Source organism: Lygodium microphyllum, chromosome 23 (genome assembly GCF_053477565.2).
Source record: "Lygodium microphyllum isolate KBCC chromosome 23, Lygodium_microphyllum_v1.1.10, whole genome shotgun sequence".
Taxonomy (NCBI): Eukaryota; Viridiplantae; Streptophyta; class Polypodiopsida; order Schizaeales; family Lygodiaceae; genus Lygodium; species Lygodium microphyllum.
In genome coordinates, this window is record NC_141157.1 from 89,770,256 (window position 1) to 89,842,344 (window position 72,089).

Sequence of the window (72,089 nt, forward strand, 5' to 3'; positions counted from 1 at the left end):
TGCTCATATGACAGTGCTTGCTTTCTTTTATCCTTCAACCTATATTTCGGAGGAGGAACAGGGTCTAAAAAAGGAAGAAAAGCAAATGGCTATTTTTGAAAAGGGAGCTTTTTGAATCGAAAAGAAAGAGGGAAAAGCAAGGAGCTGGAAAAAGGGAGAAAAAGAAGATAATACTCTGCGCAGAATTCTGGGGAGGAGAACAGTCGACACGGAGAGAAAAAGCAGAGGATCCGCCTATGGAATAGGGATGCAATGTCAGCTTGGGAAAACCCTGGAGATTCTGATACGCAGATTTTACTGGTTTATGAGCTTCATGAAGGAAATGCTAAATTGGGGAGTCGTGGTGAATAATTTTGAGAGGGCTCGAGCTTTGGTGAAGGAGGCACGTTGATCAGGACTCTCGGATGATGTTTTTGAGGCTGCTGCAGCGTCAGTGAGCATACAATTACTAAGGATATTCAGAGACCGAGGTGGAGATCATGATCACCGAGGAGGCCGAGACGATATTGGATTCGTATGAGAACGATACTCTGCGCTAAAGAGAGGAGAAAACGACAAAACAAAACTGGGGAAAGCTCGGATAAAGAATGCTCTTTCTGAGATAGAATCTGAACTTGTTACTGAGGAACCGGAGTGAGCCCGCCCAGCATCAAACGTGCAGGTGTTACCAGCTGTAAGCCGATACACAGAGCCAGATAATCGTGATTGGGAAAGTAGGGCACCTTTACCTGCATATGAGGATAAGAATAAGGGGCAATATCCTAAAGAGGTGCCCAAGAGATCTGACAATGATTGGCGGGACAAAGAGTCTGAAAGGGATGCTCTAACCCTGCACCCTTCATCTCGAACTCAAGAGGTTGTCAGCTCTCAGTATGTGTCAAGACAAGAATTGCAGAGTGCTCCATATGCGAGGCAACAAGAGCCTGTTGTTTTTGGGGTTGAATTCCGGCCTGCGCCAGCAATTGTTCGAGCCTCAAATCCCTGAAGGAGGGGTGCAATGTCTGAAAAAGAGAAGGTCCTGAGGACAGTCAAAGGGATTCTGAACAAACTAACTCCGGAAAAGTTTGAAGTATTGTTGGATCAACTGCTTAATGCTGGCATTGATTCCGCTGACATATTAAAGGGTGTGATATCACTTGTGTTTGATAAGGCTGTACTTGAGTCTACATTTTGTCCTATGTATGCACAAATGTGTGTCCAACTTAGCAAAGTGCCCGTTCTACAACTAATTGCTGCAGCACACATAGGATTCGCAAAGTGCTTGTTCTCAAAGGGCTTGCAAAACCAGCAGAAACAGAAGATGGTGTGGGCACGAGAAGCCAGCCTATGACGAGGCAGCAGTGAGCATTGTGGCCTCACTTAAGGCCTGTGCTAAGCAGAAGGATCTGATCGAAGGTGCTAGGCTACATGCAAATGTTCTGAAGAGCGGCCTGCTCGGAAGTAACCGCCATATAGCGAACACTCTTGTCAGTATGTATGCAAATTGTGGTGAATTTCAAAGAGCACAACAAGTGTTCGATGAGCTTTTGATTCGAGATGTAGTGACTTGGTCCGAGTTAATCTCCGGATATGTACAACAGGGGCTCTGAGGGTGCAGCACAAAGATGCTATAAATCATACCTATATTCATTTCCTGAAGATGTTATGCTTGGCCAACTGGTCTCTTTCTCTCTGAGTTCTTGCTTACTTATCCTGCCATGTTTACTAGGCGCTGCTGTTTGGAGATTGGTGCTGGTATGGAGGGTAAGCAGTATCTGCCTGGCTTACTTGAATGCTTCAAAGAGAGCTGCTAAAGCCATCCTGGTTCACGCGAACGCTGCCTGAAGTGCTATGAATGCAACCGTGGACAACTACAATTATACACTCTGAACAGCGCACTAATGTACCAACCCGCTATCATTTCCAGCATGTCAATGCCTCATGAAGAGCCATTAGTTTTCTCTTGATTTAAGTACCATTTGTCCTTGAACCATACCATCAAACTAACTTGAAGAAAGAAGTCGTGCTGTCCAAATTTCCAGCTCACGGATTGCTATTTCTGCTTTTATGCCTGTATATCATGAATGATGAGAAAACATGAGATTTCAAGGCAGATTCTAAGCTTTCCTTTGATCATCCATATTCCTCAACAGAAATTGTGTTTGTTCCTGATAAAGAGTGCCAGAAATCTGATTTATTAGCCACAATTGATGAATATCTCTGGATCTGACAATTCAGAGGCTGTTCAAGTTTCTTCTTCTTGAAACAGTGTCTTGGGATCAATTTCTCATCTTGATTAGTCACTTGTTTGATCTTTTATCCTGAAATTAGTCAAGGTCTTCTGTAGACACGACTTTGCTTTGCTTTGGCAAATCCTTCGACATCTTTGGTGAACCTGACGTGAAAGCGTCGCAGAAATTTCAGGATGGGAGATACTTCAGCCTCTATTTCAGCTTCTTCTACAATTCCAGCTGCCTCTACTTCAGCTCCATCTATGACTGCTGCGTCAAGTACTTCAACGGAGAATCTAAAACAGATTTTACAGAATATGTCCATGTATATGCAGCTCTAAAATCAGCAAACACAAATGTATATGCAGCAGCAACAACAATTGCATCAACAACAGTTGTCTCAGCAAAGGCAACTCTATTCGGAGCAGGAGAATGCAAACAGCGCGACTAAGGCTATTGAAGCAGTTGAGAGTGAGAAGAAGCTATTTGATGGGCGTAATGTTTCAGCATATTTGAAGACATATGAGATCAAGATGGGGTTTTTTGGAGTTCCTGCTGGACTTATGAGTAAGTACTTCCTTCGTCTTGTCACACCTGCTTTGAGGACAAAAGTGACTGATCTTTTTATTCAAAATACACATTGGCAAGATTTTAAGAAGACTCTAAAAGAAGAATACTTCCTTGAGGACTTTGGTATGGCTACTCGGCGGTCATTCCGAGAGTGGGTCTACATGCCAAACAAGGGTCTTGGTGCTTCGGAGTTGATTCGAGAATTCGAAGAGAGGTATAGTCAGCTTGATGCTATTGAACAAAGAGCATTGGATGTTGAAAAAGTTGAGCTTTTCTTGCAAGCTGCAGATCCTGCTCTTCAAGAAGAATTGGGTGAGCTTCTTGAAGATCGCACGAAGCCTATGGGTCTTAAAACTGATTGGCAGGATGCTCAGGATGCAGTCTCGACTTTGACCAAGAGGAGGATATGGAAGACTCGCCTACAGAATGGTTCCATGACACCTACACCATCATCTGCTCCTATGCCTACTTCTATCCCTGTTATTTCTTCTCCTCCTCAGCCAGTTTCTTGGCCTATGCCAGTGCCTACTATTTCCACTCCACCTATTCCTCCTGTTCCACGACCGATGCCTACACCTTCTGCTCCAAAACCATCCGCTCCATCGGTGCCTACCTCTCTTGATGACATAATCAAAGGCATCACAGATTTGACACTTGAGTCAGTCAAAGCGAAGTTAGTGGGAAAGTTGAAGGAGCAGTTTGCTTCAACTGTGCCTACTACTTCTTCTAGTGCTCCTACTGCACCTAGGAGTGCTCCTAGTGCACCTAGGAGAGATCGGAGATGTATTTGGTGTGATAACACGGAGCATTAGCATTGCAGGGATTGTGACTCTTTCCAGGATGCAAGGAGACAGAATTTGGTATATTGGGGGCAAGATGGTAAGATTTGGTTGACTGAGACAGGAGCTCCACTTGCTACCAACTTTGGTAAAGGTGGAATGAAGAAGTTAGTGGAGGACATGGTTGCGCATACTTCTTATGTGACAGCTAGAGGTGATGCTTCTGCATATGGAGTACAGATTGAGAAGGGATCAGAGACTCAGTCCGCACTATGGACTTATGCTATGGAGACTGCAAACAAGGGGAAAATTCAGCAAACTGTTTTGACTAGTGCAGGCTCTAGCATCAGATCAAAGACAGGTTGGGACTCGCCTGTTGACAGGTATTCTATTTATGCTTATTTGGCTAAATCTCATGGTGTAGATGTACTTGTTGAGGAGAAACGTAAGAGGGATGAAGAAAATCCAAGTGCAGCTAAGAAGACTAGAGGGGGTGAGTTTGTTACTCCACCTACTGCAGGACCGTCTTCAAGACCAAGGCCAGATCGACAGATGGAGGATGCTCAAAAGAGAGAAAAGAGGCAAGAGCCTAGAGAGAGAAAGCAACCAGGATTCAGATTGATGTCCGATATTGAGACATCTACAGATATGAAGAAAATCTTTAATGATAAGATACTTGGCAGTGAGGTGACTTTCACTATTTCTGAGATTTTGGGCATCTCAAAAAGAGAGTTTCAGGATTAGTTTCAGGAGGTCCTGAAGAGGAAGAGACATGCATTGGCTACCACTGACACACAGGGAGTTTTGATTGGAGAGTTGGATGAGGATGATGATGAGGTTATGGTTGATAATGCTTCTGTTTTTCCGCAGGTAGAGAAGAGGGTTCAGCCTATGCATTATGCTGAAATTGATGAGCCTGTTTTGATACCGCGTAGTCACTTTTCGCGGAGCCATTGGGTTAGGGCAACTACAGAGACGATGGTAAAGATTGGAGAGAAACAGGTGCCTTATGTTGCATTGGTTGATCATGGTTCAGAGATTAATCTCATAGTTCGTGGAGTTTATGAGAGTAACAGATGGCCTATGGATGTAGAGCATGGGTGGCATATGAGAGCCGCCAATAATACTGCAGGTGATTTATATGCTGCTTGCCCTAGTGTCAGGGTTTCTATTGGTGATGTAGAGGAGGATTTTCATTTCTTTGTGCAGGATTCATGCTCCTATCCCATAATTCTTGGTCAGCCAGTCATTACAGAGATGCGCATGGAAACAAAGGTCATGGATGATGGATCTGCTTATGCACGGATTCGCAGTAAAGATGGTATGAGAGCAGTTCAGTTTATGACTGTATGTGTGAACCATGTTAGAAACAGGGATACTCTCAGAGATGCACCCTTGCCCACTGTGAGGGATTCGGGTTTTCATTAGGTACCGCCGTTTCGCGAGACGACGGTGGTACAGAGAAGAGGAGATTGGAGTTCTCGCCTCCTGGCAGCAGTGTTTTCTCCTCCGGTTATGTTGGGATTTCAGCAAACAGTTCAATGAGTTATCAGAAGACTTTTAGGTTGCCTAGAGCTACCAGGTAGTATATATGCAGGAAGGAGAAAAATTTGAAAAATGCAGGAATTTTGGAGGATGATGAGCACATAGATGGTATGTATGACAGTGTGATTTGTGCAGATACGATGGCAGAGATGGGAGATATGCTGAAAACTGATATGCTGAATTGTCATGGTAATGTATTAGTGCAATCCCTGGACATGTTTCATGAAATTGCAGATTTTATGTCACAGATTGAGTCAGAGGCTGAGGTAACTCAGCAAAGAGTATTGAGTGCTGAAGAAATTCAGCAAACAGAGTTTCTAGCTGGTTATAATCAGTTTTCAGAGAGACAGAGGTCTGAAAATTTTCAGCCAACAGAGTTTACTGCTGAAATATTTCAGCATTCAGAGTTTGGGGATGTTTCTATGCAGTCCATAGAGCAGAGGGTTGAGAATATGCAGCCATTGGAGTGCAGAATTGCTGATTTACAGCAAGGTTTATGTAATGCAGAAGAGCATAATGAAGCCAGGGTTGACACGAAATACAAAACTGTGGATAAGAAGGTGAAGCCGGTTGCTGTACCGCTTCCACCTGACAGTGATCAGCAAATAGAGAGGGCTGCTAAACAGCAAATTTTGAGGAATCCGGAGCATATTGGTCATAAATTTTCAGCAGAGACACTTGCTGAATTGAAAATTGGAAATGGTGATTTCTTGTTACCCATAGAGAAGCAATGCTTTCAGGATATGCTTGAGCGTCATGGAAGGGGATTTGCTTTTTTGCCACATGAGATTGGATGTGTGAATCCTGATATTGTTGCTCCTATGGTCATTTTTACTATTCCTCATATTCCATGGAATCTCCGACCTATTCCAGTGTCTAAAGCACACTTGCCAAAGCTAATTGATTTATTGAATGAGAAAATCAGGATGGGAATCCTTGAGCCTTCATCTGCACCATACTCAAACAGGTGGTTTACAGTTCCGAAGAAGAATGGTACTCTTCGATTTATTCAGGATATGCAGCCAGTGAATAGAGTTACTATCAGGAATGTTGGTATAGGTCCAGTTGTGGATGAGTTTGCAGAGGCATTTGCTGGGCGTGCCATCTATTCTTTGGGTGATTTGTATTCAGGATATGATCAGTTTCAGCTGGCTTTGGAAAGCAGGGACATAACCACCATGAGAACTCCTATTGGGCTTGTCAGGATGTGTACCTTGCCTCAAGGTGCCACTAATTCTGTTGCGCATATGATGAATGTCATGCATAAGGTCCTTCGTGATTACATACCTCAGCTTACTATGCCTTTCTTGGATGATGTGCCCATTAAGGGGTGTGCAGAAGAAGAGAAGAATGAGAGCCTAAATGAGCAGGGATGCATATACTTTGTGGCTGATCATATTTCAGCATGTGAGAAGATTTTGGCCAGGCTAGAAGAAGTGAACTTGATACTTTCAGGGCAAGAATCTGTTTTTGGAGTGAATGAGGTTGTCATTGTTGGGCATATGTGTGGATATTATGGCAGGAAACCCTCACCTGATAAGGTGAATGCTATAGGCAAGATTGCGGAGTATTGTTCTACTACTTCAGAGGTACGGAGATTCATTGGTGCTTGTGTGTTTTATATGATTTGGATACCTCATTTTGCACACATAGCAGATTGTTTGTATTAGCTGCTTCGAAAGGGGCAGAAATTCTATTGGGATGAGAGCCACACTAAAGCCATGCGGAAATTGAAGAAGTTATTGCAGAACGCTCCTACTCTCAGGAAAGCGGATTATAATTGTGATAGGCCTATTGTATTGACAGTTGACACTAGTCCAATTGGCATAGGTTGGGATGTGGGTCAAGATGATGCAGATGGAAATAGGTATGCTATTCGGTTTGGGGCGAAAGTCCTAAACGAGAGATAGAGGAGATATTCGCAAATCAAGAGGGAGTTATTGGGGATTGTCACGGCTCTCAAATGTGACAAGGAGTACTTTATTGGAGCTTCAGTTGTGGTAGAGACAAATTGCTTGCCATTGATTGGTATGATCACGAGTTGCTCTACTCCGGATATAGCCATGTTGAGATGGATTGCATACATTAAGTCATTAAATCCGGAATTTAAACACATACCAGGGAAGGATAATCCAGTGGCAGATATGTTGTCTAGAGCCAGATATGATGATGAGGAGACTCTACTTGCAGAAGAGGATGATGCAGAAATTTCAGCCACTATGGTTGATCATGTTTGTCATGTCTATGATATTGTGGCTTTCACAGAAGAGCTCTATGTTGGAGATTGGTTGCAGATTGGCAGGTACCTTAGTACACTAAGCAAAAGAGATGAAATGGACAGATGAAGAGTTTAAGAAGATTAGAAGGAAAGCCTATGGATATTTTCTCAAGGATGGATTTCTTTGGAAGCATCCGAAGAAAAGAGGCGGATTACCTTTGCGGGTTGTCTGCGATAGAGAGACACAGTTGCAGGTGATGAGGGAGTTTCATGAGAGTCCTTGGGCTGGTCATAGAGGAGTATGGGCTACTGATGAGAAAATCAAGGAGAAATATTGGTGGAAAGGCATGTACAGAGATGTTTCTCACTTTGTTGAGACTTGCAGAGACTGCCAGATGTATTCAGTAGTGCGTCATAGAGATGAGCTTCATCCGACCTATCCGCTATGCATTCATTATAAGTGGGTAGTTGATTTGGTTACCATGCCTATGGGTTTATGGCAGATAAGATACATTGTTTTGGCTAGAGAGGATCTTACTAATCATGTTGAGGGCAGATCTTTGAGAACGAAGACCACTAGTGCAGTGTGTAAGTTCTTATTGGAGGAAATTTTCTGCAAGTATGGTTGTGTAGGTAAGATCACTGCGGATCGTGGTGAATTGGATGCAGATGAAGCTAGGGAGTTTTTCTCTCAGCTAGGAATCAAATTGGCTCTAACCACAGTATACAATCCAGAGGGAAATGGAAAGAGTGAAAGAGGGCATCCGCCGATAGTGAAAGCATTAGCCAAAGCATGCAGAGGACGGATTAGAGAATGGCCGAGACTTCTACCATTTGCTTTGTGGGCTGATCGTACGACTCATAGTGTTACCACAGGATATATGCCTGCAGAGTTGATGTATGGTCAGAAACCTGTTATGCCGATTGAAACTTGTGCTTTGAGTTGGTCAGTTTTACCTTGGCAGGAGGATTTGACGAGAGAGGAGCTCTTAGCTCTTCGGATTCGACAGTTGGAGAGGAGACCTGAGGATATTCAGCTAGCTATTGACAGGTTGAAAGTTGCTAGACTAAGGAATAAGGACAGGTTTGATAGCAGGCATCGCTTACAGCCTAGAGCAATAGAAGAGGGAGATTGGGTATTGGTCTTTGATAGCAGCCTTGAAAATCAGCATACTGCACTTCGGAAGATGGTGAAAAGATGGTTTGGGCCATACATAGTCAGACATGTCTTTGATAATGCAACATATGAGCTGACAGAATTGGATGGAACAGTGCTTAGAGTGCCTATTGTTGGAAAAAGAATCAAGATTTTCAAGAAAAGAGATGAGGATTATGCATTGGAAGAATTTTCAAGAGAAGAGCAACGACAAGAAACTCCAATGGAAGAGACAGATGATATGGCTGAAAATCTTGTTGATCTACCGGAAATGCATAATGAAGAGATTGATTTGTTTGTGGATCTTGATGATAATGATCATGGGTAGTTGGCCCATCCGGAGGATGCGCAGGATTAGAGGGGGTGGATGTCGTATTGCTGCGCATTCGAGGTGTGTAAACCACCCAAAAGTCATGTGTGTGATTTGATACTTTGTACATACTTAGTTGTTATGTTTGCTCTTTCATTCTATGCCGAAGACGGAGAAGAATAAGTAATTTTGGTAGACTGGTAACCCGAGATGCAATCTCATGGGCTACACTTATTTCAAGATATGCCGATTATGGGCTTTGTGAGGATGTTTCCAATAATTACAAATGGATGAGGCTTATCAAGTATTTGATAGACTTTCAGAACAAGGGAACGAAGTCAGTTTGGTTTTGAATGCCATACATGTAGGTAAACTTAATGAAGTTGGGACTCCACCATTTCCAATGGGCTAGACTCCAAGGAAGATATAGAAGAAAACCTCACTTGTGACCCAATTGGTCATATCGTGGTTCTGCTGCTTCTTGTCAAAGTTCATTGGTATATGCTGTTGTGACTAATAAATTGCTTTGATGCAAAGGATAATGATTTGATTAATGACTGGCACTTTGGTCACCATCTTGTGATGTAATGACAATCCAAAAAGATTGGTTTGGACCGTGCTCATATGACAGTGCTTGCTTTCTTTTATCCTTCAACCTATATTTCGAAGGAGGAACAGGGTCTAAAAAAGGAAGAAAAGCAAATGGCTATTTTTGAAAAGGGAGCTTTTTGAATCAAAAAGAAAGAGGGAAAAGCAAGGAGCTGGAAAAAGGGAGAAAAAGAAGATAATACTCTGCGCAGAATTCTGGGGAGGAGAACAGTCGACACGGAGAGAAAAAGCAGAGGATCCGCCTATGGAATAGGGATGCAATGTCAGCTTGGGAAAACCCTGGAGATTCTGATACGCAGATTTTACTGGTTTATGAGCTTCATGAAGGAAATGCTAAATTGGGGAGTCGTGGTGAATAATTTTGAGAGGGCTCGAGCTTTGGTGAAGGAGGCACGTTGATCAGGACTCTCGGCTGATGTTTTTGAGGCGGCTGCAGCGTCAGTGAGCATACAATTACTAAGGATATTCAGAGACCGAGGTGGAGATCATGATCACCGAGGAGGCCGAGACGATATTGGATTCGTATGAGAACGATACTCTGCGCTAAAGAGAGGAGAAAAGGACAAAACAAAACTGGGGAAAGCTCGGATAAAGAATGCTCTTTCTGAGATAGAATCTGAACTTGTTACTGAGGAACCGGAGTGAGCCCGCCCAGCATCAAACGTGCAGGTGTTACCAGCTGTAAGCCGATACACAGAGCCAGATAATCGTGATTGGGAAAGTAGGGCACCTTTACCTGCATATGAGGATAAGAACAAGGGGCAATATCCTAAAGAGGTGCCCAAGAGATCTGACAATGATTGGCGGGACAAAGAGTCTGAAAGGGATGCTCTAACCCTGCACCCTTCATCTCGAACTCAAGAGGTTGTCAGCTCTCAGTATGTGTCAAGACAAGAATTGCAGAGTGTTCCATATGCAAGGCAACAAGAGCCTGTTGTTTCTGGGGTTGAATTCCGGCCTGCGCCAGCAATTGTTCGAGCCTCAAATCCCTGAAGGAGGGGTGCAATGTCTGAAAAAGAGAAGGTCCTGAGGACAGTCAAAGGGATTCTGAACAAACTAACTCCGGAAAAGTTTGAAGTATTGTTGGATCAACTGCTTAATGCTGGCATTGATTCCGCTGACATATTAAAGGGTGTGATATCACTTGTGTTTGATAAGGCTGTACTTGAGTCTACATTTTGTCCTATGTATGCACAAATGTGTGTCCAACTTAGCAAAGTGCCCGTTCTACAACTAATTGCTGCAGCACACATAGGATTCGCAAAGTGCTTGTTCTCAAAGGGCTTGCAAAACCAGCAGAAACAGAAGATGGTGTGGGCACGAGAAGCCAGCCTATGACGAGGCAGCAGTGAGCATTGTGGCCTCACTTAAGGCCTGTGCTAAGCAGAAGGATCTGATCGAAGGTGCTAGGCTACATGCAAATGTTCTAAAGAGCGGCCTGCTCGGAAGTAACCGCCATATAGCGAACACTCTTGTCAGTATGTATGCAAATTGTGGTGAATTTCAAAGAGCACAACAAGTGTTCGATGAGCTTTTGATTCGAGATGTAGTGACTTGGTCCACGTTAATCTCCAGATATGTACAACAGGGGCTCTAAGGGTGCAGCACAATGATGCTATAAATCATACCTATATTCATTTCTTGAAGATGTTATGCTTGGCGAACTGGTCTCTTTCTCTCTGAGTTCTTGCTTACTTATCCTGCCATGTTTACTAGGCGCTGCTGTTTGGAGATTGGTGCTGGTGTGGAGGGTAAGTAGTATCTTCCTGGCTTACTTGAATGCTTCAAAGAGAGCTGCTAAAGCCATCCTGGTTCACGCGAACGCTGCCTGAAGTGCTATGAATGCAACCATGGACAACTACAATTATACACTCTGAACAGCGCACTAATGTACCAACCCGCTATCATTTCCAGCATGTCAATGCCTCATGAAGAGCCATTAGTTTTGTCTTGATTTAAGTACCATTTGTCCTTGAATTATACCATCAAACTAACTTGAAGAAAGAAGTCGTGCTGTCCAAATTTCCAACTCACGGATTGCTATTTCTGCTTTTATGCCTGTATATCATGAATGATGAGAAAACATGAGATTTCAAGGCAGATTCTAAGCTTTCCTTTGATCATCCATATTCCTCAACAGAAATTGTGTTTGTTCCTGATAAAGAGTGCCAGAAATCTGATTTATTAGCCACAATTGATGAATATCTCTGGATCTGACAATTTAGAGGCTGTTCAAGTTTCTTCTTCTTGAAACAGTGTCTTGGGATCAATTTCTCATCTTGATTAGTCACCTGTTTGATCTTTTATCCTGAAATTAGTCAAGGTCTTCTGTAGACACGACTTTGCTTTGCTTTGGAAAATCCTTCGACACCAAGTACTCAAGACAAAGGAAAGGGCGCTGACCCAAGTCAAGAGCTAGCAGAGATGAAGATAGAGCTAGCCAAACTACAAGAGATGATGAGATGACCAACATGCCCCTACATTCAATATGTGTATTGTGGTAGAAACCACCTGCCAACTAAGTGTTAGGACCCTAGGTCTTGATCTTATGCAAATTTTGGTAGGTTTAGCTATGATGCCATGCATTGTAGACTTCCATACTCGCGACCTTACAATCAGCCTTACCTAGAAAATAGGCCACCAAAATTCTTCAGAAGGGAGACCCATTAGCTCTCCTGGCACCCAACAATGCTAAACTAGCCATTCCTAGGATGGAGATAAACCCCACAGGAATACCTAGACCATCTAGACCCTATGTAACCCATCTACTGAGCAATGCTCTAGTCCATTATGTGGAGGAGCTGAATGAGAAGAACCTTACGTGAACCCTTACATCTCGTATGACGAAGAGGGTAATCCAATCCTTATGGATTACCAACCAATACCGATGATGGTGTAAGGTAGAGGCTTAGGAGGGCAAACCAAAAAGTTGGATTTCATGTTCGACTTGCAGTCACCTATGATATATCTCCTTGCGCTGCCTCAAGAGGGAGCAAGCCCCAACCATAACAAGGTAGATCTTAGATGCATGGAGTATGGAATCACTCATCTCTTTGTCAATTGCCCTAGACAAAAACATCCTCTAGTTTGCCAATCCATCCTCTACTTTGGCAAATCTATGAGAGTTGGATCTCATGTTGGACTTGCAGTCACCCATGATATATCTCCTTGCGCACTACCTCAAGAGGGAGCACGCCCCAACCACAACAAGGCAGATCTTAGATGCGTGGAGTGTGGAATCACTCATCTCTTTATCGATTGCCTGAGATAGAAACCATCCTCTGGTTTGGCAATTGTGCCATCAATCCCATTGGGGTTGTTTGGTGTCAAGACACTCGATGGGGAGGCCATTCCCACTTCATTGCATGTCATGACCCACCACAGATGAAGAACACCAGCATATCATTGCCAAGGTCTAGCAACTTAGATGCAGTCTCAATCGAGAAAAAGAGGCGTAGACGAAGGAAAAAGAAACCAAATGCAAAAATCACACTAAAAACGGAGAGTGCCATGACGTTTCCTGCTAGAAAAAAGGTGAGAGATGCAAAGGTAGAAATGTCAGCTCCAAAAAACACAATATTAGTGAGTTTGGGAATCTCCCAATTTCCATTTTTTGAATACTAGAAAGGTGGCACTTGGATAACATTCCCATAAGTTTCTCAAAACCATATGATGTGACCTATCATTGGAAAGTGCTTGAAAAATGGAATCTATTGAGCTATAGAGCGCTCAATTTAGAGTTATAGCGTTCAAGTATAACAAATCCAAAGATTTGACCATGTGTCCCAAACTTATGGGAAATTCCCATATTCCCCAATATGGTGTTAAAGACAGCTGAGAAGGGAAGTGCGCAGGTTTGTGAGTACCCCAACCCCAAGTGCCAACTTGAAGCCATTGACAAAAGTGAAGGAGTGGGTGAAAGAGGCCCAAGAACACTTAAAAAATGCTGAGTCCATATTGAAAGATGAGATTGATGATCTCTCAAGTGTAAGAGCACCAGTCTTGCCTCCACGACCAAGGTCAAGAGACGCAACTGTGCCACAAGTAGTACCGCTTAAAGAGCGCCTATATGCTATGGGCCAACAAACCAGTTAGGCCTATTGGCCAGGAAGTGCAAAGTTAGGAGAGAGAGCCAGTCAACAACCTCCTCGCCATGCTAGTAACCATCCTTGTGACACTAAACCTAGGAGATCTACTTAGGTAGCATCCGATGCTATGGCAAGAACTAAAGCAATGGGTTGAAGGTCCAATGGAGAAAATGGCAACTGATCTACACTACCACGACGCACTGACTTGGATACCCAGCCTGACTTGCACTTGATACCCAAGTCCTTACACGTCAACACTTTTTGGAAAGGCACTAAAAGGCATGCAACCTTGCTGGTCCTAGCCATAGGAGACACTACAAGAAACGGAATTGTAGATATGAGAGTAGGAGTTAGTGTGATAAACCATGTCGTACTCTAGGATTGGGGTAATCCACTTGTTGAGAATGCTAGGTTCAATGTCACCCTAGCCAATGGAATGAAAGTGCGGCCATTTGGAGTGTTGAAGAACTGTTCATTGAAGATTCCAAGGATCCAATTCTCCATTGACTTTATAGTCATGAAGGGAGTGGACTATGAGGTCCTGTTAGGCCGGCCTTGGATACGCAATGCACAGGTCATAGAAGACTGTGGCAATGTTTTGATATTCTTGGGAAATAGAACACAAGCAATAAGAGTAGAGATGGATACATGGAAGACCACACTAGTTGACCTGGACGCCATCTCCACCATGCTGAAGGATGACACACAGAGTAAAAACTCTTACAGGCCACTCACAAAGTATATCCCTTGCCTAGGGGATGAGTGAGATTGGATGCATGTACTTACTACAATTGATCTGCCATTCTTAGATGAGGAAGAGGAGTATAATCAAGCTGTGGAGAAAGAGAGAGTGCCCAAGAAGGAGCTTGCAATGCCACTTTGCATGATGGCCAGAAGCCCTTGCAGCCAATCCAAACTTGTCACGTTCCATGTCCCTAGCAATAGGCCAGAACTCCAAGAGGTCTTGGAGTACCTAATGGGAAAGTTAGCTAGCAACCTTGCTTCTAACTTGAAACCTCTCAACAATCTCTTGGATGAATCCAAGTGGTCATGAGCTAAGGTGCACAACCTAAACTTGATGTACAATCGTACCTTAGTCACCAATAAAAAGAAAACACAGCACCAAGACTTATAAGATGATGAGCAACTAGATGAAGATAGTTCTCATGATGACGAATACAAGGACTTCTACTCCTTGAGTACTGAGGTCTACCACCCACTACACAAGCCTTCATTGCTAGAATCCCCTCTCAGGTACTAGTGGCCACTATTATGGATATCGAAGATGAAGATGAGAAAGCAATAGAACCAGCTTACCTAAGCATAATAGTCACTGCCAAGCACACACCCTCAATGCAGTGATCAATGAGGAAGCTAACTTTAATGTCCTAACTCATGATCATTGGATCCAAATTGGCAAATAGCAGTTACAGTCCAATGATGTCAAACTTAGCTTATTTGGGGGCCGATCATATGCACTTTTGAAAAAGTGCAAAGTTGCAATCTCTATCAAGTCTAAGAGCATACCAATGATCTTCTATGTGTTGCCAAACACTAAAGATGAAGATATGGAATTGCTATTGGATATGCACATTTAAAAAACAAGATTATTGCAATGTCGACCTATGAGTCCCAACATATTCACCTCGCCATAGGCAACGTACATATAGCCAGCGCTTTCAGTAAGGGCTGCGCGACTCCTTCAAAGTCCGCAAAGCTAGCGGTAGAGAAACCCACCATCAAGTCTAAGGAGGGGGGTCATGACCCATTGTCGCACAAAAAAAACATGGGAGTTCATTAAAGTCACTCGCCACAGGGACACTTTGTGAGATGGAAGCAAAGAATGATGAAGAGTACTCAACACAAGATAATTATCCATAAGAAGAAGTTTAGATACAAGGCAAATGTGAAAACATACTCATTGATTAAAGATATGGTCAATATACATGTTCAAAAGACTCTTGGTCAAGGGGAGTTAAAGGATATGATCAAAAGACATATGAAGAGCTTGAGATGAATCTTGTGGTGACAAATTGTTCATTAATATGATACCGCTCACCAATATGATTTCCTCCTCTTCATTATGAGCTTTCCCTCAACTTCTATCATCAACAAGAGACGGGTAGTAAAGATGATGAAGCCGTTAAAGAGAAATTTGCCATATCTCTTTAAGGCAAGCAAAGGATCACTAGGCAACTAGAATTCAAGGTCATAGTCTCGATTTAAAAGAGAAGAGAAGAAGGTGGAATGTGAGGACTTGATGGAGAGATCTTCGAAGAGGGCAAGGAACTCATAGCTCATACTCAATAGCCGCCCCCATAGAACTTGATGGCGATATCTTTGAGGAGGGCATGGAGCTCATAGCTCAAACTCAATAGCCACTCCCATAGAACTTGATGGCGATATCTTCAAGGAGGGTGAGGAGCTCATAGCTCAAACTCAATAGTCACTCCCATAGAACTTGATGGCGATGCAAGGCTCATCTATTGCCTCCCTTTTATAGATTTTCTCTTCTACTCTCACATTGGGTTTTTTGCTTTTGGCCTCTCAAAAAAAAAGAGGCTATTTTATTATGTTTGGCTCGTAGAACGTCAAAGCTAAGTTTTCAAAGCTTAAGCTTAAATGGATAACCTTTAAAAGCTAAAATTCTTGATATGCCAGCAGGTCTTTTTGCCTACTCATCAAAGTCACCATCTTGTTGGTCATCTTCATCGTCATCCTATCTATCAACTCACTACCTTCAGCATTCTCTTCCCAACCACAAGAGACCACATAGAAGTTGCTTCCTCTTCCTCCGAGTCTGCAGGTAAAGGAACACATGTACTTATCTCCTATGAGCATTCACCATTCGAAGACCCCTTCAATGAACCAACAGTTTCATTCATCATAGACCCATTCACTGGATTGTGATTTAAATCACTCTTATTGTGTATCACTGTTGAGTTTCGGCTAGAGAGAGCAACCTGTATTCTTACATTTTCTTTTACATCAGAGCCATGGCATAGGGCAGTAGTAGCCTCATCATGTATTACAGCTTCAATTTCGCAGTTTATGCTCACTAAATCTGCCTATATCTGAATTGGTGAGTCCGCTTTATTGGCACTCAAGGAAGCATTCCCATTAGTGGCTGCTTTTTTTTTCTAAGGGCATTGAAAAAATCACTTTTGTTTTAGGCCTGTACAAAAATCCATTTATCTTCTACAATATCTTTTAATCTCACTCTAGCTGCAAAATCTAAAGCACTTGCTCCTAGTTGTCTTTGATCTTGTAAGTTTTTGCATTTACCCTGGCTTCTTGTTCCCATAACATTTGTTACGTATGTGTTAGCATTTGCAACTCCATGTGAACTTACTTGAGAACCATTGCTCTGGTCAAATTTTGGGGTTTCTTAAACTGTTACACCATCTTTATTAGACTTTTGAAATAGTAGCTTCCCTTGGCGAGTTTTGGGAGTACCTGGTCTACCACAGATCAGAGGTCAGTGAAAAGAATTCATCTAAATAAAGCTTTTCAACTGACTAGACTTGATGGAAATTTTCACCCCTGAATCAGCTCGACACAGAGACTTGGATTTGTTCTTGTCCACCAAACTCATTGTCTTAGGTAGAGTTGGAGTCACTGGAATCAACTATTGGGATTGCTTCAAGGCAAGCTCATCCAATCTTTGGGTTTCCACAGCTGGGGCTGAGGAGGTGTCCGAACTTTAGGAGGATTCTAAGTCAAAGCCTCAGTCATGTTCAAGGTTGTCATAGGAGCTACAGGAACATGCACAGTAGAACAACTAACATCATGCAGCCTAAGTTACTAGCAAGATGAATACTTGTTGTAGAGCTACTTCCAGGAACACTTCCATTGGAGGAAGGAGCCTCTGCAACAAGTGTTGAGCTCCAAATATCAATACTTCCAAGTCCCCCACTAGGAATTGGTGTAGTTGAGAGAGGTCCACTTAAACCCCCAAGCAATCTAGGTGATGAAGCTCAAGTCCACCCTAGAAGGCCCTTGTCTTGAAATATGATCCCATAGATTGCAAATATTCATTTAATTAAGGCAATCCCAAATCTTGAGCTATGACCCCTGTAGATACTTTACTCCTACGATAGGATGTGATCAACCATTGTGTACGAGCTTTCTCTTGAGAGATCTCATTGTCACCTTAGAAATATTGGCGAACACAAACTCATAGTCCTCCCAAGCTCATGACAAGGAACGTACTTCCATTGCTAATGTCTCATTAAGGAAGCCTAGGTCCAACCATTCATAGCTCCTAGCTAGCATGGTGAATGTCACATCCAAGCATCTGATACATGTGACCAAGTCATCCCCCGTGTTCTCACAGCAAGATTAGAAGCCAAGGTAAGAATGGATCTCAGTTCATAAGAGGGTTTCAGGCTTGCATGGGAGATTGGGGTTTGGTTAGCTTAACCACTAATTCTTGTCTTTTGGGTTGTTTAATGGGGTGCCTGTAGGTCACTTGTGTGGTGGATTGGGCTTGCAGCTCAGTTGATATACTGCTCTCAGTAGGATGTGGAGTAGTTGAGGCACTGGAAGCGCTAGGTTGACATGGCCCTAGGGCTAGCTAGTTGCAGCTTTGGTCGATAAACTCACTGAGGTTCTATGGATTTGGTGCTTTTTAAGTCAATGGATTTCTCATTCCTAGTTAGCTCACTGCTTTATGGAGATGGGCACTGGAGGGAATGGATTGAGGGGCATGCGTGCTGCTCCTAGTCTTGGGCAACCAAATCCAGTTGTTGCCTTCATAGTAGCCTTGAGCACACAACAGATCTTTGGGTACCCATCATAGCTTGATTGTTCGTCTACTTGGGTAGCACCAACTTTGTCTCCTTGGCCTAGGATGTGATGTTTCATGGTTATGAGTTCATGTGGTATGGCTTCTAGGCAACTTCTACATGTGTCATTTGGGCACCCATTTGAGCTGATGTTGCTACTCAGTGGTCTTGGATGTTTCTCCTTTGCATTGTGATTGGTTTGTCCTGGTAGGGTAGGACAAGTTATAACCCCCCTAGACATTGCATTAGGTTCCTCTACCCGCGCCATTGCAGGTTTTGATGGAGTTGTGTCACCCTTGTTGAAAGCTGTCACTATCCAAACATTGCCAATGGCAAGGTGAATATACTATGAATCATAGTAAACATTGCAATGGCCTCTATAGGGTTGAGTGAGGTCAAAGTTTGTCAAAATTTGATGTTATGTTTCCATCCGATTTGTAGGTTTTTTTGTCCAATTTCAAGAATCGAGTGTTTTGTCCAAGTGGTTGACTCGAACAATTTGAGTGCGAGTACCTAATTTTAGGCATCTAAGTGTTTTGGATCATGTTCAAATAGCCATCCGAGTCAAATGGTTCAATTGGCAAGTTTGACTTGGATGAACGAGGTGTGTCGGAGTGGACAAGTGGTCCGAGTGTCCGAGTCCAAGATTGGGATTGTTCAAGTCATAGCAGGGTTGTTTGAGTTCAAGTGGCCTAGTCTAAGTTCAAGTTGGACTTTCTGAGTCAGAGTGGAACTTGTGACTCAGAATGTCCCAATGGTAGTGGGACTCGCACAACTATGGAATCCGTCCAAACGCAACGGCTGAGGATTTCAAAATGATAAAAATCTTCCCAAATCTCACATGCATCTTGATCAATCTTCCATCCACAATACTAGAATAAATTATCCAACATAAAGGCACACCAGAGCTTACTTGTCAAACTTGAAGGCATCTTGGTGAAGATCACCAAGTAGAAATGCTATCCAGTCCTATAGCTTTCTCTCTCTGTCAAGCTTTCTCTTTCTCAACTCTAAAATGACAAATGAGCTCTCTCTTTGCCCTCTTGGCTTCTCAAACCCCTAGTTATTTAGTCTTCCACTCCCTTTCTTCTTTCTTTCCTCTCTCAATGCATTGAAACCCCTTTTTCTCCCTTTTTCACTCTGTTTATAGTAGTAGCTCTACTGTATATTTCTCTATTTTTCCTTGTTTTTCCCTTATCAAATCACAAACAAACATTTAAACTAATCCAATCTACTTACCTAAATCCAAAAAACTAGAAACCTTATTTGAAAAGGAGATCAAATACCTCATCAAACTCCCTCTCTCCCTACCTATTACCTCAAGCATTGGTTCAGGGAAAACCCTACTTCAATGCTTGATTCGGAGTATGCAAGCACTCAAAGCTTGAATCCGTTGGTCTTGGCAATTGAATCAAGATGTGGAGCTTTCGCTCGATTGCCAAGATCCATGGATTGCTTATTGTTTCAAGCATTTCAAGTCAAGTGCAATGTCTACCTCTCACATAGTTGTATGCACTCTCACAACTACGAGTGTAGTGAGATTACCTCCATGCTCGATCGAGTGACCTCCTCCCTCAAGCACTCTAGTATCTCCACAATTCAATTGCAAGCTTCAAGCAAGCTCAATCATCAAGCTTCAAGTTTCACACTCCATTTCCATACGCGTGAGTTAAGAGAAGAGAAGAGAAGAAGATGGAGAGCTTCTCCACCACAGTCCCTCACCCTCACACACTCACTTCCTCTCCCAAGCACAAGCACAAGCATAAGCAAGTAAGAGCAAGAAGAAGAAGAAGAAGAAGAAGAAGACGAGAGCTACTTTTGGCCACACACAAAAACAAGATTCTTCATTCACTTTTTTCCTTTTATACAAAACCCAAACCTCATCCCCTTTGGGCACCCATCCCTTTTTTACATGCCCGGTTATTTAAGCCTAGGTTCTCTTTTCATATTCCCTTCCTATTTGCATTGTGCCTTCATCCATGCTCGTCTACATTTAGAAATTGCACAGGAGGGAGCTTGGCACTCTTTTACAAGGATTTGAGTGTGTTTTTATATTTAAAATGTGCATTTTCTCTTTTACACTTGCCCTGAACTTTTAAGGTTGTCCTTGCTCTTTTTGCCTTTTTCCCTCTTATTTCTTAAGCCACGGGGTAACCGACTTTTCCATTTTTCCCTACATCTTTTAAATTTTCTTTTTACTTTCTTTTCACTAGGATTAAGACTTATCTAAAGCTCCAATGTTTGAGGTTGTGCTCTTTCTTGTATGCTTTGAGTTTTGAGGTATCTATTTTAGCCTAGCTCACACTTTCTCAATTTCTCTCTTTCTCTCTATCTCTATCTCTCACTCTCTATCTTCCTTCTCTCTCTCTCTCTTCTTTCCTCTTGTCTCTTCCCCTCTCTCCATCTCTCTCACTCTCTAGATTGTCTCTCTCTTCTTCTCTCTTGTCTCTCCCTCTCTCTCTATATCTTATCTCTTGCTCTTTCTCTCTATCTTCTTTCTTTCCCTCTCTCTCTCTCTCTCCCCCTCTCCCTATGTCTTTTCCTCTCTATCTTCTTTCTCTCTTCCTCTTTCTATCTCTCTCCCTCTTTATCTATATATATTTTCTAATCCATCTCACCCTCACTTCATGTCCATCCCCTTATTCTTTCTAGCCCCACTCCTTGGCTCTCAATCTCTCTCTTCATACTCTCTCTCTCTCTCTCTCTCTCTCTCTCTCTCTCTCTCTCTCTCTCTTATTATCTTCTTCCTCTACTTCTCTCCCTCTCCCTCTCCCTCTCTCTTTTTTCTTCTCTTTCTCTACTTCTCTTGCTCTATCTTCCATTCTTCCTCTTCCTCCCTACTTTTATTTTCTTCATTTCTTCCTCCATTTCTCTCCCCCTACCTCTCTCTTCTCCCTAGCATGCTACCAAAAACAAGACTAGCTCATTATGCCTCAACCTAACACTTATATAGTATTATATAAATGCTAGTGATCTTTCATTCCTCCTCTTCATCGTTGCTTGCATGCACTCTCTCACACTTCCAATTATTCTTATGACGGAATTCTTTATCAAATTTCTATTGGGATTATGGAGTTTGGGATGCTACGGGGAGCATTAGATTGGAGAGGGGGAAGTCATGATGCTTATGAGGGGGTGGCAACATAATTACACAACTACTGATTTGACTATTTCTTTTAAAAAATATTTGAAAGATTTTAATCCTTATAATTTTTCCCTCGAAATCCACATTCAAGTGCGGGTGTAGAATATTACATCCTCTCCCCTTAGAGGAATCAATATATCCTCGTCGCAAAGGTAGGAGGTAAGTTGGATTATATGACTTGTGGATTAAAGTCCATTACACTTCGGATTCATTACTTTGATCATGCACCACTAGACTTAGCCTCTTAAGTATTCAAAATTTTAGAAAACCCTCTGATCATGCTCTTATACAAGATAAGGATCGATCTAAATTCGGGCTCCTAATTCTAAGCTAGGGTCACCTGCTACCATTAGCTTATCTAGAGTCAATCTTTTAGCCACTACATTTGCAAGTTAACTCAAACTAAAGTAGATCAATACTACACTTGGTTAATAGTGAGTAAGAAATGATGGGGAGTGGTACATGTCCATCCCTCTACCCATAGGATATAGTCTCAACTTTGGTCCCCTAAAATGGCATTGATCAAGATCTAAGACAACACACTAGGTAGTCAAGAATTTGGCATTTTCCTACTTCTAGTTCCTTGAAGGAAAACCCTCAGCTCACTGAGACTACCCATCTTTAGGATGGACCCATTGGGGATCCCACTCTCACTTTTGTCAAGGGTAATTTTTAGTTATCTAACTATCCTAATACATTTATGTTTGATATGGAAAGACAAATTTCTTAATTAACTATCAAACATTGATTTATTAACATAAATTAATTCATAACATAAAGATAGTATCAAACATTCCTTTGAAAATAGTTACAAAACAAGAATATTTATTCTATACATTCTCTAAGGCATAATGCAATCTTGGCATTCCGTTCGTCAACCCAGGGCTCTATCCAAATCTCATAGCACACAATCCACCAATCCACTCATATCTAGAATCAAGGCTTTCCAGAAATTCCATTCAAAGCTTGTAGGGGTTAGGTTGGTTCTTGATAGACCAAAGGGATGTATGGCCACCTTGGTACCCTTATTGCCTCCTTAGCCTAACATCCTTGCTACCAAGAGACCTCTTGGATCCAGGGCTGGGGTCCTAGCCTCCTACGTGATTAAACTAGCCCCTTGATGAAAGGCTCTTGCCACTAACCTAGGGGAAGGTCTATGCATAACCATAATTCCATGAATGAGAGAACAATAACTTTTGTACAAATACATAATCAAGAAATTAGCCGATCACTATCTACAAGAAAAACATTCGTTTTCCACAATATTAAGCCAAACATTTACTTTGAATACTTCATAAGAATCAATCAACTTATCTCGATTAGGAAAACCATCTCTTTTCCAAAAAATCAACCTTTTCTTAAAATGGAAAAATCAAAAAATCAAAAACCATGTCCTTTGGATACTTTGCAAAAGAAGATACAATTTGTAGTTATCCTTACTTAGAATGCAATCACATAAGATTCCTCTTCAAGTAAATCATTCTATTCAAGTCGTTCATGCTACTCTTGTTATAGTATTCTAATCTTTTCTTTCACCAAATTATTGCTTATATTTACCTACTAGATCATATATCCTTTTTAATAAAGTCTAACTTTATAAGAGGAACCTGGAAGGCTTGCAATGATGCAAGTGGAATGGACACATCATAGTTGCATTGAGTGTTATGTATTTGAGGTGTTCCTCTTGGGAGCCATCATGCATCTCAAGATCCTTGGCTCTTTCTTTATCCTTGACAATATTTGTGCTTATCTTCAGCTCCAAGGTTTGAGGTGATGCTCCTTCTTATATGATTAGAGTTTCGAGGTACCTAAAGGATTGGTTTAGCTAAAACTTCCTCAAATTCTCTCTTTCCCTCTATCTCTATTTCTTTCTCACTCCCTATCTTCCTTGTCTCTCTCTTTTCTCTCCAACCCTCTCTCTCTATCTCTTATCTCGATCTACTTCTTTCTCTTTATCTTCTTTATTTCTCTCTCTCTCTCTCTCTCTCTCTCTCTTTATATATATATATATATATATGTGTGTGTGTGTGTGTGTGTGTGTGTGTGTGTGTGTGTGTGTGTGTGTGTGTGTGTGTGTGTGTGTGTGTGTGTGGTCCTCTCCATCTCCATCTATCTATCTTTTCTCATTCCTCTCTTAATTTTCCTCACTTCTTGTCTATACCCTTATTCTTTCTCTCCTCACTCCTTGGCTCCCTATCTTCTCTCTCTCTCTCTCTCTCTCTCTCTCTCTCTCTCTCTCTCTCTCTCTCTCTCTCTCTCTCTCTTGTACCTCTCTATTCTTTTCTTCTCTTCCTCTATCTTCCATTCTTCCTCTTACTTCCTACTTGTCTTTTGTTCTTCTCTTCCTCTACTTCTCTCCCTACCTCTCTCTTCTCCCTACCATGTTGCCAAAAACAAGATTAGCCTATTAGGACTTAATATAAGTCATGTATAGCCTTATATAAGGATACTAATGTTTCATTCCTCCTCATTATTGTCGCTTGCATGCACTCTCTCTCACTCGCAATGATGCTTCTATGGTAGTACTTTGTCATTTCATTTCTATGGTGATTAGTGAGTTTGGGATGCCATCAAGGTAATGTTTGATTTGAGAGGAGAAAGTAGTGTGATTACAAGGGTTGGCGGGTTGTTTAGATAATCCAACATCATAATTGCTCGCTCCTATCACATAGGAGTGAGGTCAAAAATAGGGTATTCCCTCTATCCCTCGGAAGGTCATGGAAATTGGCACCAAGGCAAGAAAGACCCAAGAAGGGCGAATGTTAAGCATTCAAAGATAGGAACTCCACCTTAGCAAATTTCCAGAGCTCTCACCTTCATTCTTGTTTGTGCTTGTAAATCTAGAATCACTGTCTATGAAAGGAATGTATAATCCAAGCTCAGAAAAGAAATTTGAATAATGAATCAAGTTGAATTCATGGAGGGCGCGCCAAGCTACCCCCAACTGGTCACCAACCCTAGCCAAAGGGGTTCTAAATAACCGTGATGGGAACGTGGACCAAACCCACCATAAGAGGCCTCTTTGTGGGTTGGTTTGAATGTAGGAGGACGCTTGGATGCTAGGGGGGCTCTGGTTGTAGATTCCTTGTCTCTAGGTCCTACTCAAACAATCTATGTGATTCAAGATAGATTCTTGAGGCCCTGTTACTAGTACAAGGGCGAAAAATTGGAGGAAATAAGATCCATCCTCATAGATTGCGGAAATCTATCTTTTTGGACAAGATTTATATCTCAATTAAGATGCTAATATAAAGTTTACTTCCAAGGAACTTGTTTGAAGAACTGATTTTGTATCAGTGCCATAAGTTATGTGAACGAACCCAATTCTCTAAAAGGCTTAATTAAGGAAGTTGGTTTTAGATGTCACACATAAATGCGATGGGACCTAATTAGATAACTAAAGAATGCCTATTGAGGAAACTGGGTGGGCGGAACCCCCGATAGGTTTGTCCTATGGAAGGGTGGTCCTAGAAGACTAGGAGGCTTCTCATAAGGTTCTACAGTCATACGATCCTTAGGTGCTATTAGGTTAGATCCAGATTCATGCGATTTTAGGGGACCGGAATGGGACTATGCCCTATAGGTAGGGAGGTTGAGAGGTGCATTTGATGGGAAAGGCGAGAATGTGAAAGTCGATGGAGAAATTCGGATCAAATCCATGGAAGATTATTTTACTACTGCTAGAACTGTCCTAGCCAACCAAGCCATGATAGCTTAGCTAAAATTAATTGGCGAAGCTCGACTCTGGTGGAAGCACTAGTGCCAAGATCAAGGCGTCCCTAAAAATACCATTACTTGGGATTTGTTGAAAGAAGCTATAAGAGGAATATATTTACCTCTATCTTATCACACCCAAAAGATGAATGAGTTCTTTAATTTGAAGCAAATGGGACTGACCATGGAAGCATATTACTCCAAGTTTGTTTCACTTCTTAAGTATGCACTCCCCATGGATATTGTTCAACAAGTGTCCAAGTTTTGGAATGGGCTAAATTCTCCTCTGAACACTCGTTTGGAATCAATGCACCCAATAGACCTCCAAGATGCTTTGATTCGAGTTGCTCCTATTGTGCGGGAAGTACAATTAAATCCTAACAATAATAATTTTGGGAGCTACAATAACCAGAATAAAGGAGGATTCAAAGGTCAAGAAAAAAGATCCCAATGCCAATTTTACCAAGGTCAAAAGAAAAATACAAAATCCAATGTAGTTGGAAATTTTGTTCCTACCCAGGGAAACAAGGCCAATTTCAAGGTGAAGGCAGAGCTGCCCAAGGCCATGGTCAAGTAGCTATGGCAAGAGAAAGAACGTCAAATATTACCCTAAAAGAGAGTAATAAGAAGGAAGACCCTACTACGGAAGAAGATATTGAAAGAGCAATTGTTTATGATTCATTCCACACGAAGGTTCCAAATCGTCAATATTTAGTAATACAGACACTAGCTAGTCACCAAGGTAAATCATTTAAAGTTTTGATTGACTGTAGAAGTACACACTCATTTATTTCACCCAAGTGTACTAAGAAGTTAGGAATGGATACAATAAATGCATCAAAACTGCTTGTGGAATTAGCAAATGGAAAGGAAGTACTTTCTACACAGTAAACTGCCAAGGTAGAGTTTAACCTAGGAGAAAACCTTTCAAGTATGAGGTTCAGAGTAATGAACTTAGGAGTTTATGAATGTTTACTAGGAATGGATTGGTTGATTCCCAATGATACTCATATCCATTGTGGAAAATTTCAAGTCACATTTCAAGATTTGACCTGTGAACTAGCAACACCATGTGAAACAAGGAAACCTAAAGTATAATTAGCAAAAGCTTCTCAAATTGTGAAAGGCTTGAAGCAAGGATTACCTGTTTACTTGATCAAGCTTAATAAGGTAAATCAACCTGGTCAGTAGACAGAAGAAGTATCATCTTGGTTTAAAAGAGTATGCCCACATATTTTGTGAAGAGATAACTGAGCTACCTCTGGAAAGAGAAGTCCAAACTCATTCCAAGAGTAGCTCTAGTGGCAAAGAGACCTTACAAAATGTCTATTCCTGAAGCCATCGAACTAAAAGAACAACTCAAAGAACTGCTAGAACAAGGGTATATTTGGCCAAGTAGTTCACCATGGGGAGCCCCAGTATTATTCCAAAAAGACAAAAGATGGAACTCTCCATCTTTGTATTGACTACCAAGGGCTAAACTAGATAACAATTAAAAAATGAGTACCTAATCCCGAGGATAGAGGAGCTTCTTGATTGTCTACAAGGAGCAAGGATCTTTTCTGAGATCGATCTTCAGTCAGGATATTATCAGACCAGAGTCAAGAATGAAGATATTCCAAAGACTGCTTTCAACACAAGATACGGTCATTTTGAATTCATCGTGATGTTATTTGGGTACAAATGGCCCAGCTACCTTTAATAGGTTAATGCAAGACATTTTTCAGAACTCATCTTGATGGCTTTGTTCTGGGATTATTTAATGACGTCCTAACTTATTCTAATGAGGAAGAAGATCATGAACCACATCTTCGCATTGTCCTAGAGACAATGAGAACACACAAGTTGTATGCCAAGAAAATGAAGTATGCCTTGAACTTCAAAAGGAAGATTGAGTACTTGAGATTCATAGTGTCTGCTAAAGGTATATCAGTAGATCCTGTCAAGGTCAAAGATGTTCAAGATTGGCCACCCCAACCGCTATCAAGGAAGTGAGAAGTTTTCTAGGTCTAGGCAGAATGGTATAGGATATTCATCAGAAACTATGCCCAAATTGCAACACCTCTTATAGACCTACTCAAAAAGTAAGTTGCCATTATCTAAACGCCAATTGAATAGTCTAGTTTTGAGCAACTAAATCATAGTTTGGTAAGTGCTCCTATTTTAAGGATACTTGACTTAAGCAAGGAATTTGAAGTTGTCACAGATGCCATCTCTCTTGCATTGGGATGCATACTAATGCAGGAAGGTCATCCTATAGATTACTCTTCAAGAAAATTGAAAACCCATGAAAAGAGATATGCTACTCTCATGACCTAGAGTTGTTAGCTGTGATTCATGCTCTCAAATTATGGAGACATTACTTGCTTGGAAATAAGTTTTCCTTAGTCATGGATCATAAAGGTCTTAAGTGGATTTTTACTCAGCCTGATCTTAATATGAGACAATGATAGTGGATCAAAATTCTGTAGGAGTATGACTTTGAAATTAAGTTCAGACCTGGTAAAGAAAATGTAGTAGCAAATGCCCTTAGCCATAAGGCCTTCCTTAATGCTCTTATCACTAAAGACCATCTAGGGCAAAAACTCTGGCTACAATGGTATCAATGCCAACTAATCCTATCATCGAGTTGACCAAGGATGAAGCAAATAAGAACCCAGACTATCAACAATTGCTTTGGGAAGCTCAGAATAAGGAACAAGATTCCAAACTCAAGACTAATTATCAAGATTTCTCTACAGATGAAGACAAAGGACTTGTTTATTTCAAAATGAGACTATGCATTCCTTCAAGTCAGACTCTCAAGAGAGAAGGATACTTTGGGAAGCACATGACTCTCCATTTTCAGGACACCGCGGTATGCAAAAACTCTAAATGTTGTTAGGAAAATCTAATACTGGCAAAGACTCAAGGGCGATGTACTATGTGTCACTGAATGTCTAAATTGCCAAAGGGTAAAATCTGAACGTGTCAAGTTACCAAGAAAACTCCATCCACTTGACATTCCCCAGATGAAATGGGAGTTTATTAGCAAGGACTTTGTAGTTGGGTTACCTTCTGTACAAGGAGGATATAACTCAATAATGGTGATAGTAGACATGCTAACAAAGGTTGAGAGGTCGCTCATCATATTCCAACAAAAACCAATTACAAAGCTTCATATATTATAAGAATTTTTGTAAAATAGATTTTTAGGTTACATGGGTTACCTAAACGGATCATTAGTGATCGTGATTCTCTTTTCACATCACATTTCTAGAAGAGTTTATTTGAAGCCATTGGAACCCAGCTTTGTTTCAACACTGCTTATCATCCACAAACTAATGGGCAAACAGAATGAGTTAATCAAGCAATTGAGGATATTCTCCATGATTGCACCAAGGAACCTAAAAGGTGGATTCAGTATCTACCCTTAGTGGACTTTGCTTATAATGCCTCCTATCATCGAAGTATTCAGATGACTCCATTTCAGGCACTATATGGTCAAGATTGTCGTATGCCACTTAATTTTTCCAATCCTACTCTAAGGGTAGAAGCTTCAAGAAAAATGTTAGAAGAAATGGATAATCAAATCAAGATTATCAAATAGGATATTCAAGCTACTAAAAAGGACTGACAAAAGATGTATGATGATCTAAAAAGGCAAGAACGAATCTTCAAAGAGGGATATATGGTTTTCACCTATGTCTATCCAAAAAAGAGTTATTTTTCTTTAGGAGAATTTAAGAAGCTAAGTCTAAGATATTGCGGACCCTATAAGGTTCTCAAGTGCTTAGGACCAAGCGCTTACAAGTTACAACTCCCCAAGAATATAAAAATCCATAATGTATGTCATATTAGCATATTGAAAACATACCTAGCTAACTCTAACCATATCCTTGATGATCAACAAGTTGTAATACCTAACCAAGGAGTCCTTAAGCTATAACCTGACAGAGTAATTGGTGTAAGGGAGAGAAAATTGAGGAGTAGAACCCTTAGAGAATACCTTATCTAGTGGAAGAATTATCCTAAAGAACATGCTACATGGATAGATGAAAATGTTCTTTATCAACGATACCCATGATTTCCCTCGAGATGAGGACATCTCGATTTCTCTAAGGGGAGGAGGATGTAATACTTCCATGAAATTAAAAATCAGTTAGTTAATTTGAAAGTTAGTTAGTCAATTAATAAGTTAGTAAGATTACTAACTAAAGACTAACTAAAGTAAAAACTCACTAACGCTAATAAATAATAATTTTTATTTTTATTTTAAATAATAATTAAATCGATGATTATAACCCAACCATTTTTTTAGATTGACAAGGACAGTTGCCACCTATCACGAAAGTCACAACATGAACGAGAATTATGAGTCATATTAGTCACTAGTGTTAATGTGTATAGTATGGATGGTCCAAAAATATTAGATTTTTGGACAAAACTAGCATATTTTAGATATTTTAGATATGATTTATTATAAATATCCTAAAAAGATATGGAAATTTCTAGAACATGATATTATGTAAAAAAAAAGTGAGTGATTTTTTCAGCTGGTTTTGAAGATTTAATGTAAAAAAAAGATTGGCAAAATCGTGTGCATCGCAATTGAAGTTTACAAGTAACAAATAGCACTTCAAACACGGAGAAGGAGAAGGAGCGATCAAAAACATTTCTAATCAAGTGTCTTGAAGTTTTACCCCCCTTTCGGAGCCAATGAAACCATCAAATTTGTGATTTGAGCATCAAATTGCATCTTAGAAGTTTCAGATTGCTAATTTTTCCAAGATCCCCTCCACAAAGAGCTCTTCTTCTCAGCCATCACAACCCTTCTTCTCTTATTTATCTATAAATATGGGACATGGGGAGTAGTTTAGAGAAGCACAAGGAGACCCCGAGAGGCTACGAGAGAGAGGTAGAGAGAGGAAGGTAGAAGGATACCCCCCCAAGAGAGTGTGAGAAAGATCTTGAGAGAGTGAGAGAGACAGAGATAGAGACAGAGAGAGAGAGAGAGAGAGAGAGAGAGAGAGAGAGAGAGAGAGAGAGAAAGAGGAGTTATCTCGAGAGGCTGCGAGGGAGAGAGTTAGCTCTCGATCCCCCTCTTCTTGGTCTTTAACTAAGCCATATTCTCTTATGCGCTCTCATCTCAAATTTATTATGCCTTCCCTTTCTCTGGAACACACACACGGATGATGGCTCCAAAGCGATGAGTTGGAAGGACCATGGGAACCACTACAACTGGTCAAGGAACAAGTATTGCGAGAGATACGAGAGTGCTCGAGGTTGTCAGAGTTGCCACTACCAATAACCGAACATCTGGTGTGGACAACACAATTGTAGTGGGAGCTCATGCTCAACCGCCAAGACCCACGGACCTCTTATTGCTTTAAGCACTTCAAGCTGAATGCTAATGGCTACCTCTCACATAGCCTATGCACTCTCATGCCTATCGGGTGTAGTGAGCTTACCTACATGCTGATCGAGTTGCCTCCTCTCCCGCACACTCCGGTAGCTCCATGATCCAAGTGCAAGCTTCAAGCAAGCTCGATCTTCCCACTCCAAGCTCCAAGCTCCATTTATGCGAGCAAGATAAGAGAAGAGAAGAGAAGAGAAGAGAAGAAGAGAGGAGAAGATGGAGAGCTTCTCCACCCCACGGTCCCTCACTGTCACACACTCACTCACTCACACTCTCACACTCCCTCTCTCAAGCACAAGCTCAAGCAAGCAAGAACAAGAAGAAGAAGAAGAAGAGGAGAGCTACTTTTGGCCACACACAAGAATGAGCTTCTCATTCACTTTTCAACTTTATATACAAAACCCTAAATCCCTTTTGGGCGGTCATCCCCTTTTCCCCTTTTTTACATGGCCGGTCGTAGCCTAGGCCCTTTTTCCCATTGTCCTTCTATCTTCCTAGCTTCCTTTCCACCGCCCGTTTACATTTACAAATTGCACGGCCGGCGCTCCTTGAATTAAACCATGATGCGCTTGCGCTCTTTTACAAAAGTTTTGACTTACGCTTTTCCTTGTGCGCCTTTCTTCCTATTTAGCACTCTTCTCCTTGTGCGTCTTTGTCTTCCGTTTCTCTTTGCCTTGGCCTTTGTCTTTGTCTTCTACTTTAGCTTTTCCGGAATTTCCACCTTTGTTCATTTGAGGGTTAACATTACCCCCCTCCTAGACGAGTGCCAGTCCCATGGCACTCACCGTCGTAGGTAGCAGGCGTTAGTATGCACCGAAGATGTGGGTGGCAAGGACGCCTGTGGTTGCCATGGCAGAGTGTTGGCAGTGGTAGGGAGGAAGGTCGTTGGGGGCACGTTGGTGGGTTAAGTGGTAGGTGGTAGGGCAATGGGAGTTGATGGTAGGGCTGTTCTTTGGGGGGGTTGCACTGATGGAGTACAAGTGGCAGTTTGTTGGGGATTTTGTACATGATAATTCTTGGCAGGCTTACAAGGTTATAAGGATAGGAATTCAGAGTTGAGTGTTGATGAAGAGCAAACGACACCTTCGTTGGAGTCTTCAATACTTGCAATTGAAAACCTCTCATAGGTGGTTTTTCCCTAGGGGTAGTTCTAGTCTTCTTTATCATGCACAAGACATAGTTTAATTAGTTTGGGAGACAGATCGAACTCTAATCAACGAACTCTAAGCAAGATAAGAGTATTGTCATGCACTTGAGGACCCAAACTATGTATATACTTTGGTGCAGATATTATGTGAGTGCTCGTGCATACTTAGATATTACGTAGGTAGAAGACCGCGGGCTGGTTTCTCATAACGACGTGTGGATGAAGCAAAGTCGTCCATGGTGGGAAGAAGTACACGTGAAGGTGTATGCGACATCCTGTGCATTGTGATTGCACGATGCAACATAATAGAACATAGGGATACTGCACTATTGGTAGCTAGTAGACAGTGGACTTGTGCGATGAGGACAATGTACTTTTCATGGCCATTCATGCAGTGCTTACCACAATTGATTGCAATGGTATTCAGGCAGAGTGCAAGAGGGAATTGTGTGAATGGGTCAGGGTGACAGGTCTAACCATAGGCGAGACAAGCTCCCTAGGTTTGTCATGTTCTTGATGTGCCCTGAACTATTGTGGGTGATGCTAGGGGGATAGGGGACTAGGGACGGAGCCAGCTGACCAAGGTCACTAGACGCATCTAATTTGCGGACCCCTAGGTGCAGTGTTGTGATCGTGGGTGTTTCTTATCTTTTCGTTCTTTTGTTTTCTTTTGTTTTCTTTTTTTTTCTGTTTTCTTTTTTGTTTCTTTTTCTTATGCATTTTTTCTTTCTTTCTACCTCTTTTTTTTTTTGACTTGCCTGAGTACAACCATTGCAATATGTTGAGGCTATCAACCTTTCAATGGGTTGGAAAATGTCAAGCTCTGAAGGCTCAAGAAATGGATATGACAGTGATGATTGTGCCCTAGCCTTGTTGTTAGAGAAGCTGTTGTTGCGATGTTGGTACGATTGAGGTAACAGCCGTCACGAGCTCACCACTATAGAGCTTGACCCAAGAAGAGAGCCTAGCCCATGACTATGCTTTGGTTCGTGTGATGTGGGCACTCACAAGGGTGATTTTTCGTGTTTGACAGCGTGGCTTTGTTGTGGTTCTTTGTGTGGTTGATGGTCTTGCAGTGACTTGGGCATTAAACATGTTTGCACGAAGACCTGTGTCATCCTACATCCACTTGTCACTACATGAGAGTATATGCAAGTTGCATGCGTCAAGTACAACGAACAAATGCAATCATGTCAAGATATAACTTTTCAAAATGCTATGATATTGATTACAATGCCTATTCCAATGCTTGTTAAAGAAGCGGCATATACTAGCGATAGGTAAAGGAAGTGTGTACAAGTGGGGAGCCTACCCCTTTAATCATCAAAAGACAAAAAGTTATGGCAGGACGACTTGTTAAGCTACTTGTATATCATAGGGGTTACTCGATTTGCACAAGGTAGGGTGAGTCTGGGTGGTTAGGCGTCTAAAGCTCTGTTGGTGAGGGGCTCTTGTGAGGTTGGGCAGGGAAGATGTCGGCCAGGACCTGAATGGTGTAGTCTCTGGCCGCGACCGTTTCCAAGATGCTTTTGAACAATGCATCGAATTCTTCCTTGTCTCGAGCTGCCCTTTCAGCCTTTGAGCACCTAGTGCCCGAGCGCCTATTGGGGGCTTGCACAACCAATGTTGCCACACCTTGTGTGCTTCTTTGAGCTTCTACTTCCCTGACCTAGGGATTCTTCAGCCTACATCCAGGGTGGTGTCGCTTGGGACCTTGTTTCTTTGCATACCTTTTGAGGGTAGGCATGTAGCGCACCGACGGAGGGGCGTGTGCTAGATGTTCTGTTAGCAGAGAGAGTCTTTGCAAGCCAGCTACCCTAGGTGCTCCATGTATTCCTCGTAGGGGGGCCTGCAAGATGCGAACCAAGGATTAGGCCTTGATACAGGATAAAACCATTCGCATGTAAAGGATTATAGTGTGGATTATCAAGCGCATATGATGAGAAGGGGAGGGGTGAGGCATGCAGTGCTTGTTGTAGAGGGATGGCCCCCATGATGATGTTCATTTAGCCTCCAGCCATTAGCAGATCTTGGCTCATGCTAACTTACGTGGACTGGTGGTCATGGATTGGGGTAGGGCTCATCCTCAGAAGGATAGACCGGAAAGGGAAAAAGGTGTATAGAAAGGGACTGCACCCTGTCTACACTATCAGAGATGTTGGTCAGGGCTTCCTATGGTGGTAATGAGGGGTGCATGCCCTCCTCCCGGAGGTGGAAATGGTCACACAACTTCTAAATATGTGGCGAGAGGAGGACTTGACGAGCTTAGCCTGTTGACCCCAACTCTTCTCCCTACGCTTGACTATTATTGCTTGTGTGTGTTGATAGTGTCTATACAAGGTTACAAAAGTCATTGTTTATTTACATACATATCCATGAATCCATGTCACTTCATGAGGATAAAAGCCAATTGTAGAACTGTGGATTGTATTGGAGTGTGGCACACACATCCAGTACTCATGGCAGCTTACTCAATACCGATAGATATTTTGCAACATCGAGTAGCATGGAACCTTGTCCGAGTCTACTGGCAACATGTAACTCCTCCTTAGCGAGAACCTTATCAAACAGAGAGTTCTCTTGGCTAGGTTCAGCTAAGTCTGTACCCCGAATGGTAGTCAACACTCGAAGGGAAGTTGGTGCCACATAGGTTGGGTCTCTTTGAGACCACCATTTGACCAATCGCTTCTCTGAGACTGTCATGATCTGGGGTCCTAGTTCGGCCATTGCAATGCGATATTCACACCAACGCTGTTCAAATTGACTTCGGCCCTCTGATAGTCACTTTATTTGCTCTATCTCTAAGAGATTTGGTTGGCAGAGCGCATCATTGAATGTGACAGTTAAGCGCAGTTCGTTGGCTTCCTCGCTAAATATGAGTTGCATGCGTTCATACAAGAGCATGTTATAGTGCTCGTCAAGATGTTCTTGCTCTTCCCAAGATAAGGGAAATGGCAAGTATTCTTCGAGCTGCTCTTTAGGGAATGCGCGCATGTTTGCCAGGACATAGACACCTGCGAACACTTCTATGTTCAACGAGGGCTTGCTCGGTTGCTATCTCATGCAAGGTTCTAGGAGTTTGCTTGGGCTTTAGCGTAGCTAGGGGCTCAGGCCTAGATGCACAAGTTTGGCCAATGCTAGGATTTCTTATGCTCTTGGGATTTCCATGTTTCTCTTGAGACTTCGTTATTGCGTCATGGTTCTCCTTGGATGTGACTGGTATAGGTTTGTCACCCTATTGTGACAACATTATATCCACTCTTGATTGGTCAATGCAAGTTCTATTGTCGGTGGATTGAGTGTTGTAAGCAACCATTGATGGTAACGACTGCTTTGATTTTTCAGAGTACACAGATGTGTCCAAGGTTTCACCGCTATTAGGAGAGGCATCAATGGGTTCATTGGTGGATGGACTCGATCCTTTATTCATTAGCTCTCCAGTGCTCTTCATCTCAATGTTCTTGGGATCCACAACCACTTGCAACTGTTGTTGTTTTCATTGTTTTCTCCTCTTTTTCTTGGTCAGTGAAGGTGCATCTCTCAACGACTCAGGTTCTAGACTAGGTCAACCGTTGATGTGCTTGGTTGGGCCTCAGCATTTCCTTTCTCTAGTATGTCCTCATGGGACATAGCCGTGGCCTGCATGAATAGCCTCGCCAGGTTGTGAGTGTTGAGATATCGAGCTCCACTCGTGATATGCCAGGGTGACCGTTGTGCATATATGTCACCGACTTGTCAGTTCTAGATGCGGTTGGTACACCGCCCATGAATAATAGCTACATGACAGCTATCCTTATCTACTCTAGTTCGTGGCTCAGTTAGTATGCCACCTTAGTTAGTTGAGTTTGGTTTGAGACCCATATATAGGGTTCTTCTATTTCTTTGTACTTGACTTCTTTTTGGCTTACATAACTAAGAAGAGGAAAACTGTTTTTTAGCCTCCACCTTTGTGTGTATTCCCCCATTGTGCAAGCAAGAAAGCTACAAGTGAGATTCCTTCCTTCTCTCCCACAATCTTGACATGGTATCAGAGCCTCGTTCGTGGTAAGGAGCTCAAGAAAGCAAGCCAAGCTCGCGGTGTTCTGGTTGAGATGCTCTTCGCGGTGAAGCAAGAGGGCAGTATATTTCGGGGCCATTTCGGGGCCTGTTTTGGAGGCGGAAGTTTTCTGCACGCACTCAAGAAAAAGCCCTGTTTTATGATGTGCGACCACTGTTCTTCAGATTTGCCCTTGTGAGGCTGAAGCTGTGTTTTCTGCAGTGACAGAATTTTTTGCAGTATTCTGTAATGGCGTCTGATTCTCTTTCACAGATTGTAACTGAAAAGCTTGACAAGAACTTCCAAGCATGGAAGTTTAGAATGACGAATTTCCTTATGGGAAAAGGATATTGGGAATTTGTTGCAGGAAATGAAGAAGAACCAGTTCTTCCTAATGTTCCCAATCAACAGCAAATGCAGGCATTTAAAGCATGGCATGAGAGAGCCAGGAAAGTTATGTATTGGCTGTCTATCAGTATTTCAGACTCTATGATTGTGCATATTCAGGATGCAAGTACGCCAAAGAAGGCATGGGATACCTTGTCAAAAATGTATAGCACAAATACGCAAGCCAGGAAAATGCAACTCAAGCAAGAGTTGCATAATGTGCAAAGAGAAAGTATGAGCATTAATGACTACCACATGAAGGTGAAGAAGATTGCAGATGCACTTTCTTCCATTTTAACTGCTCAGCGCTTTGCATCTAGGTCTCTGGGTCTCGTTGCTACCTACTTCAAGCTGCTAAGCGGCTGCTCCCTATTCTGTGTGCCAGAATCAAGTTCTGAGTGTCAGAAGGACTTTTGACAGTTTGCACTGCTGAGCTCTAGCCAGGTCATGTCAAATTTCTGACAATTTGATAAAATTTTACACTTGGCCCAGCTGGCCCGAATTGTAGGGTCCGAGTGGGTCACTCGAAGAGGCCGAGGTACATGGGCCAAGGGCCAAATTCATGACTCAGACGGGCCGAGGCAGAGCCTCGAACAAAGTCGCTCGGATAGGTTGGCTCGGACGGGCCCAATGGTCAATTCGAACGATGTCACTCGGACGGGCTGAGGCACTTGGACCGAAGGCCAAATATGACATGTGGCCGAGGGCCAAATCCTATGGCTCGGATAGTTTGGCTCGGACAGGCCGAGGGCTGAATTAGTCGATGGTCCAAATGGTCAACTCAGACGGGCTGAGTAGGTCTGGGCTGAGGGCCGATTAGGATTTCGAGCCGAGTGGGACGAACAAAAGAGGGCTGAGGGCCGATTCTGGGACTCAGCCTAGAAGCAACCGCTTGGACTGGCCGAATGTGGTGCGACGACGTTAGCGAGAGTTCGGTTTTGCTCCATTCTTGCAATTTAATCAATCATAGGAAGCATAAACCTCCAGATCCTATCTAAGGGGACCATCAAACGGAACCAAAATGTAGTGGGAGCTCACGCTCAACCGCCAAGACCCACGGACTGCTTATTGCTTCAAGCGTTTCAAGCCAAATGCTAATGGCTACCTCTCACATAGCCTACGTGCTCTCATGCCTACTGAGTGTAGTGAGCTTACCTTCATGCCGATTGAGTTGCCTCGTCTCTCGCACACTCCGATAGCTCCACGATCCAAGTGCAAGCTTCAAGCAAGCTCGATCCTCCCACTCCAAGCTCCAAGCTCCATCGCCGCGAGCAAGATAAGAGAAGAGAAGAGAAGAGAAGAAGAGAGGAGAAGATGGAGAGCTTCTCCACCCCATGGTCCCTCACCCTCACACGCTCACTTCCTCACACTCTCACACTCCCTCTCTCAAGCACAAGCTCAAGCAAGCAAGAACAAGAAGAGGAGAGCTACTTTTGGCCACACACAAGAATGAGCTTCTCATTCACTTTTCAACTTTATATACAAAACCCTGAATCCCTTTTGGATGATCATCCCCTCTTTTACATGGTCAGCTGTAGCCTAGGCCCTTTTTCCCATTGTCCTTCTATCTTCCTAGCTTTCTTTCCACCGCCCGTCTACATTTACAAATTGCACGGGTGAGAGCCCGGCGCTCCTTGAATTAAACCATGATGCACTTGCACTCTTTTACAAAAGTTTTGACTTGCGCTTTTCCTTGTGCGCCTTTCTCCCTTATTTAGGACTCTTCTCTTTATGCATCTTTGTCTTCCATTTCTCTTTGCCTTGGCCTTTGTCTTTGTCTTCTGCTTTAGCTTTTCCATATTTTCTAACTTCATTCGTTTGAGGGTTAACAACAATCACGAGCAAAGATGAAATTTCCAATGTCCTTGTGCCAAGCCAAGTTATTCACTACTAGGTTATTATTTTTTCACATAAAATAATAAGGTTTATGGTAAAATTTTACATAAAATATTGGCTTTCATATTTTTCACTTACATGAATTGACAATTTTATCTAGAAAGTATACTAGTACACGTATAAACAATTAATCGCTATGATTTGTAGTTAGATTAATTGAGATTCAAAATTGTGGAATCATGATGAAACTAGTTATAAGAGGTTACTGCATATATAACTTTATGAGCACTTGAGATTAGTAAAATAACTCGATATAATTATTGTCAAACGTGACAAGGTTAAGTATCGACTAATGCTTAAAAAGTGAAACTCTATTAAAAGGATCTGTAATTCATCTCGTTAATATTGGCACAATGTATTTCTTTAAGGAATTTTGCTTATGTTGGATAAGATAGCCCAAACGGGAAATTCATGCCTTGCTTAACATATTGTAAGAGATATATCCAACACTTCTTTATGGGGAAGAGAATTCTCATTAGAATGTAAGGTTAAAAAGGTCTACCTTGGCTATATGAAGCTGTGAGCTACACAATGGTGTGATTATCATTGCATCATTTGATATACATTTGAAAGGATTGTTTGTGTTTGCTAGAATCTAAATCTCTGATTGAAATTATTGACAAACTGGATAAAAAGAAGGTTCGTGCTAGGCTATCCCCAAACTAGCTATGAGACCCTAAGCCAAGGGGTTCATGGTTATCACTTCGAGAGGCTTAGAGCAACTCCATCAGTGAAAGGTCTATCTGTAGGGATAGTCTCGAGCAGTAGGAAATGTGGGTGTAAATATTACATTGTTCCTAGAATTTGACGAGCCCCTTTTTGTGACCCAGAATGGGATCCTGAAACCCTAAATGCTAGTTACAAGGGTGAAATCTTGGTGGGCAAAATACCCTCATGAAATTCTGTGTATCTTTCACAGGGTTGAAAAGATGGAAATTTGAATAAGCTTCCAATATAATAAAGAAATTTGTCTTATGCAAGGATTGTTTGAATTGTATGCATGTTCGTGAGATAAATTACATGAAGGAACATGTGATTTCACGTACTAATTAAGGAAGCTGGTTGTATATGTTCCAATAAATGTGTTGTATATAATTAAAAAACTAAAGATGATTCCATCATCAAAGGAAAGCGGGTGGTCATAACCACCGACCAGTCCATCCAATGGTAGGGTGGTCTCGATTAGCTAGGAGTTTTTTTAAATCAATGATAGAAATAGGAAGACGACCAACTAATTGTTAGGTAGAACCAACTTGCATTGTTTTAGGGGCCCAAAATGGGATTTTTTCTTATGGGAAGGAGGATTGATGTACTGCACTCCCCTCCATCTCCCGTTCTCTTTGAACCAAGTGCAATGGCAAGTCCGCTTTAGATCGAGTAATCCTGTAGAAGTGGAAACTTGAATTACTGACACTAGCTAGCTGTTAGGAGACTCGTCTGATTTTAGAAACCTAAAAATTCATGTCGATCCTAATGGGTTCCGATCGGAACACTTCCTTTGCGAATGTAGACTCAGTGGGGTCTAAGTGGCAAACCCCGTGATATTCCAAGGGAGCACCGAGTGACATCATTTGGAAAACTTATTGATGGACTACAAAAAGGTGCGCCTTGTAATAAGCGACAAACACCTCACAGTAGGCTGCATGCCCTGAAGTCCCAAGTCCTTCATTGTCACATCAATCATGATGTTCACAAAGGAACCTCCATCTATCAATGCATCTGCAATGAAGTAACCCTCTATCCATATGACAATCTCGAGAGTGCTAAGGTGTAGGATGGTGTTGGCCCCCGTGTCCACTTCTTTCACAAGCTCTAAAGCTTTGTTGGCTTTTGACATAGATATGGGGTTGGCAATCCTCAATCCACATCTTCTTGTCATAATGAATTTCAATGTTTTGAAGCAACTAGAAGATAGCCTCAAGAAGTAACAGCATTCCTACTTTCTCTCCCACTAGAGGTACATCCATATATTCTATCTCCTGAATCCCTGATCCTACTTCTTGGACTATGTCTATATCCTTCTATGGTACTAGAGTGCTCTATACTATATTGTCATGTACTATGATAAATTAGGGCATTGGCGGAAGCTTAAATTTTATAGTTTTGGTAGGGGGATGAGTTTTTATTGGAACAAATGGTTCTCTTTTCTTGGCATGAGTAATTGTGGTAACATCCAGTTCCACCAAATTGGATGCACATTCTTGATTAATAGTGGCATTAGCTTGGGGCATGACAAGGTTAGAGTCTTTAGTAGTGTGGCCTTCACCTTTGCATCTACCATAGAGACTTGTAATCGATAATGGATCTTCTAGAGTTTGGATAGTTTGGAGAGATATGACCATTTTCTCTACATTTATAACATTCCACTTTGAATCTCTGACCATTGTTTTCCTCTATAGCTTTGAGAGAAAAACCTCATTAGATCTAAATTAGGTCCAAACTCTCTAAGTTTAGTCCAATTATTTGGATTGTCATCTTGGATTCTAGCATATTGAATCTAGCTTCCTGATCTATCTTCCTTCATTCATACATCTCCTTCATACAACCTAGCACCTTCCACCCAATAGCTTGTAAATTAGCTTGTCATTTCAATTCCACAAACTTGTAAACCTTTGGTTGCAACCCTCTGAGAAAAACTCTCTTCTAAATTCCTTCATTGAGATTATAGTTTATCTATCTTTTCAATATTATGGATTCCATTCTAAAGACATATGCTTTACCTCAATCTCCAAGGAACTTGCTCAGATTCATGAGTGCCTCTTTTATCCTCTCTTCAAAGCCTTCACACCTGAATTTGGTGAGGAAAGTCAATTCCATGCACCAAAAGGTCCTACCACCTACCTTTCATACCACTAAAACACCACGCCCTTGAAAGTGACACAAACCAATGCTCCAGGTTTCTTGCATTATTGGCTACACATACTACCATAAACTCTACTACATGAAGATCAAGGTCTTCATTGTATTCTCCTCTAAAGGTAGATAATGGGACTACATTTGGTAATCTGTCAATCATCAACATTTCTAGGATGTATCTAACTAGGAAGGGTACCTTGATTCAACTATGCTATTGGGACTTCTATAAAGAGTGCCACAAGGTTTTCAAAAGATTATTCTCTTGATTTTTCATTCTCTACTCTAGCCCTCACTTTTTTCCTTCTCATGTATCTCTAGAGACACTCCAATACTTATCTCTTTATTGTATCATTTATCAAAGAGTTGACTCCACCTAGCTTTCAATGCTCCATAGAGGGAAACATAGGGTCTTCTATTTTTCTCTAGTCTTTGGAAGACTCTCTTACTAATATTTTTTCTACTTCTTCCTTCTCACAATCTTTGAATTCTACCTTCGTGCCACTGTCGAGGGAAAGGAATTTAGTTCTAAAGGTCTCAAAGTTCATCTGTCTAAGGATAGGCATAGTGCCATTGTTCTAATATTATCAACTTTAGAGGGTTTAAATAATGTATGTGATGAAGACATGATCCAACAACTTCTGATTGTTTAGTAATTGAACATACAGAATATTATCAATGCACCAAGCATCCCATGTGTCCTGCTATTGTGCGTATATAAATAGATTCCAGCTTATCTCCTTTTTGTTGTGGTGAACTTTCCCTAACTAAGACTCGTGAAACTTCTTTACTATGTTTCACTTGTTATTGTCAGGAAACTCCTTAACAAAAGTCAAATCTACCATCTTTTACCATTCTCTATGCTTCTAATTCTTCAGTTTTCTCCCAAACACACCAAGATGCAAGTCTCTGTTGCTTCTGTAGATAGAGGGAACAGTTCATCACAAAAGACCCACATCAAAATAGCATTGTGCTTCCACCATTGAGAAATGAATCTTTTGAAGAAAGTGGTTTTAGCTATGAATTCTTTTGATTCTTTTGGATCTTCATAGAACCACACAAAGAAAAAAACAAAAACAATAAGAACATCTTTACACAACATCATAGACATGATCTTCCACAGATTTATCTTCAATTAAATATCACATAGTCTTCATATCAACAAACAAAAGAGAAAAACAATTCATATACACTATTATATGTATAGAATCAATCATATAAACTTCATATTAGAGCTTTCAAGAACATAGCCATGTCTTCTACTCTCCTCCTACTCTCACAATCTCTCTTATATACAATGTTTTAACTTTTGAAATGACTGACTTTCGCCCAATATCTCTCTTTCTCATACTCTCAATCTCTCATACATGAGAATACACTAGAATGAATGTAAAAAATCCTCTCCTAGTTGTAGAGACACCCTTTAAAGGATATGGTTGATTCAAAGAGTCACCAAAACCACTACAATGTCCCTTTGACACTCACTCCAAGTCTTCACTTCAATCTTCATTGACTACTATTTCTTCCTTCAAACAAGTTGAAAAGAGCTTGTATTCTTATTTTTCCAAGGCAAGAACACATATCCAAGCTAAAAACCCATCCAACAAAACATATACAAAAATATACATAGCATTTATAGAGACATACAAAAGCTCACAAAACACCTCAGAAGGTCAACAAAACCACTTAGCTCCAACCAAAACTATCCCAACCTATCAAAAACCATTCAAAACATATCCAACCACACTCAAATTCAATCTTTCACAACCTCAAACCTCTTAATAGAGCCAAAAAACAAACCCAAATAAAATCAATTATACCATAAGGAAAACACATCGACCCATCACAACTCCATCAAAAGCCATCATAAGCTAGCCAAACATATTCAACCACTACCGAAACTCTTCAAAACATTTCCGAAACCAGTCAAACTCAAAACAATCAAGCACGAACACCACCAATCAACACCAAAAAAGCCAACAAAAAATAGCCGAAAATACAATCTTGTCGAGATGCAACACTCCTCTCAGACCTTTGAAAAAAAGTGGGGTTTTCTCTCTCTACATAGACTAGTTCAACCGCTTCAACGTAGTGTGAAAACAGTTCTTCTTCGTAAGTGGTTCATCGACGGAACAACCAATTGAATTATTTCAAATGTCTAAAGTGTGAATGTACAAAAATGATGAGAATCAAGATCAAGATTTCAGAAATTATGCAGGTAGTTGGCGAGAGACCATAGACCGCGGCAATATGATAATAGGAAGGAAGCAGGCATGGAAGTAGCCTCATATTATGCGAGACGCGACGTCGAGAGACGGCGGGCTGCTAAGATCAGAGAAGCACGTAAGAAGTTGATGTTTTCCATGAGGAGGATCAGGCTGGTAGGGAGCTGCACTGAGCTTAAGTACGAACTACGTTAAAACCGCTGCAGGTCGCAGAGGAATTACCGTGCATGCAGCCAACCACAGCTACCCATCTATTTCCAGGAGGTGCGATCTGCACCGGCAGTTTGCCACCTTCCTGCCCATCAGCATGCAATGAACCGCCGGCCACAGGCCATGACGCAGGAATCCTCAAAAATGAAGAGCTAGCCATGATTGATGAAAGCCTAGATGCATGTATATACAACGGCATTACCAAGGATCACCCTTGTCATGAATTACCTGCAAGTAGTTGCTCGATGGTATCCTTATTACCCAATATATAACCATATTCCTGCTACAGAGGCATAAAGCCACTAATTGAGCTAGTCCAAATAGATTGCATCAAAGAGCAGCAATTAACCTACTTCACTGCCATTGAAACCTGCCAACAACCCACCCATACCTTTCAAGACTATGGGCAAGTGGTGGTATACTGAGGCACCACCACTTGCCATAGCAGCGGTCCCAAGGTACCCACCTAGTTTCATTGCATGTGTGTGTGTGTGTGTGTGTGTGTGTGTGTGTGTGTGTGTGTGTGTGTGTGTGTGTGTGTGTGTGTTACAACTAGGCCATTAATATCAAACAACATGGTTACATCAAAACATTGAGAGGCATTGTTTTGTATAAACAATATTTCAACATGCTCATTAATAGCATTACATAGGACAAGCAATGTTTCATATAAGAAAGTCAAGAGGCGCAATGTAGAGACCATTGACAAGAAAAGAAGGTTCAAAAGCGAAGGGTATCACACTTGTTACTTGTGCAAAATCAAACATGTAGTTTATTAGTAAGAACTAGGTTAAAATGCATACATTGTAGGTGTCAATGGCAATACCTAGTTGCCATCACTATCACCCTCTTAGAACAAGGTTACCTTGTTCATGTCCATGAGGCTACAAAGGCCACAACAAAGTGATTTTGTCCTTTGAGAGTTTTAGTATGCAAGGGAATGAATTATTGATGGTGCAAGATGTCTCACATATATATAGGCCAAGAGCAAGAGATAACATGAGTGGTAAATTTTTTATTTACCAATAGAGCTGATAAAAAAAGGAAAATGCAAATATTACCCCATGGTTCCATACGTATGCATGGATTTGGGAGACCATGGTTATCCCATACATCCATGATAGTCAACCAATTTCAAGATCAAGGCTTAACTTCAGAAGATGTAAGAGAAGAGAAGAATTATTGTTGAAAAAGGGGAGGAAAGTAGATTTTTGAATGAATAGCAACACAGAGAAATGCACATAGTTGAACATGGTTATCTCATAACTCCATGGGTAGCTAATAATTTCATGATCAAAGTTGAAGATGTAGTACATAAAGGAGATATGTATCAAGAGAGATATTATTGGTAGGATTTTTTAAATTTATTATAAGAGGGGGGTTAATGGAGAGAGGGGTATGATTGTTTAATCTACCATTATCCCAAAGATAGACTAAAGCCAATTTTTTATTTTAAGTTACATCATGCTAGTCCTAAGGAAGAATAAATTAATTATAGGCTAGCCAACCTAGTTTTCATGTGAGAGGAACTATAAGGTGAGTATACTTCAACAAACAATGAAGTGAGATATAAGTATCATCATTGCTTCTAGTAGGTGTAATCATGGGCAATACACACTAATTTTTTGTGAGGGGGTGGTGAGTATATATCACCAAAGTTTGAAGCTAGATATACGTATCATCATTGTCTCTTGAGAGGAATAGTACAACAACAAAAAATGCTATATAATCTGAGTGAAAATTGATGCATATAATGAATCAGTATTCAATATGAATGAAACATTAGTGAAAGTATTTTTTCAATCAATAAGGATCAAAGAGTTGTACTATAAACTAAATTTATGCAAGTTAAATTCCATATAAAGATACATGTGTTAAGGTAGTTTGTGAGTAGTCAAAGTGGTTATCTCAAGACACTAGTCTTATGAGTTCTAAAGGTTAAAGGCCTATGGTTGGTTTAATCATGATCATTCTATTATGAACAAGCCCCATAATGGGTAGGTTAGATCAAAACTAGCCCATCCTAACAATTTTGAGCTAATAGAAACTTCTTGGTGAGAAGGCTAGGTATAAGTGCCATCACTGCCTCTAGCAGGATTGTGTATGTGCATGCGTGTGTGTGTGCGCGCACATGCATCCATGCACATCTGCATGTGTACTTAATGTGTTTGTTATTATGTCATGTATGTGTGTGCTTATGAGCATGTCAAAAGGAAAATACACAATAGTTTGTGTGCGCCCAAAAGATGCAATGAATGTCTACATGTGTGTGCATGTATTGAATGTCTATACGTATGTACATGCATGCATGCACACATGTATACATTCATGTAGTGCATGCATAGATGTGTCAATGACAAACTGTTAGCCAGTAACTTCTCAACCTTGATGTATATCATTGGAAATAAAAAATGAAATGGAAAAAACATCAAATGCCTTTGAAATGTTCTTTATAAATCAAAGAGATCTTAAGGATCAATGGGCAAGCTTGCAACCTAATTATATGTAAACAAAGAGTTTCTCTATGACTGATGATAATCCATTTCATGTTAGCTAATGATATACTAGGTAACATAACATTAATGCAAAGATATTCCAAAATCATGACAACTCTCCTTTTAGACTATTCAACTATGTGAAGTACTTGTTTTAGCTTCTTGCAAAACAAAATTGCGGGGGCTTTATGTTCTTTTCAAGAATTATAATGGTAACCATGATTTTGGGAGGTTACATTCTTGAGAAATAAGATGCTCAATATGATGTGCAATTCTTAAGTTTAACAAATACTCTCCTTGCATTAGTAGAGGTGCTATTATAAAAACATTATACTCTAGGCTTTGGATTATTATTAATCTCTCCTTGTATAACTAGCAAGTGAATTATCATGTAATTGGCACATGAGCACATTCATACTATCAAAGTAATAGAAAATGTTAAGCTTCTCAAAAAAACTATTGTGTCTTAAATTATTATGGAGCTTCAACCATTCTTCTATTAGACTTGGGCTTAGTGGGTAGTTACAGCTGCATATGAGTCGATTGTCCACATCCTTAGTGTTGTGCGGTCAACAAGCCCCCATAATCCCACCACCATTGATATGAGAGGTTGAGTTACTAGCATCCAAGTTTGGCAGAAAAATCACTAGTTGTTAATAGGTAACTCATTAATGGCATTAGCATGATTCTAAGGAGCTTAAAAACTCTCTCATTTTTAAATATATGATTATGCTACATGCTTACGATGTTTTTCTCTTCTCAATGAATCTATCTTTATTTAAATGCTACTATTTAATGTTCTTACACATGATGTTAGGCTATAGTTCTTTATGGATCTAGGCCTTCACATAATGAATGTTTACCTAAAGGCTATAATTCATGAGTTTTTGAGTCACTTAGCATTTACAAAACTCAATATCATTGTACTTTAGTTTCCCAAAGCTTAAATAAAGCACTTAAAGCAAGATGTGGATGTGTTACCAATAATTATACAAAATAAAACCTGCTTTCATGCTTTAATTTCAAATATCTTTGTGATTCTTAGAGCTTCCTTTACTTTATCCCACAAGAAGACATTCCTCCATTCCCAAAGTAAATCCTACTTTCTTTGTCTTTAAAGTTCAATTCGCATTGTGCTTGTAGAGCTTCCTCAACTTTGTCATTGATAGCACATTCCTTCATTCACTATGCTTTTTCAATGTTGCAATTCTTTCTTCCTAATTGCAAATTCTCTAAGTAAGATTTGTATAATTTTGGATTCACAAGCTCAATCAAGAGACTTTGAAAATCATGTGACCTATGAAAGCTTTAGTAGCTTGGATTTGCATTTGAGTACCTATTACTTTGAAGATCATGAGAGGAGGAAGTTGAGGACCTTGAACATTGGATGGTGTGGCATGTAGGAAAATTAATAATGTGTAAGTACTTTCAAGTCTTTGATATATGAAGTGATGTATGAAGTGATGATGTGTAAGCACTTTCAAGTCTTTGATGTATGAAGTGATGTTGTGTAAGCACTTTCAAGAGTTTGATATATGTAGTGATGTCTAATCACTTTCAACACTTTGCTTTAATCCAAGCACTTTCCTTGCATGTGTTATATACAAGTATTGTCTTATGGCTTCCCTATTCTTAGCATTTTGACTAAACCTTTTGTGCAAAACTTTCCAATATACATTCTAAGACAAGAGTGTGTATTAACAAAAAGTTATTAAAATTTTATCTCAAGGTTTAATGCATACTAGAGATCTCTATGCCATATCGTTAATAAAGCAGCTAATACACACTTGAAGGTTTAAATATGTCCTATCATGAATATAATTTTATTTTAAAGGATAATGCAATGTTTACATTAACCAAACCTAATGGATCTTGTAATGTTAAACCATTGAGACACTGACATTTCTCCTTTGTTAAGGCTAAACCTTTGAGTCACACACACTTCTTGCATTAAAATTTGTTTTTTTGCATCTTCAAGTATGGAAGACAACTAGATGACATCCTCTCACGTGATTGAGCAAGGAGAATGTGAAAAAAGTCATAAAGTTGAATTGAGTGTGTTTGAGTTGAGGAACATGTTTAGTGATGTGAAATGACATTTTTGCTTTTACATGATATGGTTGTAAATTGAAATGCATGTACTCTTAGATTTTCTCCATTCTCCAACAAATGTGATGGTCATGGAAAAGTTGAAGTGATGGATTATGCCCTTTGAACTTTCTGCTCCCTGGGTCATTGTTAAGTACAATTGCCTTGACCTTCCTTACATGTGTATTTATATTTTTTGTGGGCATAAAAATGCAAAGATCACTTGCTTGCTCTCACACATTTTTAGAAGCATGTTGTGGATGAAGAATAAATGGAGAGGAGGCTCCTCCAAGTTGAACCTTACTATTTAATCACATTGTATAAACGATGCTTGGCTAAGACATTAGCTCTAGGCTATTTAGGAGACTTTCAACATTACTCACAAGGAATGCTAGTGTTCACAAACCTATTATTTGTGGATTTTTTAGACACTTTGGACATAGAGGAGCCTTGAGTAAATGATGAGTATGAATTAACAAAAGAACATAAGTGTCCACGTGCAAAGATCACCCACTGTAAGACTATGTGCATCAACATGCCCTATCAAATGGACTTGCAATTTTGATTAAAGAATAATAACATGTTAAAGAAAGTGATTTTTTTAATGCACAAATATGAAAATTGCAATGCCAGAGTAAAATTTATTTACAACTCTAGCTAGGAAAAACTACTCTCCCTATTCAAGGAAACTAATACCAAAGTTACATGGATTTCTTAAGCAACTTATTGGCTACCTTATAATAGTTACTTATATTTCAATGTGCTTCTAGGCATGCCAAAATTTCTTGCATCATTGTGGTATAATAAGCGGACAAACACCACTTCAAACTTTAACTCAACCCACCATAACAAGATTCATTATAGCCCATAGGCATTTTATCAAAAGTGCCCTAACAAAGTTCCAAATCTTTTTGGAATCCTCATTCATCCTTCCTTTCCCACTGGCATTACCTTAAGACATGACAAAATTAAATGTACAATGTCTCTTCCCTCCATCAATTGTCTAATAAGCCATGGAGCCGTTTCCTTAAATTTGACCAATTGATCTTTAGTTGGCATTTTCTTCATCAAGACCCTCCACAACATCAAATTTAATCTCAAGATGAAGATGACTTCCAAAAATTTTGGAATCTCCTATCCCGAGAATGAAAAGAGGCATATGATATCACATGTTTCCACTTGTTTGCAACTTGCAACATCCACCAAGGGTTACTCTCCTTTGAATCCTTACACTTCTTAACACTAGTTAACAAAAACTCCTCAGTTTATGTTCCATTCCTTGCATGGATTGACCACCCCACAAATCTAGAAAGTGCTTTCATTCACTTTTTGAACTTTATATATACAAATCCTAAAACCCCTATGGGCACTCATCCCTTGTTACATGACCAGCGATTGTGGCAAGGTCCCTTTTCCTAATTCCCTCTTCTTGCTTCATGCCTATACTTGTCTATTCCTTTACAAGTGGCACAGGAGAGAGCCTGGCACTCTTTTACAAGAGTTTTTAGAGTTTTTGAGGTGCCTTTCCTTTACAATTGCTCTTTTGGCCTCAGTTAAGTTTTCGAGGCCGCCTCTATGCCTTTGCTCTCTTTCTGTTCTATTTGCACTTTTTCCTTTATTTTTCCGCCATTCTGATTTGAGGTTAACATTACCTCCCTCCGAGATGGGTGCCAGTCCCATGGCATGTCGAGCTGTTTGTTGGGGAAGGGAAGGTGGTCGGCAAGTTGTTGGTCAGGTGATGGTAGGCCATAGGCAGGTTGGGCTGTCATGCGAGCGTGGGTAATACTGTCAAGTGTGTGATGGGGCCTCTGAAGTTAATGGTTTGGCACATCTTGCAGTGGCTGCAAGGAGAAAGTGCGGTGCTCTTACCTAAGGGGAGTGTCTTCTTTATTATTGGGTGCCTTGTACATGTGCTAGTGGAATAGGGAGCTAGGTCTAACCACAGGTATGCCTAGGCGATGTCCCATACTTGAGAACCCCATTCGTACAGTAGGGAGGTGCGGTGAGTGTAGCATAGGGTGACAGGTCTAACCATAGGCGAGTGTTAACTCCCTAGGTGTGTCCTACCCTTGGTGTGCCCTAGGCATTAAGTGGGGGGAAAAAACGGCTAGGGGGTTAGGAGCAGGGCCGACCAACCGCGGTCACCGGATGCATCTAACTTAAGGACCCCTAGGTGGAGGGATTGTGAGCAGTGTGTTGGGACCAGCATGCGGATGTGTTTTTTTTAAAATTGGGTTTAGTTGTAGGGACTTGTTAATCCTCATCCTTAGAGGGGGATGGTGAAGGAGATTTAATGGAGCGGTTCAAAAATCTTCAACCCTGTAGGAAATTCTTAAGGTTCAAACAAACCTAGAGGGGAGTGGTGGAGAGGAAAGGATGGCTGCAGCGAATGAACTGACTGTCACTCATGTCTTCAAGAAAAACGATGCAGAAAGAAGGGAGGAGGCTGGCCCACATCATGAGGTGAGTCATCGCGCAACTATCCATTGTGTTAGAATAAGAAAGAGCAGGGAAAGGCCACGTTCGACCAGGGTGGGGTCTTGCCTAAGTAGGATTTTTAGGAGCCTAAGATCTGTCTCTCCCAAAGTATGAGCTCCACATGAAAACTGGGGGGCATGTCATTTGGGCATGGCGGGAGGGGTACAAAGGGTTGGGCCATAAGGTTAGCTCTTAATCTTTGTCTGACTTCTTCCACCAGTTTCCTCCTCTTCTCCCTCAAGGTGGTTTTCCTGTTTGTAGATGTGTCTATTGGCTACCCTTGCTCTTCAGGATGAGGTGAAGGGGGTTGTGGAACCACCTCTTCTTCGAATCCTCCTAGGGAGAGTGTTACAAAAGGCCATCCATGCGAAGAATTGTGTCGCAGATTTTTCTTCGCTACAATGCTTGGCACTCATATCCGGGCACGGACCGAGGCACTTCAAAAACTTTATTCTGCATGTATTCCACATCCTCGGTGCCCCAGAGGGTGGGATTCTTTTCTCTTTCCTGCAGTCTCACTGTTGGCTCAGGCGGCTGCCGACGTTGATTACCTTGTCCATTATTTTGGTGGGAAGAACTCTGTCCAAGGCATTGGGGGTGAGGAAGCTGAAGGTGAAGGGTTGCTTCGCTTGTTCATGTCTCTCCCAAAGTATGAGCTCCACATGAAAACTAGAGGGCATGCCATTTGGGCATGGCGGGAGGGGTACATAAGGTTGGGCCATAGGGTAAGCTCTTAATCTTTGTCTAGCTTCTTCCACCAATTTCCTCCTCTTCTCCCTCAGGGTGGTTTTCCTGTCCGTAGATGTGTCTATTGGCTACCCTTGCTCTTCAGGATGAGGTGAAGGGGGTTGTGGAACCACCTCTTCTTCGAACCCTTCTAGGTCAACTTGCAGTTCAGTCTCACTCCCTCGCCGCTCTTGCTATTGCATCCCTTCTAGAACCCTAAAGAATCAATTTCCTAGGGGTTTAGGCGGGCCGATAGTAGATACCTATTGTGTTCCCTTGGGCTTAGCCCCTCTACCATGGGTTGGGAGGGCATGTATAGCCCTACACGTAGGGCTCTGCACACTATGCTTAGTTTCTTTTTCACTGACTCCACAACTTCCCCTTCTTCCTCATGTGTGGCATCCATCAAGGTGTTCAGGAAGATTTGTTGCTGAGTGTGAAAGGCCACTTGGGCTGCCTTTGCTCTGCCTTCTGCTAGGATTTTCTCTTTCTTCGCCAAAGTTAGGTGATGTGCCAAGGTCTTCACCCCTTGATCATTCTGGCCTGCCCATACTTCAGCCCTTTTCTTCATCTCTTCCATGCATTCTCCCTATCTTTGCACCAAGGCTGTGAGCCTCCACTATTGATCTTCCACTCTCTACCCATTTGCTCCTATTCTTCTCTTTCGAGGCTCAGTCTTTCAGTCATTGTTTCCATCTCTCGGTGGTGGTGCTCCTCTTCTTGTTTCCTCCCTTCCTCCCTGCGGTAAACTCCTTCATGCCCTGCTTGATCCGCCCTATTTTTGTTGCTAGATCCTCGTATTGCATGATCAATAGGTCATATTCCTTTTGCATCTTCTTGATCTCTTGACTTTCATCTATGAGCTATCGCCGCCAGCTTTGCTCCTTTTCTTCCTTGGTCTTTAGTTCCCTCTTCAGGTCAAGAATTTCCTTTTGTTGCACAGCCATTTTCTTTGTTTTTTCAAGCTGGAAGGCCACTAGCGCTTCCCTTTCTGCCTCCAGCTCGGCCATCATGATCCTCCTTTCCTCCCTTGCCCTTTCTAACTGTGAGAGCAGTTCATTGACATATTCATCATGATTTGCGTGCGGCGTCATGGTGGTGGGGATTGGGGTGGTTGAGGCTTCCATTTTTTGGAATTTTGGCTCTTGTTTGGATTCAGAATCCGTAGTTGGCCTTTTGTGCTTGGTGGCTATGGCCTCCGCACTCCTTCATTGTGCTAGTTCCTTATTGATAAAGTATTGCATCCATGCCACAAAGCTGTCCATGTCAGTGCTGGCCGAGATGCTAGGGATGGCAGTGGTGGATTCATTGTCAGGTACCAAGGGGGTCGGGATGGGATGGAGGGGGGGCCTTACCCTTGCCCTTGATGACCATGGATGGCATGGCTTCAGGTACTTGTGCGCTTGAGCTGGGTCTATCTTCCCTAGGTGGACTTAAGGTCCCTAGGCCATCGAGTCGGCTCTACTATTCTATCGACCGACGAATTACTTTGGCCATGTCTTCTTCCTCTTGTCTTCTCAACTCTGCCTCCTCTTCCCTAGCTCTTTTTTCTCTCTCTTCTTCTATTTTCCTTGCCTCCTCGGCCAACCTTTCAGCTTCTTCCTTCTCTTTCTTTTTCCACTCCATCACCTCTCTCAAGGATTCTTTTTTTGCTCTTTCAAGGTCTTCTTCTTCCTTTTTCCTGCCCGTCTTCTGTTTCTTCCTCTAAGTTGCCTTCCCATTGAACTCCTTTGTTTTTCTTCGTTCAGATTGAGCCTCCCGCTCCTCCTTCTCTGTTTCGGTTATGTCTGCTCACTCGATTGCTCCTTTTTTTGATGGGTCAGTGACCTGTCTGGGGTCTCATCCTCTCCTTTGCTTCCCTATTGGGCCTCTTTCACAGCCTCCTAGATGATGGCCGTTCGTATGCTTCCATACCCGATGAAGGAGGATTTCAAGGAGGGTTTCTTCCTCTCTATATTCTTAGATGAAGGGGATTCTCCACCTGCCTGTTTTTTGCCCGAAGTTAGTGCTTTGGCCGCTTGGTCTATTTTTTTGCACACATAGCCATTCCAATCCACCTCATCCAGGGTGCGAGCTGCCACATTCTCTAGCACAGGTACACTGATCCAATGCATAAGGAAATTGTAGTGCTGGTTGGAGAAAAGGTCACGCACCAACTTTTCCTATAGGTGAATCTCAGCATCGGGGATGTCTTGCAAGCTGATGCCATCGTTTGTCAAGACTTCTTCCCTATTCATCTTCAGCAAGGCATACACATCCCTTTTACGTTTTTTCTCCACCCTCGGTTCCAATCCCAGTGCTTTCTCCACCAAGGCCTGGGTTAACGATACCTGCACTTGCCGGGCATTGTCCCCCCTTCCCACTGTCACCATTTTGCACTCTTGTTCGGGGTTTTACGTTCTCAAGAACTCCACACCCTTCGTGTGGTCAGGTTCCTATGCAAACTTCTCTAGGTACTTGTGGAGGTGGCATTGTTCCACTATCCTCCTTGCGGTCTGCTCCTTGGCCACCATCTTCTCAAGGTTGTGAATGCTACAGAATTTTAGCTGATTGTAAGCTCGATTTTCCAAGCTGATGCCAAACTGCACTCTCTCTTCTTCTATGAAGGGGAGTCGGTGGGCCCGGTCTTGTTGCGACATCTCTCGTTCCTATCATGAAACATACTTCCCATTAGTGCTATAATTATTATACATACAAGAATTTGCTGAAAATAAAGATTTTATGTTGGTTGAAGGGTAGCATTAAACTCCAATACAAATTCTCCTATTTAGACTTGGTTTGTGACATCCCTCCGATGTCACCCGTTTCTTAGGTGTTTATTGCGTTTACTTGATCTTGATTGGTTTTAATTTGATTCACCTTCACCCTATTCACCTTCACGCTACCCTCGTACCCTTTCCCTTCCAGATTTGAGAAGAATCCTTCCTAGGATCGAAGGTTAGGAGATCCAAGGTATTCAACGTTCAAGTATAGGGCTTACTTGCGCATGAGCCAAGTATAGAATTCTGGGTTGTATTGCAATTAAAACTTGGGGTCCAGAGTGAAGGGTCGGGTACTTACGTGTGTGATGTAAGTGAGGAAATCAGTTAGAAAATCACCGAAATCGACACGGCTAGTGATGTGGAGCTCCTCCTCGGTCAAGAGGCGATCAAGCTATGGGTGCCCCATGACATGGTCTTCCATGGGTCGGCCACAAAGAGTGGTTAACACTCTATATGAGGTGGGTGCGATATAGGTTGGGTCATACTCTGATGTCTTGATTGAACGGCGCTGCTCAACGTTGGTCATGATTTGGCATCCTTCGAGTTCCCACTACAATCGCAGAGTATACCAGTTTCGTAAAAATGGGAAGTCGGTATCAGCTAACGCTTTCAACTCCTCGACTTCTTTGTCAGTGATGGAGGAAGTCACACGCTTATCATAAGACGTAATGATGCGATGCTTGATGGCTTAGTCTCTTGATATCTCAGCGCATAGTAACTGGGCAGCTGAGTGGGGTGTTTTAACAAAGGCGAATTTGAATGTTTTCCAGGAACAAGGCATCATGCAGTAGGCCAAAGTCCAAGTGGTCATAACTTAGAGCTAGTGACATGAACGTGGCATCCAAGCATCTAAGACAAGTAATAATGTCATCCTCTATATCTTCGACTAGGTCTACAGCCAAAGTTAAGAATGATTTTTGCTCATAAGATGGTTTAAATACTACAGGTGGTTGGGATTTGATGGCACTAGTAAGCATGGCGGCAGATGGTGGTCGTTGCCCATGATGCGGTGGTTGAGTCCCGTGGATAAGCATCAGAGTAGTGGCTGCTACGGATGGGCTTCTACACTCAGATTGGGCTTGGCAAGTAGGGTTGAAGGGGGTAACGTTGTTTGGGGTTTGGGCCAATAGTCTTGCTCAACTCCTTGGAGCTCATGTGTGGGTGAGGTGGTAGTAGGCAAGCTCGGAAAACGCTGCGGCTTTTGGTTTCAAGGTTCCATGGGGCTCAGGTTGATTAAACAAGAGGGTGGCATTTGAGTGATGCCACGGGCCGCTCTAGCCTTAGGGATCCATAGCTAGGCATTCCCCTCATAGTATCCTTGCGCGTGCACGAGGGCTTTAGGAACCCATCTTGGCTTGATCATGCTTTGATCTCTGTAACTATGTCTCGGCCTCCTGTGCTTAGAGTCTCTTGAGCTATGAAGATGTGGGTGTCTAATCCTAGGCAATAGTCGCGGTTGTTTAGGCCTCCATTGAAACTCGGGTTGTTGGGCCTTAGCTTTTGCCACTGTGAGCAGCGACCCATGAAGGTTGTATCAATACAGATGTTGCCTATCATGAGGTGGATGCACTGCAACTCATAATTGACATTGCAGCGAGTTTGCTTCTTGAAGGTTCACCCCAGCAACAACTCTGTGCCCACATTTTTAGTGTTTGGCAACACGTAAAAGATCATTGGTACAGTCTCAGACTTGATAGAAACAATGGTCCCGTCACTTGTCCAGGAGTGTGTATTAGCGGCCTCCATATGGGTTTAATTGGGCATTAGTGGACTGTAGTGGTGGTTTACCAAGTTGGGTCCAATGATTGTGAGTTAAGACATTGAAGTCTGCTCCCTTGTTGATCAAGGCATTGAAAGCACATGTTTGTTGGGCAGCGACCGTAAGGTGGAGGTATGCAGGTTCTACAGCTTCCTCATCCTCATCACCAACTTTCGTAATTGTGGCGACTCCTATCGTGACAGGGGGTTTCAGCATTGCTGGCTCATGCAGCGGATGCGCAAGAGGGTAGTAGTTCTTAATGCGACTGCCATTAAAGAAGCCAATGGCTTCACCGTCTAGAGTCTCGAGCTCAACGTTGCTGATTCGGCTGATTGCACGAACCTTGAAAGGCCCAAGTCCTCTAAACTTCATTTTTTTGTTGTATTCTTTGACTGAGTACAGGAGCACTAAGTCACCGTATCCAAAGTCGCACTGTTTGACATGATTGTCAAACCAGCTCTTGCGTCGTGCCTTCTCGCATATGAGTGCATGAGTGGCTAGAAGGCGTGTTTTCCAGAGGCGTTCAAGCTCTACCAGGCATTACGTCCATGCCTCCTTCCCTTCCCACAGTTCTTGAAGTGCTATTCTCAGGCTAGGAACGAAGAACTCTACTGGTAGAGCTGCCTTAGTCCCATAGATTAACCTAAAGGGGGACTGTCCGATAGCCATTTTATAAGCCGTACAGTAAGTCCAGAAGGTTGCCATGATCTTGTTATCCCAGTCGCTATGCAAAGTAGAGACTACTTTGGTCATGACATTTACAAGGATCTTATTTGTGGATTCTGCCTGTCCGTTTACCTGAGGGTAGTATGGAGAGAATTTTTGATGGATGCTAAGAAAGGTGGATAGAAGATGCACTATCACTTCATTAATGAAGTGTGTGCCTTGGTCACTAACTAGTTCGATGGGGCAGCCCTGGTCACTTTTTGAAGGATTGTCGTGCAATGATTGGGGTTAACTCCATTTGATCCTTGTGAATTGGTACCTTTGTCCATTGACACTCCTCACAATGCTAAATGAATCACGCTGCGTCGCGAAAAAGCATGAGCCACCACAGTTGAGACTGCAGCACCTTGCGGGCTATCGTGTCTCTACTAAAGTGTCTTCCAGCAATTCCGTTATGCACCTCTGTGAGCACATTGTGCATCTCATGCTTGCATATGCATCTACGCAGTAACCCGTCCTGCCCTAACCTATATAGTTGGCTTGCTATCAACTGATAGGGTTGGATTTTGAGGATGAGTCACCTAAGTCAGGCCTTTTCTATTGGCCACTCAGGCAGTCCATGCTCTAGTACGTGTGTTAGATATGATCAATGCCCCACCCTCATTAGGTGCCACCAATGATCCATGGTGCTCAAAGTTGTAAGGCCCCCATTATGAGGAGAAGCCAAATGTGAGCCCGGACATTGGTTGAGTCCTGACTTGTATATCAGATGAAGTCTATGTGACCGAATGGCAAAAAGGTGACTGTTGTGGGACTAATCTTTGGGTTAGATGGAGTGGTTAAGCTGATAGCAACTCGAGGCACATTGCATTGAGTTGCGTGGTAAGGGAGTTAAAAGGGGCCCCTATTGTGGGGTCCGGGGGCAGTGCCCCCGGCCCGATGATAAAGGGAATATTCCATGGAATATTCCCTGGCCGACTAGTGGAGGCTCATATGGTAGGTCGGTCAGCAGGCAGACCTAACGACCTTCGCGGGCTATAAAAGCTAAACCCCTTCGCAGCCATCATTCACTTATCTTTCACCCAGTCAGAGTTGTTGTTCCAGCTAGCCTTAATCTCTTCACCTATCTTCTGTCTAGATCTCCATCTAAGCTTCATTTAGTGGAAGCGCACGGGTGGAGAGAGCCATCTTTGTATCAGTTGTTTGGAGTTAAAGAATTTTACTTATTCTCCTCTTATCTGTTGTGTACTCTCTATCTCTTTCTCAGATTCTGTTCGCTGCGCCGTGTAATATTTTACATGGTATCAGAGCCGAGGGGGCTCTAGAGATCGGAGAGCGTGCAAGAGGCAAAGGCTTCAACAGCAAAGAGAAACGATGTCAACTCCAGGAAACAGTTCTGGCGCATCAGGAAGCGGTGCAGGAGGTGGTGCTGCTGTACCGGCTATTCAAACACTGAGGATTCGTCCACCAACCTTCAGCAAAGGCAAGTTAGATGGTACAAACTACACCTTGTGGAAGTTCAAAATTACAACTATCCTTGATTCTTATGAGCTTCTAGAGACTGTGCTGGGGACTGACGCAGAACCACAGCCTACCCCCGACCCATCAAATCCTAGTGTGATGATTCCTCCGAATGTAGATCTTCTACGAGCTTGGAAACGAAGGAATGCAGATGCATTGTGTGCCTTAGTTACAAGCTGTTCTAACAGTGTTTTGACTCTGATTCAGCATACAACCAAAGCGTCAGAGGCTTGGAATGTACTAAGGAGTCAGTATGAAACATGAAACCAAACAAGGATTCAAAACTTGGAGAATCAACTAGCAGTGGAGAAGTTTGCTGAAGGAGAGACGGTTGAAGCATTCATCACTCGGATTAAGAATCTGCGCGACCAGATGGCTGGCACTGGGATACAAAAGACTAGCGAAGAGCTAGCTCGGAGGTGTCTTCGAATTTGTCCACAAAAGTTTGATGGACTAGTAACTGCCCTTAATACTCAGGTGAGACCTCAAGCTTTGATTTTTGAGGAGTTTTGTGTATTATTAATGGAGGAGGAGTTGAGGTTGAAAGCCCGAGAAGGAAGCAACAATGGAGATGCTGCATTCTCTGCAAATGCAAAAGGCAAAGGTGTTTCCTCCACCAAAAATGATGGTGACAAAAAGAAGAAGGGCGGCAAGAAGAAGTTTCAAGGAGAGTGCTTCTACTGTAAGAAGAAAGGACATGCAATTGCAGATTGTCGTGTCAAGAAGGGAGATGAAAAGATTGGTACCCTTAAAAGTAAAGGGAAAGAGACAGCCAATACGGCTGAAGCACAGTTGGAATTATTCATGGCGACCATTGAGGAAGTGTGCTCCTCGGCGCAAGAAGAATCTACCACTGACTCTTGGGTGTTGGATAGTGGGGCCTCCCGTCACATGACCAACAAGAAAGGTCTATACAGTTCTATGCAGCCTCTACAAGAATCCATCACTGTGACGGTTGGAAATGATGTTCAATGCCCTGCTACGGGCACAGGTACTATTTCTTTTGTTGCTGCAAATGGTGAAGTCAAAAAGCTTTCAAATGTGTTGTATGTTCCCGAAATCAGGAGAAATCTCTTATCAGTTGCTGCCATAACTGATCTTGGTCATGAAGTGAGGTTCAAGAAGACAGGTGCAGAAATTATTGATAGTGCTGGCACAATTGTTGGCAAAGGAGAAAGAAGGAACAACCTGTATGAGCTAAGTGCTCTTACAGCCACCGCTGGAGTGGGCACAAGTAAGCTTTGGCATGAAAGGTTTGGACACATCGGATTTGCAGTATTGAAGGAGATGCAAAAGCAAGGTATGGTTGCTCACCTACCTACAATAACTGAATTGAAGGAACCATGTGAAGCTTGTATGATGGGCAAGCAACAGAGAAAGGCATTTCCACAAGAAAGCAAGAATAGAGCACATGCTCCTCTAGAGTTGGTGCATGCTGCCTTGTGTGGTAAGATGCCTACACAGGCCTTGGGGGGATCTTCTTATTTTATGTTGATTGTCGACGAATACAGTAGGAAGATGTGGGTGTACTTCCTTCGTGATAAGGCTCAAGCTTTTGGTAAGTTTAAAGAATGGCTAATACTTATTGAGAATGAAACAGGGAAAAGTGTGAAGAAATTTAGAACAGATGGTGGTGGTGAATTCAACTCAAAGGAGTTTGAAGGCTTTTGCAAGAGCAAAGGGATCAAGCATCAATTGACGACGCCTCACACACCTCAGCAGAATGGTGTTGTGGAACGCAGGAATCGTACCATTGTGGAGATGGCAAGATGCATGCTAAAGAGCAAGGGATTGCCTAACCATTTTTGGGCTGAAGCTGTTAATACTGCAGTCTACATTCTAAATCGAAGCTACACAAAGGCTCTCAAGGGAAAAACACCTCATGAGGCTTACACTGGTAAGAAACCATCTGTTTCACATTTCAGAATTTTTGGATGTGAATGTTATGCACATGTTCCAGATGAGAAGAGAAACAAGTTACAACCAAAAAGCAGAAAATGTATCTTCTTGGGTTATAGTGATGAGCAGAAGGCTTACAAGTTATATGACCAAGAGGCAAATAAGATCATCGCGAGCCGTGATGTGGTGTTCAAGGAGGAGCCGCATACAGTGGAGGAGGAGAAGGCAAGTTCTTCCACTTTATCATCAAGCGAAGAAGTAGTCCACTATGAACCTGTCCCGAGAGCTATCCCTATCCTTAAGGAGGAGGAAGCATCATCTTCAGATGATGAGGAAAAAGTTCACCAACCTGACATCACCCCACCGGAAAAGCCATTGCCGTGCTGGGTGAAGCAGCTCTATGACCACAATAATTCTATGCCTACATCTGTTGAGGAGAAGGTGACAACACCTAAAAACATGCCATTCATTGCAACAATTTTTTGGCAAAACTGTATACAATTGACACCTTATTACTAAATTTTTACATTAATTCAATGCAGATGCGGTGTTCGTTGTTGCTGTCTTTGGAGGCCGTGTCCTTGCAGTCTAACTAGGAGATGTGGTACAAGGAAGTTCTTGTACGAGAGGAAGGTGGAGTTTTAGACAAAATTTGATAGGTCGACTTAGTGAATCTTAGCTATGACTATTTAAAATTTTCCTGTAGGGATTATTATCACTTAGAGGAGATAAGACCTTTTTATAAATTAGGGGTTTTCGGGGGAATTTTAGACTTGACAAGGTCTTGACAAGTTGATAGGATATCTTAGTATTAATCTCAGGGATGGAGGATTTCATTAGTTATGCTACCTCCTACCTCTTAATGATGAAATTCTTTATGAAAAATACATAGCATTATGATTGTGATTATTGTCTACAGTAATACTATAGTGATGATCAAGGGGTGATCATTAGATCATTGATGATTATTATGGAGATTCCTTTGGGGAGGTGTTGAATATTAGATTCAAGAGGATGACTCTTGGCAAGGATGATGTGATCCAAAGGGACTTACTCGCAAAAGGAAGATCGGATGTACCACCTAGGATGTACTCTTGGTGTTAAAGGTTATAAGGATACACTATGTCATATGTGAATTTATCCTTGTGACATCTTAAAGGGTGCCAAAGGAAATTTTGCAATATCAATCCAAGGTATGCAGTGGTTAGGGGTAGGGCAGATTTCTACTTGGAAACGACTTGATGATCATGATCTATCTACGATTGATTACTAAGTATTGTGGTCCTCATCAACTAATACTCTTATACAACACATGTGGTAGTCTCTTCATATTTCAACGATTATTATTATTATTTAAAACAAAATAATAATATACATTACCACCATGGATTACACCTTGTCACAAGTATATCCAAAAGAAATTAAACATCATGATGTACAGGGTGGTAGGGGGGTGAAGAATTCAAGCAATAAACTTGTCACTTACATAGATGGATTTGGTAACTACCACTTAGAAGTGCAAGGCCCATTGGGGTGAGAGCATGAAAGAAGAAGTGTCTTAAATCTTTACATGCTTGATAGTGGGGACTACTCCAAGGTTAGAGGATATATGGTTATGGGTGGATTTAAGAAAGCCAAAAATTCCTCATAGTATAAGTCTTGTTGCGAAGACACAATTGACAGAAATTTTCGGCAGCTTCTGTGCTTGTGGATCCAAAGTGAGTCCATGCGTGACATTAGATCACCTCTCCACGAACAAGTTCATGTTATGTTATTATGACTATGCTGCTCCCTTTATGTAAATCAAATCATACGATCGTGATTATTCCAAATTCTCAATTCTCATATGTTTTATAGGATTGTGATTTGAGACATATTAAAACGAAAAAAAAAGAAAAAAACGTGATGGGAGGGGACGTCACATTTTTGGGATGAACGGGAAGAACCATGAAGGCGCCATCCTGAGAGAAGAGAGAGGACCGTTGCTACGATAGGGGAATGAAGTTGAAGGGGGCGCTGTTTTTTGTAGACGAATGCGTGCCTCTTAAGAGGGTAATTCGTTGATGAACAGGGGGCCGCCATGACGGAGAGAGAGAATGGCAGAAGTTGGCGATCTGCGGCTAAACACCACGTTGTCTGAGGAGAGGGGCCAAGATGGTAGAGGGAGAGAGAGAAAAAAACGCCATTCAGTCCAGCGGAATGGGGAGAGGAGGCAATCTTGCCAATTCGCTGATGCATGATGAGACTCCACCCCTGCAGATTCAGAAGTGCCCTCCTAGAAAATGGAAGGATCAGAATTGACACAGTGCATTTTCATTTTGATATCCACGTTTCTCCTTCCTTGTCGATTGTGGCTCTTTTAAAAAATGGTGCATGATTTGAATGGTCTTGTCTCCAAGATTGATATGCTATGGTTCCCATGATGATTGCCATCTTCCATTAACATCGCGGCGTAGATATGGCGGCTCAAATCCACGCATTGTTGGCGGCCATTCATGACAGAGAAGGGGATATAACACTCAAGTTTTTAACCTTTAACATTAAAGGTTAATTAAAAGCACTTGGAAGTCCTAGTTCATACGCACAAGGGAGGGGAGTTACTTTGGCAAAGTGCAGGATTAAGTTCGAATGAAAGAGGCAAAGAAAATTACTGAGTGAAATATCTGGTAGATTAACATTACTTGGCCGGACTGCAAGAGGACACGGTCTCCAAAGATGTGACGACGACCCGCGGTTTTACAAGTAAGTGTCTAACTGGTTTATCTAAAATAAATGATATGGCATGATAATTTCTTTAGTTTAATATTTTTAAAATATATCGTTAAACCTGTTTTCTCATGCTACATGGTTGTTTGCATTTATCTGAACAGGTTTTTATTTATTAAAAATCCAAAAACAGTCGAAAACATTAAAAAATGACTCAAAATTATCATAAATAAAATTTTATAAAATTACTGATTGAAAATTTATAAGTTTTGATATTTTTCCTATAAAGCTTATGAGTCAAGGGAATTTACTAAATTTTTATCAAGATTTTTAAATATGTTTTGTTATATTTAAAAATTAGAAAATAGTTATATTTAGGGAAAAAGCATAGTTTTCCTTTACGTAAAATGTGTTATTTACTGATATAAACTATGGATTCTTAGTGAAATATTGGAAACAAAATCTTTGATTGGTTAGTGCATTTTTGTTGTAAGGGTTAAAGAAAAGAAATAATTATTTAATAATATTTCACTTAAGAAATGCTCGTATATGGATATGGTGTTTTGGTTTTGAAAGGAGAGATTATATGCGGTGTGAACATTTAGGAAACATTGGAAATTACAAATAAAAAGTTTGACAACACTTTATAATGATTTATAATGTTAGGTTGCAGTTATAAAATTTAGTTTAAATTAAAACCAAAATAAAATCAAATAATTTAATGATTGGATGGCATGAGGAAAAGCCTCAGCATCTATATTAAATTTTTACATGTTATTCATTTTACAACCAATTTCTTAAATATACAGAGTGGAGGGCTACTAGGACTCATTGATAAAATAAAGGGTGCTATGGGAATTTAAAATAAATTATGAATGTGGACATGTGAGAGTATGGAAGAACTTGTTTTATTCTGGTTGATGTTTAATAATAGAAAAGAAGGAAAGGACGTTATATTCGCAAAATGAATTAAGTACTTAAAAACTAATAAGCAATGACGAAATTTATATACGGAGTGGGAAACGTCTACCAAGGGAAATTAAAATTTAGGGGTTTATGGTACTTCAGAAAATTTGATTTGAATGTTTGTTTAAAATTAAACAAATAAAAAGAATTAATTTTAATCAGGTGGAGAAAAACATAAAAAGGAACTTTAAACGGAGAGATACAAATAGATCTAAGAGATCTATATCCCTGAAACAACCTTTCCAAAGTCAAACATTAAAAACATTTCCTGGATAAACCGCCACTAGCATGGCAGGAGAACATTATGAGGAGCTGCCTCTGAGAGATGAGGAGAAACTATAGTTAGTGCCCAGTATAATTTACTGAAGTTTAGAATTTTTGCAGTTGGACTACTACAAACAACGTTGTAGATTTTAGGGAAGGCTAAGTTGAGTCAAATTAAAACAATTAGTGCAATAATCACTTGTTTAGTGCAACAACTCTTAGGAGTTGGCTTGTTAACCTGGGTAAAAGTGGCTTGGTCTTTGGCCAGTCATTTTTTGTGCGTCTGCCGGGAGTCAAGTGCGCTCGAACGAGTGATAACTCTTCCGAGGGTATTTTAGATCCTAAGTGTTATTTATGAGTGAATACGCAGTCTCTTTTCTAAGGGACTATTTTCCTAATTTGCCCCAGGAGTGCCAAAGAAAAGTGCTAGACTGGGCGAGAGATACAGAGTTAGTAGAGGGAGGCACATATTTTGGGCCACAATTAACTGTGGACGTTGAACAATTATCCTCTTGGAGCTGGGGTTATAACGACTGTGCGCAAACCATAGTTCTACTAGCGACACACTTTGGGTTAATAGACGCGGTAGAGATAAATACAATTAGTGTATCGTACCACTTTGATTGGTATCACCGCACAGCTTATCGGACGTTTAGAAGAGTAGTGTGGGATGATGTGTTGCCTTGGATACATGTATCCATAGGTTTAAGAATTGCTTTCGACACGAAAGACGTTAGAGAGGTTGCTGAAATTCTAGGTTTAATCCCCGAGCAAGAAGAAAAGTTACCTTTTGGGGAGATAGACCCAGAGCTGCCGACTATTTTGAACCTTCTAAGTGCGCATATGAGCGACAACCTAATTTTATAGCTTCAAATAGAACGAGCGTAATTTTAGAGTATGACAGTAACAGCTAGTTTTGTACTCGTGGATGAATTCAGAAGAGAGACGGAAGCAGCAAAACGAAGCTAGGGATCAGCGAGTTAGAGAACGAGCAGTGCGACAAGAGGCTTGGCTATTAGAAAGGCTAGAGAGGGTCAACGCATTGCTGAATTTGGGAGTAGACGCTGTGTCTAACTCAACGGTAGAACCTCTTCAGCCTAGCTTATCAACTGATAGAACACCATCGAAAGAAAGTGAAGCAGCTTCATATCAATGGGATCAAGTTGTCTCCAGTACTAGCAGTGTCATTGGGGAAAGAGGTAGGAAAAATAGTGAAACTAGGGAGAGTGAAGCTAATGCTATGGTCGGGAGTATTGAACTGCTCTTTGACTGGGATTTAGAGTCAAATTTCGGATTGCGTCAATTATTTAAGGAACCTCAGGAACCTCCGTGGTTTGATACTATCAACGATTTAGGGTTAGGGCTACTATTTAGAGAAACAATGGCTCGCAACCCAGTTAGATTAGCTGATTTCACGCAATTCGGGGGGCTATGGGACGAAGATCCCGATGCCCATTCGCAAAGATTTGAGGTGACTTGCGTCGCCAATGAGATAATAGATGACGACCAAAAGCTTCATATCTTCCCTGCAACATTAAAAGATGAAGCAACGAAATGGTATGGGAATTTAGATGCTCAACATAAAGGGACCTATGATGCCTTATCAAGAGCTTTTCTAGAAAAATTTAGACGACAAGGTTTTCAAGATAGATTGGCTCTTCAATTGGATTATCTGTCCCAAGGAGCAACTGAAAGTGTTGAACATTATATTGAGCGCATGGAGACGATCATTCGTAAGATGAATCCTGCACCTGACGATCCCACGCAAAAACGTAAGTTTATTGATGCACTTAATCCTGAAGTTCATCAGCATGTTAGTTTACAACGACCAGCTACGTTGGCAGATGCTAAAACACATGCTAGATGGTGGGAAGAAGTGCAACTTAGTCAACAACGACGGAGAGATCTATTCAAAGAATCTCGGACAGAATACCCAAGCACTTCAGGTGGGGTACCTAAGAATGTGTCTTATGTGACCGTTCCTTTAAATCCCTCGGTAACCGCAAGCTCAAACATGTCGAGTGTACCTCTAAATCCGTACACTTCAATTCCAGCCTATATGATGCAGACATGAATGCCTTCTATGCCGCAATCTCAATCTCCTTTGGATGAAGCAAAAGTAGCAGATATTATTGCGAAATCTCTAGGAAAATTAAAGGAGGAAATTATGACTGCAGTACAAGCACCTTTGAAAGAAATTTATTCGATAACGACACAAGGATCTAGTGCTCAACAATCGTCGGGAAATTCGACTTCAAACCCACCTCGATCTAATATCTGGTGTGGCAAGTGTCATGGTTACGGCCATGTGGCTACAGAGTGTCCGACGCCTTCAAGGTTAATGCCCGATCATCCACCGTTTTGCTCTTTTTGCCACAAGACTGGTCATTTAGATACAAATTGTTGGCATAAATTAGGTCAAGAGCAACAACAAGCTCGTTCAATGCAAATGAATTACAATTACATGGATCGTAATAATAGGACTTATGAGATTGGACCACCCAATCAACCTTTTAGGCCATGAGGATTGCCCACCCAGGGTAGACCCCCAGTGCCTCGAAATAATTACAACAGTGATGGTAATCGAGGGAGAAATTCTCCTTTTAGAAGAAATAATGGAAATTTTCGTAATCCAATGGGACAAGGTGGTCAACAAAGACCTAGGGGACCAGTAATTTGTTATCGATGCCAACAAGAAGGTCACATAGCCACATATTGTCCAAATGCGCGTAAAAATCAAGACTATACTCCTCTTTGTAGGAGGTGCAGTGGTGAAGGACACTATGAAGAGAATTGTCCTAAGCGAGAGGATAATAAAATGTCTGACAAAGGGAAACAAACCCCTAACGAACCTTCAACGTCTGCTGCAAATTTAGTTGAAGTAGACACAATAAGGAAAGATATTGGAGTTAAATCAAAATTTATACCTCGTAAGGTGACCTTTAGGGCTGACCCTGTGATTGGTGTTATTACTCGGGCACAAAAGCAACAACAGAAGGAGCAAGGTTTAGAGGAAGAGAGTCCACAATTAAACGGAGCAGTGAAGGATAAGTCTAGGGACATAGATCCTAATATAGAACTACCTGAATCGGATTCTCCGCAGCATTCCTCTGACCATCCATTATTACCTGTGCCCTTAGTAAATCCTAAGATTCAAGTGGGAGTAGCTCCTTTTCCCGAAAGATTGGTTCCTCCTAAGGAAAGGAGTAAAGATTATGTAGAATCCGTAAATAAGACCTATGATCTTTGGGCTGCATTAGAAGAAATATCATTGACTATTAACCTTCGGCAATTGCTAGAAATAGCGCCTGTTTGTCGGAAACAACTTTACCATAAATTAGTTCGGCGTCGAAGGAAGAGGAATGAGATAAACGTTTCTAAAGTCCGTGAAAATTCTTCCAAAGGAAAAACAACTAAGGATGTAAAAATAGTAGATTTATTTGTGGACCCAGGAGCTCCAGTTATCGATACTACTATTAATGGCCATTTGCTACATGAAGTGCAGTTAGATGGTGGCTCAGCAGTTAATTTGATGACAGAACAAGCTATGCAAGAATTAGGGTTGAAGGATCTAGAACCTACTCATATTGTTTTACGTGTGGCTGATCAAAGGAAAGTAACTCCTTTGGGGTTACTGCGAAATGTGAGATCTGTAGTAGCCGGATTAGAATTTCATGTGAACTATTTGATCGTTCGTTCGCAAACAAATATTTCATCATATTCTGTCCTGTTGGGAAGACCTTGGTTATACCAAGCAAGATGCATTCAGGACTGGTATAAAGGTTCAATTGTGATTGGTCCTAGAGACGATAGGGTTAAGATACAAGTTATTTCAAAAGGATTTTTGAAAGATTCAGGAGATGAAGCAGTTAGTGAAATGGATGAGAGATCCAACAGTGAGTTTTATGATTCAGAAATGGAGAGGACTGATCATGAAGGGCCTTATGCCTGGTTATTTAAGACACCACACCCAGCAGGAGCAGAAAAAGTGGAGGTCAATATAGTACATCAGCCTCACAAGGTAGAACAGACGGGTATTGGTGAATATGCTGTAGCGTTTTCATCTGACAATGATTCGGATAGCGATATTACTCAGTGGTTATCCACATCCGAAGATACAACTCTCGACTGCTTAATGCTTTCAGTAGAAGAAGCAGAATATCTTGATGATTCGCTTGAAACATGTTTTCAATTATCTATGGATCAAGAGGGAAAAGATCAAGAAGATGTATTTTCTGCTTACAACAGGTCGGAAGTGATTTCTATGGATGAATTAGAGGAGGAAGAAATGCCTGAGTTAATGATATCTGATGTGGCTGACATTTCAATAACCTCTTCAGAAGGTATGGGAGAAGATGATGTTACTGATAATCATAATAGTATGCTTGAGAGTAGGATTTTAGAAGCTCTTCCTTATGGGGAAAATGCTTTACTCTTTGGATTTGGACAATTGCCAGATAGAGCTAAAAGGATTTATTACTATCAGCTAGAAGCGAAGGAAAGAGAAAGGAGAAGTAGGCATAGGTGCAAACCCTTACAAAGACCACTATCTCGTGAGGATGAGGATGATTCAGCTTCGGCTTTTAACAGGGTTTCACAGACTTGTTGTGAACATCATGGCAATTACGCTAGGATTATTAGAGAATTGGAAGAGGCATTGGAAGTAGAGCGTGAGGCAGCGTTGACTGCTGTAAATGAAGCAATGAAGAAGATTACTGAGTTGCAAAAGGAAAAGGCAGAGTTTCAGTTTAGAGAAAGGCGATATCTAGATGAAATCTCGCTTTTAGAATTTTATTTAGAAGAAGAGAAATCTAAATTCAGTAGGGGTGAGTTACAGATGGACCAAGCGTTAACTATGGATACAAATTATTGGGAAGAACATGAAAACACTGATAGGTTTTTGGAAAAAAATAAATCTAAGAATATTTTTGAACCAGAGACTCAAGAGAAAAACCCTACAAATGTTCCCTGGTTGTGTCATTCTTTTAGGCGTTCGACCGGAATTGCGCAGAAGATTTATCGCTATTCTAGGGGACCGATAATTGGTTATCAACAAGTCCAATCTGAACCTACTAAGGTTAAATTGCACAATATGCAAGCGGTGGTGTTGCCTCATCCAAAAGAAAGAGTAATGGATTTTACTATTTATGGGGATGGGCAAGAGCCACAACTTAGATGGTTTGAACCTGCAGCACCTAGGAATTTTGTGGAACTAAAACAAGTTATACATTATTTGGGCTGTCGAATTCAGGGCGAGGAGGATGAGAATCTACATTCATTAATTCTCAAGCTTAAAGATAATCAATGGTTTTGGAGTTTAGATGATCAGGAATGTTTAGAAAAGAATAACAAAATTTTACGTCGATATCGCCGTAGGTTACATGCTCAATATCCATGTACTTCAGAGCAGATACCTAGCGTAATTGACTCTGTAAGAACCTCATTTACCATGAAATCTCGTAAAAATGTAAATGTCAATAATGGCGATTTAGATAAATACGGGAAGAGATATACTGAAAAATCCTTTCCTGAGTTAGTAAATGTCTATGGAGTAGAAGTTGATGGTGCTACGCAAGATAACCTAGCTATTATTCCTTATAGGGCTTTACCTTTAGTAAATTCTGTGAATGTGGGAGAAGAAGCACTGGAATCAAGTACTAAGAATAACCTGCTTGGAAATGTATTGATGCAGATATCCGAAGATGTGCCCACAATTAAGCCATGAAGAATAGACTCTCTATTTATTGAAGAGCCTGAAGTTGAAGTAGTTAAGCTTAAAATGGCAGAAGGAAAATATTTAAATTTAGGAGATCAATTGGAGTCGCCACATCGTGAAAGATTCGAAGAAGTATTACGAGTGCATGTTGACGCTTTTGCTTGGTCATATAGGGACCTTAAGGGTATCAAAGCTGAATTATGTCAGCATTTTATTGATCTAGAACCATGCACAAAACCTGTATGTCAACGTCAACGACGAACAAACCCTGTGTATGCAGAGTTAGTGAAAGCTGAAATTACTAAGCTTTTAGATGCTGGATTCATTTATCCTGTTGCATACAGTGAATGGGTATCTCCTATTGTGGTAGTACCCAAGAAGAATAGTAAGAAGATTCGCATTTGTGTCGATTATAGAAAGCTGAATAGCAAAACACGTAAAGATCATTTTCCTTTGCCATTTACTGATCAGGTACTTGATAAGGTTGCTGGTCATGAGCTGTATTCTTTCATGGATGGATTTAGCGGTTACAACCAAGTACTAATTCATCCTGAGGATCAATCCAAAACTACATTTACTACTGAATGGGGTACATTTGCTTATAGAGTAATGCCTTTTGGTTTGTGCAATGCACCCGTAACATTCCAGAGAGTTATGATTGCAGCTTATCAAGATTTTCTACGTCAATGGATGGAAGTTTTCTTAGATGACTTTTGTGTCTATGGTACGGCAAAAGAAATGTCGGAGTTACTAACGCAAGTATTTGAACGTAGTGATGAAGTAGGTATATCCTTGAATCCTGATAAATGTGTTTTTGGAGTACCAAAAGGAACCTTATTGGGGCATATCATTTCTAAAGAAGGTATTGCCATGGATCCAGCTAAAATTATTAAGATTTCTGCACTTCCACCTCCAACAAATCTTAAGCAATTGCGTGGATTTTTAGGACATCTAAATTATTATCGGAGATTTATTTCCGATTTTGCAAAGGTGGCATCACCTTTGACAAATCTACTACGAAAGGATACTTCTTTTATTTGGGATGGTGTTTGCCAGAAAGCATTTGAATTTCTCAAACATAAGTTAATTGAAGGACCAGTACTCGCACCCCCAGATTGGACAAAAGAATTCCATATTCATGCTGATGCATCTATGTATGCTGTAGGAGCTGTTTTGTGTTAAGCAGATGATAATAAGGTGGATCATCCAATTTATTATGCGAGTTGAAATTTAAGTGATGCAGAAAGGAATTATACCACCACTGAGAAAGAATGCCTATCAATGGTATTTGCGGTGGAGAAATTTCGTCATTATTTATTAGGGAATAAGTTTACTATATATGTTGATCATGAGGCATTAAAGTATTTGCTTAATAAAGCAGAACTTTCAGGACGTGTGATTCGTTGGATGTTGTTATTCCAAGAGTTTGATTTTCAAATAGTTACTCGTCCTGGTAGAGCTCATGTGCTAGCAGATCATCTATCACGATTATTAACATCAGACAAGGAGGAAGGGGTGGAAGATGATTTGCCGGATGCATCACTTTTTACTGTGGAGACACAAGTTCCATGGTATGCTGATATTGCGAATTTTCTTAGTACTGCTCGATATCCACCTGGTGCTGATAAACGCAGGAAACGTCAGATATTAATGCAATCACGCTCCTATGGATTATTAGGGGGTTACCTTTATAAATTTTTTCCACGCGAAGGTATCTATCGACGTTGTGTAAGGGAAGATGAAGTCCCAGTGGTTCTTAAGGCATTGCATGATGAGCCGTGTGGTGGCCATTTTGCCGGTGAATTGACTGCAAGAAAAGTTCTATTAGCTGGTTATTGGTGGCCTACTCTATTTAAAGATACTTATTATTATTGTCGCAAATGCGATGTATGTCAAAGGACTGGTCGTCCCTCTAAGAGTTTTGCTACGCCTTTGACACCTATATTAGCATTAGCACCTTTTGAGAAATGGGGAATTGATTTTGTAGGTCCAATCGATCCGCCTACTAGATATCGATCGAATCGTTATATCTTAGTCTGTACTGACTATATTACAAAGTGGGTGGAAGCGAAAGCGCTTAAAACGGATAAAGCCATTGATGTGGCTAAGTTTATGTATGAGAACATTATTACGCGTTTTGGTTGCCCACTAGAATTAGTAAGTGACTGAGGTTCCCATTTCTTGAATGGTCTTATTAGCGAGTTAATGGAAATCTATAAAATTAAACATCGCAAATCAACACCTTATTATCCCAGAGCTAACGGTCAGGTTGAAGTAACCAATCGCATTATATGTGGGATTTTAACTAAAACGGTTGCTTCCCACAGGCGAGATTGGGATGAACGTTTATATGAAGCGTTATGGGCCTATAGAACTACTTATAAGGTGACAGTGCAAAATACACCCTTCAATTTAGTTTATGGCACTAATGCTATATTCCCTATTGAGCAAGAGTTGCCCACTTTACGAGTAGCTCTATCATTACGACTAGGTGAGGTTGAATCTTTGAAACAACGGATTTTACAATTGGTAAAGTTGGATGAGGAAAGATTATTAGCCCTACAAAGTCTAGAAGCAATGCAAAAACATCGTAAAGCATGGCACGATCAGAATATTAAAGTACGGGAGTTTAAAGAAGACGATTTAGTTTTACTTTATGACAGTCGTTATTATAAATTTCCTGGGAAGCTTAAAATTCGTTGGTTGGGACCTTTTAAGGTGATTAATGTTTATGATAATGGTTCTCTTGATATGCAGGAT

General features: G+C 41.3%; 1 pseudogene; it reads right to left on the reverse strand.

The window, feature by feature from the left end:
• Positions 1–16,125: 16,125 nt before the first annotated feature.
• LOC148016451 (uncharacterized) lies at positions 16,126–43,443 on the reverse strand (annotated as a pseudogene).
• Positions 43,444–72,089: the final 28,646 nt, after the last annotated feature.